We start from the raw sequence: 56005 nt of genomic DNA, 5'->3' as shown, positions 1-56005 counted from the left end.
AATCATTTTGCTAACAAAGAAATTGACCTTTAAAAACATTGATCTCATGGCAAATTCCCAGCATCTTTCAGCAATAGGAAAGGTTAAGGCATCAGGACTGGCACAAGATTATTCAGTTACCTTCGTGTATAAATTGATTTGTTTTTTTTCTTTTTGCAATCACTTGTCTAGACTGATGGATTGGGATGTGGACATGAATACACATTAAAGCTGAGGATCAGAAATTTGTTTCAGAGGGATCACAGGGGTATAGGGGTAGCTAACGAATAGTGCCTCATAGTGATCAGTGCCCAATGACCTTGGAGTTTAAACAGTTCAGAGCAAAAGCCTGCGGAGATCAGCCAGTGCCAAGTGAATTGATACATTACAAATGCCCCAAAGCAACAACCATCTATTTAGATGTTTCTTTTTTTGGACTTCGGGCTATGTCCCAGGATGCTCCTTGGACATAACCTTGAAATGATCGAAAACTGATTTTATTCCTGAAGCTCAACCCATCTGTCACCTAAATTGTTTCTTAAGGGTATTCACTTCCTCATTTTCAAATTAACTGTATCTGATATAGGTTACAAGATAAGGATGATTTTCTTATTTTTCTGTTTAAGAGCAATAATGTTTCCTTACTTCCCATTAAAATAGCCAGTGTTAATCCTATGAACAAAGAAATCTGGAAATGATCACTAAAACTGTAAATACAGACATAGTCCTCATAGAAATTCAAAGCAGACAGCAGGCTGACAAACATGCACACACCACACACTCCTGAAATGCCACTGTTTTTAGTGCAATCCTTTAGGAATTGAAATTCAAGCTCAAACATGAACCTCCCTGAGCACATTTTTTAATTAGAAAAGTATTATCCCTGGCTTTGCAAAGAGGGAAAATGTGATATAATTAGCAAGTAGGGAAGTCAACACAAAATCTCTCACTGGCTTCAGCAGTTACTGCATTGAACACTCACTGACATGCCAGAGGTCTGCCACAGCAACTCAGCTGGCAGTAAAACTCAATGAGTTCTTGACTCTGGTTCAGAAAAATCAAACTTCTTTGACAGGTAAATTCTTTTGAGAGGACTTTTCCTATAAGTCCCTATGGAACGTTACTCCAGAAAAGTGAGAGAAGGTGTCACATTCAGGTCTCTATATTGTAGAAAGGATTTTTTTCAGGGCTCAGGAATTTATTAATTCTTTGGAAAGCACTGTGTAAATCTATCCAGATTACTGAATGGTTTACCACCTATCAGCCCCTTTCACTCCAGTGTCACAGGATAAGTTTACAGGTCTTTATGGTTAAAGTCAGATATTCCAGCCTGTCTGAGCAGTTTGTTGTTTAGAAGCAGTTGAGTTTCTAAATAAATTCAAACAGAAGGGAATGGAGCAGAGTATAAGGAGCTTATCTATGTAAAACAAGCATAAGTGTGTGAGACTTCATGGAAGAGAGAGAAAAGTACCATAGTGCAGTTGGAAAAATCCTTGACATAAACAAGAGTATTAGCAGGACATGTTTGTTCTTGACCTGAACACTGTAATGTTTCCGAGCAGGGAACATGCTTTCATTAAAACTAGGCATTAATTCTAATTCTTCAGAGATGAACTTCAACTGATTTGGAATTCAGATAAGCCTTAAAGCATTCACATATTTGAGGATTATTGAAATTTTTCCATAACTGGGGGTATCGTACTTCTTGGTTTTCATAAGGCTGAGCTTACTGTGCACACCAGGGACTCTTTGCCATTCTCTTCTCTGGCCCCCTAATTGCCCTGTATGCTGGGTGAAGAACTTAGTGTGTGTCTTCTGGGTGTTGTGTGTCCCCTAGCCCCCAAATAGCCTGATGCTATCTCTGTATTATCTATGTAACCTTACTATTTCTTCCACACCAGGATTTCTAAATATCTCTTTCTGAGGAGTTTTCAGTGACTCTGTTTACTCTTTTCTTGCAGCAGGGCTTTTATGCTATTGCTCCATGCTAAAGCTCTGTGTTACACTTTGTGGCTTGTATCCTGCTAGCAGTCTCTGGGAGCTGCCCTGTTTCTTGCTCTTCATGGCAGCTTCCCTACTCCTTCAGAAAGCCTCGAGTTTCCCAGCTTCACCTACTCTTCAGTGTTCAGACCCTTGTTATTTCACATTCCCAGATTTTTTATATGGGATAAGTTATTCAGTATATAAGCTTCAGATTCCCACTGCACAGAAAAGATTTAACAGCAATAGACAACCACCACTTGTTGGATGCTCAGCAGTTACCCATCCCCTTTCTCCTTTTCCCTCCCACAACCAAGGGAGAACCATTCTTCTCAGCCAGCTGTTCCAAGTTCCTGAGCCGTCCCATACATTTTATGGAAAGTATTAGCATATATTAGCAAATATATTAGCATAAGTTGAGTCTGAGCATTGGTTTCACTAGGATGTAATAATTTAAAATTAGGTTCACATGGGATTTTAATAGAGTTCTGTAGAAATTCTAGATGCTCCATGCATCCTTCCAGATCAGAGAAATAACAAAGATTTTTATTTTACCTTGTCACTGACTCCACCTATACCTTAGAATGTACAGAAATAATCTAGTTATCTGCAAAATATGTGAATGGAGATTCACCATCACACAAAGTCTAATTTCCCTTCAGAACAGTGCCCCTGCTCATAATCAAAGGATCCCTAGCTAGGCTATATATGGGATGATGAGAGCTGAAAAAAACAGCAAATGAAGGACCAGAAAAAAAATTGATATTTGGGGTTAGAAATTTTCCATGCTCCTTATTCACTTTAAAAAACAGCTGCTGAAAGATCAATGTTATAGAAGAGGAAAGTAAAATAGGTAATATGGACAGCTTCAATATACTATCCCTGTAGACCTGAGCTCTCAGAAACTGCTACCTTGCAGGAAAAGCTAGGAAAAAATACTTCTTTTTTGAAGTCATTCTCCCTTAGGAGAGCAATTTCACATGTAGGCAGGTGCCAATATCATTAGCTCCTTTCTTTCCTTGCAGAACAGCTGATAGCAAATGACAGGACAGCCTGCTTGCACTAGAACACAGATAATTTCTCTTCCTCACATACAAAGCATTACTGCTTCAGAGAAATATTTACAAACAATGAGAGCAAAATAATGACGTAAAATGTCAATGCACAGATCTAAGAGCAGTATTTACCTTTCCAAGATCTGAATGCAACCCACGAGCACTAGATTGCAGCATGATTTGTTACTGCTGGGCACCTTGAATCGACTTTCATGTGCATGCAAAGCAAGTGTAGAACGCTACCTACGTATCAGCCTGCTTTGCTGTAAGTACAAAGGGCACTTTGATCTCAGTTCAGGAGATTACTGTAATATAGATTTTTTAAAAAACCAACTCTGCCTGAATAGAACAACTGCACAAAGCAGCCTGAAGGCATAAAACCCACTGGAGAATACTGTCTGTAACTTCTCTCTAGGACCTTCATCATAACTCTATTCAAGTTAAGAGGTAAAATTGCTTTTTGTTAGAATACTGTGAAGTCAGTAAAAACTAAGTGTGCCAGCTCCTGAGAACACAAGTGTAGGCTCAGGGTGGTTTAGGACATGGGGAGAAGGAAATGACAAACAGACCTATTTCTTTGTCTCTCAACTAGCACAGGGTACAGCATGAACAATTTTTATGTCATGCAGCTGGAGAAATCCAGCTACACCATGCCTGCACCCCCAGTTGACATCTTCTCTCAACTTATGTTGGGGCTGAGTTCATCCCTGAGAAACATCTTACCTAAAGTTACATTTCAGAGCATAATAATAACATTTCCAGCATAAAAAGAGTTTGGTAACTAGAACATTAGCTATACGTTACCATAATCTACCAGTCTATGCTATTTGCCTTGGCTCCTTCTGCATTGCATGGCACAAGACAGGACTCATTTCACTTTTCTGAGACCTTTGCCCAGGGACTAAGAGGAAACCTCAACGTTTACCTGAAGATTAGGCAAGATGAATCCTTAGGAATCCTTAGGATGAAAGGCAGATGTTTTCAGATCCTATCTAAAATCTGTTTCAAAAAGAAACATTGCTCCTTTTCAACAAGCAGGGGAACTACTTCAGAATCTGTCTCCCAGCATGGACCATTAGCACTACTTCAGCCAGACAATGAACAAACTCCATCACCTATATACTGAGTCTGCATCTATCTATATGTGGGAACTGGTCTTCAGAAAGCACCGAATACATTGAGAGAAACATGGAGGAGACACAGAGGAAGCATTAGGGCATGATCATGCACAACCTGAGGGCAAGGTAAAGAAGATCTCCTAGAACTGGTTGGATTTCTGGGCAAACAAAGATCATTTGCGTTATTTTCTGGAGGGCTTTCTACGAGGCTAATCTCCCCAGGCAAGGGTCATGTTTGTGTCCGTTACTTATTCTCTTTGCTCTAGTGATCCTGCAGTCCTTCCATTGACTGTAATGGCAGTGCTATTCATGGACTGACTCTAGGATTGGACTGTTTACTAAGCAAATAATCAGAATCAGCAAATTTGGAGTCATATGGGCACCCAATAAGCAGCCTGTTTTGTTGTCGGATTTGCTATAAAATCCCAAATCCCCACAGCTCCTGGCTGCTGGCACCAGGGCTCACTAACAGCAAACAGGATGGCCTTTCACTCTGTGCTCTTTGTTTTCTTAGCTGGACTGGTATTTCTCTCCGAAGCCGCACCACTGGTGAGTCTCTTTTTATTCAAACTCAATCATTAATGATAATCGAGATTTTCTAGATGGCTAGCATCCTCCTCATCCATGAAATTCCATAATCATTAGGCATTGCTGGAGTGTTATTTTACTCCAATTTTTTGAAGTTGCTTCTTCAGGATTCTTAAAACTTCTTTTTTGCCATTTATCATCTTTTCCATGATATTATGAAAGGGTCACCGATGTAAAAGTTGTGACCTTTTATTTCTGTCTGTTTCTGTCAGTTCATGACTCACATCCCGTATCTCCAATACAGAAGTAGCTTTACCTCTTTACCAAACAAGTGATTCTCTAAAGCACTAAAAAAATACTTTTTACATATGACTAATTCCTTATAGTATAATGAAGCTCAAGAAACAAATTCTTTCAGCCGTAGGGATGTCAGAGATATTTCTTTGTTGGTTTCCTAGGCTAACATACTCTGCCAGCACGTAGAACAATTTACTATTTTCTTACTTGTGACCTCATTAAAAACATCTACTTTATAACATTTTCCCAGGGCCATATGCAACTCTAAATATTTATCAAGCAATCTGTTTGTGTGTGTCTGTGTGTATAATAAGTCATCACTATAAGCTCTAAGATAGTCTGCTTTAAGAAATAGATGTTTGTGAACTACCTTTGAATACCATTTCTCAAAAAACCTGCTTTTAATTCAACGTTAATTGTGCAATAAAAATCCATCTTTTCTTTGAAAGAAGGTTTTCGCAGAGCTGGTGAACAGCTCCTACTCAACCTCTCCTGCTTTCCCAAGGTGTCCCATGGCTCTGTTGACTCCAAATGCCCTCTCATGGTGAAAGTGCTGGATGCAGTCAGAGGAAGTCCTGCAGCTAACGTAGCTGTTAAAGTCTTTAAAAAGGCTGCAGATGGAAGCTGGCAAGACTTTGCTACTGGGTGAGTTTTGTGGTCTTATGGAGCCATTTTCAAGGTGCCTCAGGCAAACAATTGAGAAATAAAGGGAATGGAGCTCTGATCAAAAAAGCTGTATGTTTTCTAGCACCTGTCACATTGTCACTGTTAACAACACATGAATTCTGGTCTAAAATCCATCAGATTCAAGTAGAATTTGTCCATGACTGAAATATATGCCAATTGCAAAAATATATAGAGATGCTCCTCTTACCTGTGTAAGGGAATAGGTTTAATAATTAATTTTTCTTCTAGCTTCAGTACTATCTTTCATTTCTATAAAAAGAAAAAAAAACCTTAAAAGCCTATTTACCAGAATTTTGTAGGTAATCCAGATAACCTACCGTTTTATGTGCAACGGATATAGAGTTTTATTTTGCAGCAGTAGTCACATACAAAATCCTCTCTGTAAGATTTGACTGTACGCATGCAAATAGTAAGTACATTAGTCATCTTCTCCTGTTTAACAAACATACTGCTTGGAAGAAACTCCTTGACCAGAAAGTTTTAAGGAGTCCCATGGTGACACAACACAGAAACATTTGTTTGTGGTTATTTCTATATATCTGCATGACTTTTGCTGGAATGACAGCTTACTACCTATAAAGCATCACTAAGGGGAAGGCAATAATACTATTCTCTTCAATCTGTGGGAGAAGTATGGTAACAGAGGAATACAGTTTACTAGAATTCAAATAGGTGAGATGATATTCAGGCATTTAGGTTTCATTGTAACAACTCATATAACCAGATTTTTAAATCAATCAAGAGAAATCTTTAGTAACAGCAGGATATTCAAGCACAGAATGATAAGCACAAGCATGGACAGGAGCCACCAGAGCATCTAACTGTCTTTTCCTAGGATTTTTATAGCATGATTTACATAAAAGCTGCAGAAAAAAAAAAAACCCAGAGAAGACTGCAAGGAGATAGATACCTTTCTCTCCATCTGAAGGGTTTCTTTCTCTAAAACTCAAAACAAAATTACTTTTCCCCATTGAAAAGGAACAAGGTCAGGAGACCGAAGGAGAAACAAACACCTCCACTCCCAAATACTGCATGTTAAACACGCAGGAACAAATTAGTCTCAGAATGGATTTACATACTATAGTGAACAGAGAAACACCATTTAAAAATGGTACATTGTTTTCAGTGAAAGCAGAGACAAGGATAATGTCTTGTCCTTAATGAGTATTTCCGCCATTATTAGGAAACCCAGATTATTTCAAATGCTTTGCAAGTGCTCTTGAATATATAATACAAAATACAATTTACAGAGGAGTAAGACAAACGTAACATTGGTGTTACATGCCCTCAGTTTTGTAACATAACAGTGTTTTCTTGTCCAATTTGCAATGCTGGTCTCAACATGCCCAAGGAGACAAATCCTGCAGTTCTGCTCAGCCAACCTCTGTCAACACTTTAGGTCAGCACACTCCTGAGAAAATCAAATCCCTTCGCCTGAAATGTAAATTGAGATTAACCCTAGGCAAGGGAGAACCACTTTGCTGGGGAAAGGCAGTGGAGGAACATTAAATCACAATTTTTATTGCAGATGAAGATTTTGATCTTTCCCTTGACTTGCGTCTTAACAAAGGTTTCTCACAGTGATACCTTTGACTAGCTGATGACACTTGTTTGAACTGAGTTTTCACATTATATTTCTTTTTTCTCTTTTTTTTTTTTTTTTTAATTTGGGGAACCCAGAGTTTCTTTGTGTTAAAGCAGACAAGAATCTGAATGCAATCAAAGAATACAGTCTATAACTACTCCTGTCAGGTTAATAACATTTGTAAGTTACAGTACCTAGCAGATGCATATGGTAAAATACATTTTGTACAAATATCTATTAATTTTTATTTTATTTTTTTACCTTTTTGTTTTTTTGTTTTTACTTTATGAACACATTTTAGGGAATTAAGCAAATGCATCTAGCAACTGGTGAATTTGGTGCAATGGTGTTTAAGAGACAGGGAGGAAGTTCGCATAGCAACAGCTAACTTTATTAAGAGGTCTATTTCAAAATTAGTCTAACCAAAAATATTCAAGGAGAGATAACTTGAGCTGAGACGCACTCTGAGGAAGGCCTGAGGGCACAGAGACTGGGAAGCATGTGATTTGGGTTCTATATGAGCTCCTCCCTAGCTTTGACCCTCTCACTCCTCACATGTTCTTGGAAATCTAGGTCGTATCGTATAGATCAAGAGTTGCATTCACCAAACATAGTTCTCATGTGACGTAGGTTGTAAATCATAAAATATGACTGCAGCATATTTGAGTGGCTCTCCCACCATCCTTCTTTTTTTAAAAAAACTCCAAAATAATAATTCATCTTCCCGAGGTATTTCCTCAGCAGTCTGCATCTTAGCACAGATTTTATCTCAGTGCAGTATGTAGCCCAAGAGTGCATAAAGGCAATGCATAGGCTGTGTAGATTTAGCCCGGTCACAATATATAACTAAGGTCCAGACAGTGAAAAAGCACATTGGGACTGCAGCCTAAGCTGGAACCGTAGTAGCTTAACCAGTGGTTTGCAATTTTTCTGCTGGAAAAGTACAGCTTTTTTAACTCGACTGTCCATCTTACAGCAGATGCTGGCAGTCTGCATCCTAGTAAGTATAAACAACCATACTATATTTACTCCTCAACTCAGAAAGAAGTACAAGTGTTGTTCAAAAGGAATCGCTTGCAGCATTTTGTTACCCGTGCTGAATGCAGGGTATCCTCTGCCTTGTGCTAATCCCATCCAGGCTCTAAATTGCACACTGTCCTGTTGGCTGTCAATGCAGCAGTAACGCTGAAGGCTTTGCTTGTGAGACCACTTGCATTGAATGACTATCACTTAATAACTAAAATGAAGTGCCATTAACTCCTGGTGGCGGGCCAGAGTCTTCAAGTGAACTCTTGTTTCCAGTTTCCCAACTGTTCTGTATAATTAACATCTGCAACTCTGGGTCAGCACTCATTAGGGAAAGCACCCTTCAAGATGCATCCACACTTTTCTCCAACTAAAACTTATTTGTTTGCATGAACAAAGATTTTGAGGTAGACACTATTTTTCCTTTTAATTGGTTTGTAAATGAACTGCTCACTTGTACTCTGAACACTTCTGCAGGATCTTAGCAAATGTGTTTCATGGTTTCAAGGACACTTCTCAATGAATTCTTCCTCCTTTTACCTAACTGCCTTTTATTAAAGCAATATAGGTTAAGCCAGGAAATACTAATTGAATTAAAACAGGTGTGTGCACTTCACAAATTGCCTGTGAGCCGTGTTTCAAATAGGGCTTCGGTTCTCTGCAGGTTCCGTCTACCCTGGATACAGTTGATTTCACTTGTATTGGACTAGTGAGACTTTTGTAAGTCTTCAAAGTGCTAAACTTGAAATATAAGAAAACCTGAAAATTAGCATGGCAATTCCAATCCTGCTACTTCTTAATTTAAGCAAAAGCTCTGTCATTCAGACTTTTTTCATCCACCACTATTAACCAAAGATAACAAATAAGATGGAGGAGGCAACAGCTGGAGAAGAAAAGCTGCAATAGCACAACTGATTGTGTCTCTGATAAGCAGTGTGTCATTGCTTTCTCCCCTGCCTCTCTTTCTCCTCACGCTTTTCTGTTTTCTGCCTGGACAGCTACTCTTGCCATAAGACAGGAAAGTTCCACTAGTTCTTCAAGTCAAGGCTCTCTTCATTTTCCTTCAAATACATCACGTGGTTACGAAGTGCTATAAATATCAAATAAATATTTTCAGGGGAAAAAAAAGGTTAAAAAAAAATCAGAAGTAATAGGAGGAAAAAGAGATAAATGGGGTTTAGCAGCTAAGTATTTAGATATTTAAACAGCTGTCAGCCAAAACTTGCTCCTTTTCAAACAAATAGGGTGCAATGCCAGCTATATTTCTTTCTTGCTTCTGGACTTCATTCATCTACATATTTTTGTTAACAGCTGAGTACATAATCTCTCTCAGCTGGGAATTCCTATTGTTCATTTACATGGCACCCAGTGAAGAGATCTGTGCTCTTTGACCAAGGCACTGTAATTCAAATTAATAAAATCTTGATGCTAAATTGCTTTTCCAAGACACTACCACTCAGGGTCACATAAAACTGCATCGAGGTAAAACCTATAGCTTCAGTGCTAATAACTAGAGAACAAAATAATTTTCCACTAAAATCTCTCTTCTCTCTTTCTTTAATTGTAATTTGAGATTTGTCATCTTGCCTTTCATCATACCAATCCTTTTCCTAAGCCGCTAACTTTTGATTCCAGAGGGCACTTGGTACAAGTTAAACCTGGTTCTTAACTTAAAGAGGATTCTTTAACTATTAAAAGAGGGTTCTTAACTATAATCTCTGCTATAGCAACAGAAATGACCAAAAAAGCCAGCCAGCTTTGATTTGTGATGTATATGAATAAGTCTGTAGCAAGGACGGGCTCTGCAATATGGAAACATACACTACATAAGAGGAGGGAATTATTTCAGATGATTAGAAACCATTCAGTGTAGAATTTGGCTGTGCAGCACCTCTGCTATTTAATATTCCACATTGACTGTTCCTGTTTAACATCTAAATGGAAGTATAAAATATTTATGTAGATATTTTACCATTACAGGAAAACCACAGAGTATGGGGAGATCCATGAGCTCACAACAGAAGAACAGTTTGTAGAAGGAATATACAGGGTTGAGTTTGACACCAGCTCTTATTGGAAGGGACTTGGTCTTTCTCCATTCCATGAATATGCTGATGTAAGTATATGCGAATATACCTAATAACCTATATATTGTGTGGTGGCATCAGTTGGAAAGAACAACTGCAGTCTTTTAACACTGGAAGAGTGGCATAATTCAGTGGAATGGTTCACTGCCCCATAACAGATCAAGGGCAGATAAAGGCAGTATATAGCTGGCTAAGCCAAAGCAAGTAGCTAATTTCTCTGCAAATACTGACACAGCTCTTCCAAATGGAGCTGTGCCCACTCACCCATTCAGAGTTGCAGGGACCTTTGTTCAAAAAGAGATACATTATTCAAAAGCACACAGTGTTTAAAAAATAAGGGGAAAAAAAAAAGAAATGAAAGTCTACTTTTATTGTTGCTGAAGGAATATAGGGATTTGGAAACCCTAATTTTATAGGAAATAAGTTATTCTTTAATCAGAGGTATTTCACCCATATCAGTCCCTGAAAACCACTGAATTCTAGTATGACCTGTAATTACAGGAAAAGACAATTCTTTCTGATTTGCCTTTAAAAAAAAAAAAAAAAAAAAAAAAAAAAGATGCTCAGTACAGAGATATGCAGTAGGAAAAAAAAAATAGGCATAAAAATATAATGAAATAACCATAGTGGGAGCGGAAAAGTTGGCTGTTATATCAACACTCAAATTTCATAAGCTGGCCAGCAATATAATCGTGCCTTGTGCCTCCCTTTGTTTTCAGCCCTACACTGATTTATTGTGTGCTCTATTCTATGCCATTTAGAACTTCCAAAAATTTTGTTTAAATTCTTCAGGCTTAATCTACCATTAAATTTAAACTTCCTCAAATTAAGTAGTCTGGAATGGCTACAGTTTGTATTGTAGATGCATTTTAAACTCTAAGTTTATGAAGCTTTGTGGAGACTAAAACAAATGACCAAGACCCAGGTCCATAAAAGTCTGAGGTACAGCTTGGATCATTTAGGTAAATAAACAATCCTCAAAAACATTCCCTAACCATTTGGATGCCTGAAAGTTGCTGGGGCCTACAGAAGGGCTTCAGCTCAGAAAATGCTTAAAATCACCTCTTTGAGACTGTTCCAGCTAGGCTGTTGATGAAGATTTCCTTTGACGTAATAGCCTACAGGTCAACAAATTAATCTAGGAAGTGGGCAGAATTCAATGACTGTCTGTGTCTGTGTACAAGGTATCTGAAGCCTACAGTCCTCGTGTCCCAGCTGCTTAGACTTTGGCAGGGCTGGGATGTAGGAGGGATCTCTCTAGTCCTCTTGTAGAAAGCATGTCATGGTTCAGAAAATGGATCAAATATTAGACTAAAGAGAGACAAAGAAAGTGGGAGCTTAAGCCTGGTGATAATACGTTCCTGGGAACTAGGTGTCCCAAGTTCAAGGGACAGATCTGGAGAGCAGCAAACCTGAATTATCTTAGGACAAGGATCTCTCCTTGTTCTGGCAAGTCTAGCTACTCAGTTCTTACTGTAAGAACTGACCCATCACCAGCTGTGTTGAAAACAGGAGTGAGGCACTGATGTACAGAAAGCAGATTTGGGCTCCAACTGCTCACCTTGCTTGGACACCTAACGCAGAGGTTGCATTTAAGGTCACTGGATGGGATTTCATCTCTCCGTCTTTCTTATTGGTTCTTTGAGATACCTCCCCCTCATCTTCCCATTCCACATCATCAACTATTTTGGCTGACTCTGCTGTAGGTCTCTCCACCCAACTTCACCGCAGCCAAAGCTGTTTGTGGACCTCACTCCAAATCTCACACAGTGCTCAGTCTTCAGCAAGTATCACAAAGTAATGGGGAGCATTACCATTCAGAAGGGTAAAATCACTGACTGGACAGAACAGACAAAGTATTTTGCAGATGAAACAGAGTGTGCTTCCTTATTCTTAATAAGGTAGTTTTGAACATACATTGCTCATCGTGATCACAAGTTTTCTCTTTTCCAGGTGGTGTTCACTGCTAATGATTCCGGTCACCGCCACTATACCATTGCCGCTCTCCTCAGTCCTTTCTCTTATTCAACCACTGCTGTTGTCACTGATCCCAAGGAATAAACATGTACTGTCGTTACACGAACGCCCTCCTCCTCTAGAACTATCGTAGGCTTTTAGAAGGAAGGTTTTTCCTACTGCTAATGCATGACTTTTTGCTACATTAGGGTTTTTTTCCATTTTGTAACCTGGCAAACTTCAGACAAGTCAATAAAATGTTACTTCTTTAAAACAATTTTGATTCTATTTGTTAAGTTTTATTGTGTTCTAAGGTGTCATGATTTGCGTTCAAGTGCAAAAGACATCTGGAAAACATGCATGGCATGGCACTTGATTTGGTTCTGTTATCTTCTTCCACTACCTTAAAAAATCTCACCAAATGCATTGGCTCAAATTAAGAAAGTTATTAAGTTGCATTACCTTGAAAAACTTTGACCAAACACACATACTCAAAATAAGAAAGTCATCCATGCTACTCATAGTTTACACACAGAAGAGACAGTCAGGCTATCAACTGGGTCATGGAGTAAATAGGAGAAATTCTGAATACCTAGCAGCAGGATAAACAATGCTGAAAGACTCTTGAAATATATATATGCAGAGAGCTGATGGAGTTAAAATCTGTGTACTTTTACTTAAAACTTCAGGTAAGCCTCAATACCGTGTTGTTTCAAGAGGAAAATTTGCTGCTTAATCAATGTAGGAAGTTCTGAAGCAATTTCAATTAGCACCATTTTTAACAACTTTGATCTTTCTTTAACCCAGCTGGCTCTTATTCAGGTGCATTTCAATTAAATCTCTAATAAGTCAAATTTCCAGCTATCATTTAGAAAAAGTCCTAAAATAGGAGCAGCATCTTAAATTTCTCTTCATATTTTTAGAAACAGGAAAAGGTAAGCTGTAGAGTGACTGTGATTCAAATAATGTTGATAAACTGACTGAAGACTTCAAGGGCTTTCACAGTGATTTCTGTAGACTTATGGCTTATTGTATTTAAAATATCATAAAGCAGAGGAATTGTTTTTGAACAGGATTACAGAAACTACAGAGATACTTACTGAAATCATGCCATTCAGAAACTATCAGCCTTCACCTGCCACTGACAGTGGAGTTTATCTCTACACATAGAGCCTTCTGGAATGACTGCATACCAAGTGAATTCACAAAAAAGCTTGCCTTTAACATTTCACTAATTGGTTACTTTGTTCCGTGATTTCTGGACACTACCATAGTTACACAACTCTGGACACTACACATACTTACAACAAAGTGCAAATAGTTTCAAAACAGCACCCATTTTAAAGCATGCAGATTTCACGGGGTCTTGCTATTCCTGGGGTTTAAAAACCAGTAGGTGTTTTTTGCAGTGGCTTATGCCCAGCCCTCAAAATAGGACAAAAGTATGCTCATACAGGTGTAGTCATTAAAAAAAACAAAACGAAACCAAAAAACTACTCTGCATGTATTCATTCATCTGGTGACAGGATAAACCTAGTAAAAGAGTGAACACATGTGTCTAACCAAAGATCAGAAAGATCTTTAATTTCAAGAAGCAACATTTCCTTTAAATGAAGCAGATGCATCTGGTGGAAGCTGGCTTGAGTTGTGCTTGAACTTGTACTGAATCCAAGAGAGAAGTGAAGCGACAAGACTGTTTAGCTATGCTTCAGAAAAGAGTATGTAGGTATCTGGTTATCATGCTAGAAATGAAAAGTATCATTTTTTCTTGAAGGGAATGCATAAGATAACCACATGTTATCCACTTACCTTTTATGAGAGGTGGGGGGAAAGCCACCACAGAGGGAAATCTCTTAATAGACAAACATGGATGAGTCAAGCCAAGCCACAGCGAAATTCTCACTGAAACTGAAATTGACAAGTTGACAAGAAATTTATATTGCTCTCCATTATATGAGGTCTATAAAGCACTAATTCCTCAACAGAGACAAATAAAACAGAATAAACATTGTTTCCAAGAAAACAGATATACTGCAATTGAGCTAGGCAATAGTCATAATATTTCCATAGGCAATGATATCAGACACTTATTTTTGCAGACAAGGTTCATGTTTGTATGGGTTACTTATTTTCCCATTGTTTACTAAGTAAATAGAATGAATCAGTATGTTGAAAGTCATATGGGTTTTCTGATAAGTAGCCTCAGTTTAGAGGCCTTGATATAAAAATCAGAGATCCCACCAGTTTCCACTTGCTGACACTGAGACTTCCTAGTTGTAGACAAAATGGCTTTTCATTCTGTATTTCTCGTTTTCTTAGCTGGCCTGGCATTTTTCTCCGAAGCTGCACCACCGGTAAGTGTCTCAGGATTGAGGTCCTTCATACTATGTAGTCCCAGCTTTTCTTTTTTTATATACTTTAATTAGTATAAGTGAAAAATAGATTATTCCATTTTATTGCAATTCCTTTGATTTCACCGTATGTATCAACTGTGGTTCTCTCCTACTGCTCTTTTTCTGGTCCTTCTTTTTTGTTTTCTAGTGACTAGTGAGAAGGTTACAGAAGCAGCACTTGTCATGAGACTCAACAACTATGTCAAAAATAATGTAAGACTTGAAAGGAAAAAAATACCATATTCACTACACAAAAGCCTTAGGCCTGGTGAAAAGAAACTAACAGCCCTTATAACACAATGAACAAAATCCTATAGTGAGGGATTGAATTTCTTCTAGTAAGACCCATGCTGGGGAAATGCCTTCTCTAGTCCTCTCCTTTTCTGCTCTACCCACTACAGTTCTATCCCAAGCGAGCAAGAAGAGGTATCAACACTCACCAGTGCAAGCAAAGAGCAGAACCAAAGCCAGGATCCCAGTTCCAGAGGGCTCATGTATTCCAGCAAGGCAAGCCAGACACAGATGCTTCAGCCTGAAATTCTCCTAAAATTGACTTGCCTCTGTCTCTCCTCCTACTCGTTCTTCCTCTCCTGCTCTGATCTTTGGGAAAATGAACACCTGACCAACCTTTGTGAGGAAGTAGACTTTCATTGACCTCCCAGGGTGTAAAAGACAGGAAAAAAAGTGCTGGCACTGAAGCCTCCCCCCTTGCCAGTGCCTTAGAACACCGGGGAAGAGCCTCTGCATTCCAGAAAGGTAATATGAGGAGTCAGGGCATACAAGCAGTATAGATACATGCAGATACGTTGGTCTGATATAGGGCAGGAGTCCTGGCCGATGGGACGCTCAATACATCACAGACTGTAAGAGGGGATGTAAGAGAGGGCTCTTAGTTTTTACCATCTACATCACAATTCAGTTTGCAATGATTAAATGGAGATCAGTGATTGCTATTTTGAGATCATCCCTGATTAGCACCTTTCACAAAGCTCTATTTTCTCACTTTTCATCTACAGACTTTGGTAAGGGAAGGTCAAAGTCCTGATTCAACTCTACTTTTGAGTAGGTAAAACAAAGGCATAACCATTGTTTGCAATGAACATGCTGGGAGTGCAACTACAGCCATCCCTTCTTGGAGGGAAGATTTTCCTCTCCTATCCCTGCACAGCTGCCAGGAACTGACAAATCTGATCCAACATAAGTAGAGGCTCCTTATGTGGTGCTTTTCAAGTTTACAGGAATATGAAGATAACTCCATGGCAACAAGACATCACAGGTTCTCAAATCCAGAAATCTGTGCTTGAATTACCACTCCAAAATAAAGAGTTGACAGATTTTTAAACATTCCTACTACCTTTGGTGAGTTAATTATTTTGTGTTGAGGTCACAATTTAGTTACAACTTCACGGTGGAGATGAGGTTTACCTAAGCCATGCAAATAGAAAACAGAAATGTGTACTCACACACAGCTGCAGTGCCTCTCCAGCGCACATAGCTATACTCCGATGGCTCCTGACATCCTCCTTCCTAGTTCTACCCAGTATCCAGCCCCCAGAAAGCTTTAGGCTACATTTCTGCAGTACACAGTGATCTTGTCGAGAAAAATATGGTATACTCTGTAGATCTAAAGAATAACAGTGCTTACTGCTTTATTATGCACCATTGAGAACCCTTCTTACAATATAAAAATTCTCTCTTCCTATCTGAAGGATTCTGCTGACTCCAAGCATCCTCTTTTTATAAAAATTCTGGATTCAGTCCGAGGAAGTCCAGCTCCAAATGTTCCAGTTAAGTTATATAAAGAAGCTGCAGATGGATCTTGGGAACTGTTAAACTCAAAGTAAGTAATACCAAAATAGTGAGTGAAAGAAGGGAAAGGCAATGGGAAGAGGGCAAATAGTTGAAAAACCAGTTTCACATTCTCTAACATGAGATGTCTTTTTTTCTTCAGAGGAAAGTAACATACTACTGAATTAATTTGCTGCTGAGTGTCTTTTAACTGTACTACAGTTTCAACTACCAAAATGGTTTTATAATGCTTTTATAATTACTATGAGCCCAAGAAAGTATTTTAAAGTGCCCTTTAATTCAATCATATCTTATCTTCAATTTCATTACAAAGGATTATATTACTTTTTAGTACCCAGCAATGAACTGCTGCATTGTTACCAGAAGAATCAGTCAGATTCTTAGGTTTTTTTAAACTAAGACTCCGGTTGAGAATCGTACCTTTGCTGGCTATTTTCCTTCTTTCTAAATGGATTTGCATTTAATTCAGCACCACAGTTTCAGAAAGAAAACATAAAACTGTTTTGAACATATACAACCCCATATTTGATAGTCGTCTTTACTTCAAGAACAAGGAATCAGCCAAAGGAGAAAATTTGAGGATAAAGCTTCCTCACCTCCTCCCCACAGAAAAGAAACTATATTTTAAACAAGAAAAAGAGTCTCCCAGATATTTAAATGTTGCCATGTCTTTAAAAAAAAAAAAAAATTGTAGAATTTCATACGTAGATTACTTTTTTAAAAAAAATTGACCTCAATTTTAGTATATACTAACACTTTAAAAACTCAAACGCAATTTTTACTCAAAGTACAATTGGAAATTAAATTTAAAAAAAATCATAGAGGGTACATGGAATGAACGTTCTTTATTCAACAAACAACATCCCACTTCCACACTTATCTCTTCAAGATAGTCGCAAAATCTCACCAGAGACCTTTTCAGGCCTGTTAACAGTCTGTTTACCTGAAAAAGAGAGATAGGGCTCATAAGGGCTAAAGCTGACATAGTGCAGGAATTTCAATAGTGGGATCCCAGATGCATTTCTAGACAGTCCATGAGAAACTGTATGCAAGTAGCTCTTTGGTATCATAAAGCAGTGGGCTGGCAGAAACAACAGTGCTCTCATACGTGTCCCTAAAAAACATAGCTACAATGAAGGCCACACATATTTGTACAAGGTAGGGAAGAACAATCTATTCATGTTGTACTAGTTAAATAGCCATCCACCCCTCAAAGTGAGAAGATAGCTTCACACATATTCTGTCACTGGAAATGCATGAAATTTTCCATTAAGAGGGCATTTAGTGTACTTCTCTTCAAATCTGAACTTAGAGGCTTTATATACAGATATTGGGCGGATCAGCTGGATGTTGACTAAAGCCATGAAAACATCCTTAACATTTGAAACAAAGAACAAAGTAACCTTAAGATAAGGTGTGCAAACACTGTGATAATGCTAAATCAACCTCTCCAGCCTTGTTAATTTGTAAATAATTGAATGTTAACACGAGATTCTGAAATAACTGTTCTCAGTTAAAGATATATTTGGATTTAGCTGAGAAAGCTTATTAACAAAGTAAACATTTATCTAACAATGATCAATCTACACAAAGAAAAAAATAGAGACATTCGAATGGATAAAAGTCTGATAACTGACTACAGAGCATCTTAGAAGTTACAAGTGTTATTCTATGACTCATAGTTATAAGCTACATTAAAGCACAAATCCTAAGTAATGCACTGGACAATGATATCAAAAGCATTAAATTCTTCATTTTTCTCTGCATGAAATTTGAATATGTTCAGAAAAGATTTGGCAGCTAGAACACAAAACAGTGGTTTGTGACTACTAAAATCAGGCACCAGCAGTGAACAACCTACCCAATCAAAAACCTAGTATTACATAACTTATTTCACAGAAATAGGTTTCAGACAAGAGACATGTTTGAGAGACAGAATTCAATATTGATTCTGGAGCTCTAAATTGGCTGGTGTTCAAAGGTGTATCATTTCAAGGCAGTACTATGGCCTTGGATAGCACTGATAGCATCTTCAAATAAAACAAAACCATCTGTTTGTTAAGGATGGAAAGCCAACTGATCAATACAGACAACAGGGAATTCCATAAGGCTATGTTGGCTGACCTACAGTAATTTCAAATAGTAGACTTCCAATTTCAAATAGCCAACTGTAAAAAAATATTTATACTCAATACATCTAAATAAGAACAGAAAAATCAAGAGTTGACCCTACTTGAACAGTAAGTACACCATAGAGCTTCTGCATTTCTTACAACAGTGTTGAAGTTTTCTCTCTGAGTGGGTAAATTTAATTAACCCCGAGACTCTGCCAAGAGTCTATGAACAATAATGCCAGCTTTTGGCTCACCCTCAAACCATGCAGAGTAGTGACATGGCAGGCAGCCATCTGCTGTGGCAATGGTGGAAATAACAAATGCCAAGCTAAGCTCTGAAGCATCCATAATACAGATGGACATAAGCCATTCCAGATCAATAGAAGTATTCATCATATTACTTAAGCTTCACAACATCACTCAAATTCAATTGCTAAGAACTGCATTCTTCTTGGGGTTTCAACCAAAATATAAAAGTGCATTCTTCTGCCATCACAGACAAACTGATGACAACGGCGGGCTCCATGAACTCACTACTAAGGAACAATTTGTAGCAGGGCTGTACAAGATTGAGCTTGGCACAGCCTCTTATTGGAAGAGTCTGGGCTTAAATCCCTTCCACCACCATGCTGATGTGAGTATTCATTTTCTCCTATACTTTAGTTGCAAAGAATAAAGACACTTCATATGTTTAGGCTTCAATTACTAATTGTGTTGAACTTTTTTTTCACTTTAAAGTGTTTCTGCATTAACATTTTAAATCTATAGCCTCAAAGCTTTTTAACATACTCATGAGAGAATATAATTACTAACTTCCTTCTAAGTCTCAATAAGCTCTTAGATTCATTACTTACAAAGAGGTTTTCCATCCTTCTACCTCTACTTAAGCCTGTGATTCTTTTCACAACTATTCTAGACACCTAAGGGAGAAAAACAGGTGGAGTATCCTGTTAAGTCTCCTGGAAAAAGAATTTTTCTGCTTTTTGGATTCAGAATTTTCACAGCTGTAGACAAAGTTTATAATTTAGATTTTTAATGATAATGGAAGCATGAACTGCATTCTGGATGCTTGGATCCTCAGTTTTCAACAGAAAAAAAGTATAACAGGCCTTTTTAGTTTGTATGGGACAGATACATTGGTTAGAGGAAGGTGGTCTAAACCAGGTACCAACTGAGGCAAACTACGGGGTTAGGGACACCATGGGGGCTCCCCCCTTTCTCTCCACAGCACCAGCCCTTTCATATGAGCTTTCAGTAGCAGCTGCAGTCCTGTATTATTGTTTGCTGGACTGTGACAGACCAGTTAACACCACCAGCCATACAGTTTGCAACTGCTGCCCAAACAGCCATTCCTCATCTCCTTGAAGAAAATATAGCAAACACGTGGGTTAAATTTTGTTTCTGCACCCCTGAAATGGATGAGAAATGACATTCTTATTCTAGACAACAATGAAGGTTAACACTGGATAGTCTTGCCTTCTATGATAACTGAAATAAAAGAGGCAAGATGAAAGATTTACAGCATGCAATAAATTTATTAGACATCAAGATAATGTTTAAGTCTATATTCCAGACTAGAAATAAATTTAATCCAGAGTGCAAGAGCTCCTTTCTTAAAAAAAAGCCTCAGTGGGGAACATCATGTTTTACTCAGTTCACTGGTTGTTTCATATGCATCTTTTTTATTAATGTTGAAAGGAGCAGAAGCTATCCACCACAGAATTATTAGACTGTATATATTTTAAAATTTGACACCCATCATCTCACAACACAAAATAATCTACTATGTAAAAGAAGAAATCAAAGGACAGGACATGAGCTGGGACAGATGTTAAAAGGACTGTTATAAATCATTCAGATATAGGGTTATTACAATGTTGTGGCCAAAGGACTAACGCAATCCTTCTCTATCTCCTAGGTATGTAAAGAAGAAACTCATTGCTTCATATTTTAGCCTGATGGTAGTGACTGTAACACTATGTTTAATTCTGTTCCTCAAAGCTCAGGACTTCATAGGAGCAAAAAAAAAAAAAAAAAAAAAAAATAAATCAAATACTTGAAAGAATGCCTTTTTTATTTTTCCATTTTTAATAAAGACAGTCAATAGGGTTCAATAAGGAACCACTTATGAGTACCAACAAGGAAACCCCTATTTGGATAATAGATATATTTGATGAAATTTTAAATAATATAAGTGACAGGGATGCTTTTAGAAAAGGATATTTAACATGTGGAATAACTGTGCGTAACAGGCAATCACAGATCACGGTGATCAAATCACCACAAGAGAAGGTATTTCCAAAGTTTTGTGGGAGGTTAGGTAAAATTATTACAATGGTTCCATCTAGGCTCATATCTAGAGATCACTTCTCATTTATCTTGTATTTGGTTTTTTTCTTTTTCCAGATGGTGTTCACGGCTAATGATGGTAGTTATCGACATTACTCCATTGTTGTTCTCCTCAGTCCCTTTTCTTACTCAACTACAGCAGTAGTCAGTGAACCAGTGGAATAAAAGCTAATATTAAGGATGACAATTTAGATGTGTAAATTAAAGCTTCCATCAATGGTAAGAACTTAGTTTCTGACTGTATCAACAGCTTTAGATTACATAGTAAATCACTAATAGTAACTTGTTTATTCACTTTGTTAATTTTAGGAAAAATATGTATTAACTTTGTTTTCAAATACTCTTCTGAATAAAAGTATTCTTTATTTCTGTATTCTGTAAGTATTGTTCTTCTGAATAAAAACTTAGGGTTTGAAAAAACACATTAAGCTTAAAAAAAAAAAAAAAAAAAAAAAAAAGCCTTGAAACTCCATTACTGGAATTCTGAGAATAAATCAAAGTCTTCCATGAAGTTAATAAACTATACTCCTTCTTGCAAAGGAAGAGAACAAAACACATCTGAAAGGTGTCTCATGAAAAGTAAGCCCACAGGAAATGGAATCCACCATCTATCATCATCTACACTTTATTACTGAAGCCCACAACAGATGAAGTTGTGTGGGACTGCTACCAAGGATGCCACATAATCACCAGATTCTGATTTTTAAGATACAGAAGCAAAAGCAGCTTAAAAGAGACAGCAAGGTAGAATAGCATTTAAGGATGCTACACATACTTAAAATGCCTTCTTCCCTGCTTTCCAATATATTGTAGCTGGCGACTCTTTCAAGAAGAGTCCATATCCAGTCCTGCAGAAAAGTATACACATCAAACATACTTAACAAGTTTATTCATGTATTTTCATAAAATTGTGCAAATACCTTTGTCCCCAGATGAAGCACTCCCAAAAATACCTTGCATACCTCTAACCATCAGACACTTTTGTAATAGCAATAAGATACAAAGAAAAATAAGGACAACTGATGATTCCTGAGAAAACCAGCTCCCTATTTAATGCTAGGAGAAATAGGGATAAATCCTTCTATTTCCCATTTTTGTAATCCATATAAAAGGAAGATTGTTCCTGAACTGAAATACTTAGAGAGCCATTAGGAGGTTCAACAGACTCACCACCCTGTCTTGGAAAAGCATGCTAAGACATGGAGTCATTTGTCCTAATAAAACCAGAAGCTGAAAGCATAAATACCAATAAAGGGAAAACAATTTGTTAGCCTATGGTTTGATCCCATCACTGCCTAACCTGATGTATCTGCTGGCCAAGTGACCCTTTTGTTGTTACTTCAAGGAACTGAGCACTAGAAGAATGAGTTCTTTGACTATAAACAAAACTCAAAGAAGATACATTCTCCACAGAACCTCAGAATAAACGAGCCAACGCAATCTTTAGAACATTATATTTCATAAAAGACAATGATAAAAAAGTACAAACATTTGCATGAACAACAAAAAACCAAAACGATGATAGTACACAGGAAATTCCCAGCATTAGTTTCAGTGCATTTTTCATTAAGCCTATCTTACATACCTCTAAAAATAAAATAATCTTAAGTACACTTCCTCTTGCTGATATGCAATGGATCCTTTCAATATTTTTAAATAACTGGCTCATTAGTTACCCACTACAACATAGTCATTAGTAAACATAATGATAGAAAAATAGACTGGCAAGATCCAAGAAAAAGGACATTTTGCACTTGCTTTTCAATATACTGTCTATTGAAAAATGGATTTTATATTATATATTCTCCTTTAATTTGAAACACAGCAAATGGGCTGAAGAGTACCGTAGCATATCAACCAGATTCCACTGTTAATATTTCTGTAACATTTTTACTTGTTAATTTGCAAGACCTTCAGGATCTTGTAAAATACTCTCTTCTCCCTCCATGCTCACTCCTTGAAGGGAAGACATCCTTAATTTGCCTTGAAAGCAATGCAAAAGCCAATGTGATTGGCTTCTCTCTACATTTTACAAGAATCATGAAAATATCAAAAGGAATGTGCACAACTCATAGTTCTGCATCACATTTATTTTGTTTGAAGGCACTGTCTATATTAAAATTTACTGCAGAATAGTACTGAGTTCAAGCAGGTAGTATACAAACACAATTTTGATGTAATTTAAGATGGCAACTTTTAAAAGTTCCCAGCAAAGTGATAAAAGGTATTTAGAGAAGAACGCTGGTTAACAATTCATAATTTAACATCTATCACTTTGGGGCATCAAACTAGAAATGTTTTACGAACTCAGTTATATGTCATAATCCATTCACATACTGGTTTAAATCACATTTTTTCAAAACCATACATGATTAATCACTTGGAGCTGTAAAGTTATATTAGCTCAGCCACAGCATATGTGTAATATAGTATGCATATATGTGTGTATATATACATATATATGCATTAGAATTTTTAAAGATCGCACAGTAATTTCACAGAATGACTAACAAATGGGCACAAAAGCATGCTTCAGAAAACAGTACAGACCTACAGTACGAAAGGATGTTTCTTAATCATACGTGTTAAATTGTAGGTGAACTTGTACTGAAAACCAGAAATCACTTCAAAATTACATTAGGGATTTAAAAATTTATTCAACAGTTCTTAAAGAATTATAGTAAGTCTGTTATGGAGTAAGACTAGTTTTATTTTGAACATATAATTGTTCATACAGTGTATTATCTCCCCTTTATCTATATGCTTCAGAATATTCTATACACTCAGTTATAGAAAAATGTATGAAGAGGTGATCAAACCACTTAAGCATGCTTTTTAAGGATGTTTTGTCCACTTTATGCTCTTTGTTATTTTTATTGCATTACATCATTCCTAAAGCATATTAGATTAACTGGTAGATTTCAAGGTAATTCCAATATGGTTTAAATTATTCTCAACTACTTAAATCATTATATTTCTACTAAATATTTGGGATGCCTACAACTAAGCTCATAACTTTACTGAGGAATTGCTAAGGGCAAAATTTTCTGCTGGGATGTCAAAGAAATAAAAGGTGTTTATGGCAAACAAACTCAAATATACAAAGCACCACACCATCTGTGGTAGCAATTCAGAAAACCAACACAGAGTAAGGAGTTAAAGTTAGCATTCTTTGTCAACACTCTTACAGAACACTCTATGGATAAACAATTCTTATTATATACTGCTTTCCATTCTTCATGGGAGCAGAAGTCAGTCTTTGGTTCCTAAAGAGTTGAGTAACTATGACAAACAGAACAGCTTAGTAGAACTTGGTCAATATCTTTGCGTTAACATAGAAAATAAATGATCTGGTCCTTTTCCTTAGTATTAACAAGGGATGTAAAAAAATATTGGAAAAAGATAATAATGCTTAGCAGTGGGATATTTTTAGGTAGCATAACATTACAAGTGAACAGAAAATAAGAAGATATGTTTTTCATTATAAGCCAAGGAAAGGGGCTAGTTATGCATACACCACCACAAAAATAGAGAAACAGAAAGGACCAATCCTTAGTTGGACTGTGCAACCTCAATCTCATTGAAAGTCATTGACTTGAGGATACTCAGTGCATCATAGGAGCACTCAGCACTCTACCAGAACAGGCCCTTAAATAGCTATATTGATTAATACATTATGAGTGGAATTTTAAAAAGCACTTTGAATTGGCCAGCTTTCGGTTCCGCTTATGTCATCATCATCATCAGCGGAGCAGTTTGACCAACACCGTGGTTCTGAAAATCCCACAATACAAGCATTAGAACTATTAGAACTATGTTTTATTATTTTCTTAAAAATCTAACTTTAATATTCTTCCAATGAAGACACATTTTTGGCTCTTCTGATTTTGGAGGAATAAAAGTGCTGTTTACTAAGTTTTTTTAAAAAAAGAACAATACCAAAATACTATACGCACCCAGACACACTGTTTTAGGCATTAAAATCCCTGACATTGACACTAGTGGCACACTTGGAAACAGTTCCTGTAGATCATAATACGCAACAACTGCAAGATTTTATGTAATACACATGCAATATGCATATAAATAGGATTTAGATGGCAGGCAGGGTATCATACAATTTTGCTGGCAATAAATAAAATTAAAAGCTTTCTTTCTAGCAAGTTCATATATGAAATTGATTTTTCTATACAGATATGCAGGAGGCCTAGAGCTCAAAACTAGTATAACAGTTTACAGTCATAGCTGGCCAACAATTAATATTTCCTTCATTTCACATAAGGTATAACCTTTTTTTAAGCATACTTACATTTTACACTTGTTCTTTCATGCTAATAAAAACATTCCTATAGAATTCAAACAAGAACACACTCAAATACATACTGAAACATAAAATATTGAGCAATTTAAGACCAATGTACACACATTAATTTACATCACATATTTACAAAACACATTTTAAAAAGAAACAAAAGCATTCATTTAAATATGGGGGAGGGAGGAGGCAGTTTAGTATAAAAAAAATTCCTGGAAGAGGCCTCTGTCCCTGCTTCCAGAGGAGCTACAAGTCTGTTTTCTGCAGTTTATTTAGTTGAGTGGTTATGATAGAGAATATGAAGAATGAAGGCTTGAACAGTAGTCTCATGCTGTAAACATCTGAGTGGTAGCTGCTGAGTTTTCTTTCAGAATAAAATGCGTGGTACATACAATCACTTTACTTCTCATTGCTAATATGCATCATCAAATGGTCAAAAATCTCTAATTCTAAGATGCTGCTTGTTGGTTTTGTTTTGTTTTACAGTGTCTGTTAGTAGCTTCCAGTGTTAGAAGTTTATTCTGGTAGGGTAGCTTGTCATTCCACTTTCATCAATAGTCTCTAACAGGAGCAAGTTCTGGTATGAGATTAACAGTTATATTTTTATACAATCTACTGACAAGTATTTTAGGAGTATATATTAAATTGTTCAACCCATCAATATACTGACGTTCTCTGGAATACCTCAGAAGTTTATATCTGCAGGGGGAGTTGGAAGAAGAAAATATGAGAAAGATTTGCAAGACAGTTCAATTGATGTTAGACATGATACTGTAACATTCATTTCATTTTGCAATATGCTTTAAATTATGAAACTACCTCTCAGCCCTTGAAATTACAAAATTGCCTAAGTTTTAAAAGAAGTCACTTTGGTTTTTTAATATAGTGAGATTTTATGTTCACATATACAAGTTAACATTAAGACTAAATAACAAAGGAATTCAATATGTATACTTTTTTTAGTCCCAAACTAAATGGATTTTTAAAGCACATTCAATTTCTTCATGTTCTTTTGTTATAAAACTCAACTATAGTGCCCAGAGAATATCTAGGAACTGTTACTGTTCAACACTATAAGCTTAAAAGTTGGAATTGTTCTTGATTTCATTCTTGAGACTCCTGCATTTGCAAACACCTAAATTCGAGGTGATTAAAAAAAAACAGAGTTCCCCTTCCCCAGATTACATACATATAATTTTAGTTCTGTATCACATATTTACTCATGTCTACTGTACCTGCCTTTATTTTAAATTATGAATAAAGCAGAAAATAAAGATGTTTCCAGAAGGAGACACCCATTGTTAACCGAACTGAGCAGTACTTCCAATTATCTGAAAAAACACACTGTAAACCCTTTATTTTGCTTTCACATGCTAATTTTTAGGTGTAGCTCATCTGCTGCATTCTAGATGCTATTCCAAGGTAGGGCAGCCAGAATCTACTGGCCAGTTAAAGTGGTTTTTGTATCTTTGTAGAAAAAGAAAGGAACCCCCAAAAGAAAAAGTTCATGTCAATATAAGCAGGAAATGGAAAGAAAGTCTCTCAGAAAAGAATGAAATATGATGGAAGAAACCAATCCTTCAGGAGTTTTAAAGCCTGTTTTCACACAAGAGTGATTTTCCCTAGACGCACTGCTTCCTTTTGCAGAATATCCAAATTAACCAGCTGATGGAGCCCTGCCAGCACTAATGCCCAAGCTATTAAGGAACAATAACATTCTGCATCAAAGATTATGATGATATCTCCTGACACACAAATTCAGTCTCTCTCATGGTTAAATAAGAAATATCTGAACAGCAAACAATATGTCTAAGAAAACACAAAGTTTAGCATTAAAGATGGAACACCACTGATAAGCACTGTTTATTTGTACTTGTGGAAGATTTCTATATGTGTAAGAAAAAATTTTACATCTTTAGCTCTAGCATTTGAACAGTTTTCTGTTTTTCTTACCGTCCTAAAAACTGGACTTCACCTCTGTGATGATGAGGAATGGATTTGTATTTCCCTAAATCTCCTTCTGGTCTTGTTACATTGTATCCAGCATAGTGAACCCTGGGGTACAATACATAAACATTTTTCTGAAGAGTAGCAAAAAGATGTTTTTAAAAGTTATAGCAAATGTGAAAAACGCACAGCAAATCTTTTAAAGCTAAGTCTTTGCATTCACTGACATTCTCTACCTAAAATACCCAAAACATTCCTAACCCAACAACCAAAAAAGCTGTCAAAAACCAATGAAGTGTGAAATAATAATAATATTATTATTTCATATTTATTATTTCCTGCTTTGTTCTTAAAGCACAACAGCATAAAAATATTAAAAAAGTCAGGAAAAAAGAATAAAAAAAATTCAAACCCTTCCTTTAAAATCTCTCTTTATATATAAACTCACGAAGTCACTTGATTTCAACAGCTCAACTGGAACATTTTACACTTGTTTGCTGTAAGAAGTTAGTAATACAGTGAGCATTGTTGTTCATTGTCCAATTTGTGTCTATTAATAGTCACAAATTAACCCCTCTTTCCAATACTGCTCCTAAGATACTTGAACTCATGCTTACTCTACATGTCTGTGGGATGGTATTCCATAATACCAGGAGCAAGAGAGATGTAAATTAAAATCAAAGCAGTGCACAGAAGACTAGAAGGAATGATATTAAATATCTGATATCTGTTGTTTATTCCATTATTTGTTACAAGATCTGTCTCATAAAAGCCCATTAACTATCCCCAGGCCAAGAAAAAAGAACATCTTACTTATCTCTTCAAATGGTATGTTCCGATATTTTTAAAGTGAATTCTTTAAAAGTGTTAGAATTTGTTCATCTAAAACAAATTGTAAAAAGGTAACATCTGACAGAAACAAAGCCACAACACCTAATAGCTCTCAAAGAGTGGATTGCACAGAATAATGAGAAAGATGTAAGCACTGAGCATTCACCTGTTCCAAAGATCGTCATCTTCTCCACCCCATCCCCAAAAGGCATTTGGAAACCCATTGATCTTCTTGAATTGTTCCACTGTCAGGCCACTTACACCACCGAAGAACTCATTGTATGGAAGACTGAAAACAAAAGACAAATTCTGTATTATTAGCTGAACTTAGTTAGGTAGCCCTCTCTTTAAACATTACCTTTCAAAAAAACAAGAATCCCAAGCTAAGGACATGAACAGGCGCTGAATGTATTTACTAAGCAAAACTGATTCACAGATCACTGACATTAAGATACACGGAAGTTGAACAAAATGTTTGCAGTACTGTCTGATTTGCATACAAGCTACTCTTAAACTAGCTCAAATCAGTATCACCACATGAAACAGAATTTATCATATTTCAGATGGCTGATTTAGACCCATAGCTGAACTGTGAAGTGAAGCTCTCAAAATATTGTATTTTAACACTATTCAACTGAAAAAAACCCAATGTCTCTGATCAACTGAAAAAATTACAATCAATAATGCATCAATTCAGTAATTTTAATTCATAACTATATCCTACAGGACTGTTAAAACTCAAGGGGAACATTTTAACAGTACATGTTTAACCACAGTGAAATGCATACTTATTTGAGAAACAATTTTCCAGGTTTTAGAACTTTTGAACCAAAAGGATGTATAGGCATGTTGGTTTAGCTTTGGGTTTGTTTTTTTTGTTTTTTTTGGTGGGTTTTTTGTCAGTAAGCGTACAGTATTTCCTAACACATATTATTAAGCCTACAAGAAATCTGGAGAGGGACTTTTTACGAGGGCATGGAGTAATAGGACAAGATGTAATGGCTTTAAGCTGACAGAGGGGATATTTAGATTAGACATTAGGAAAACATTATTCACTGTGAGGGTGGTGAGACACTGAAACAGGTTCCCCATAAAAGCTGTGGCTGCCCCATCTCTGGCAGTGTTCAAGGTCAGGTTGGACAGGGCTTTGAGCATCCTGGTCTAGTGGAAGGTGCCCCTGCCCATGACAGGGGAGTTGGAACTAGATGATCTTTAAGGTCCCTTCCAACCCAAACCACTCTATGATTCTATGATTAAATAATAAGCAGTTGGCCAACATGAATAGACACTATAGCTACATAACATAACATACTAAGGCACAGGAAATGTGACTTCCAGTCCTCAAAACACATTCTCAATCTAAAAAAAAAAAAAATAAAAAAATAATATAAGTATCTATATTTACTTCTATTAATATTGACTTGCATCCTTAACCTAGAAGCTGCCACAGTAAAATGTGTTCCTCCTTTCAGAAACAGCACACAATTTCATCAAATAGAAGTAATCAAACATCTTTCTCAGGAGATGCTTCCAAACCTGGAACCTTCAAGAAGTTAGGACTATCTACAAAAAGATTTACCATTGCTCAGGACACAATTGCCATACTGAAGGACAAATAACTCCAGAATGCAAGGGGAAAGAAAAAGAAATACACAGTCACGTAATTTCTGACCTCCATGGAAACACAGGGTTCAACCAAATCTTAGTAGTTTTCAGGGAAGGTTGTTACTATATATCCCTATTCAACTGAAATAACAGGTGTTCTAAAAACCCAGATACATCCCACACCCTGAAACCAAAACATATACCCCCCTCCCAAAAATGTCCCAACCAACAAAAACACCAACAACCCAAAACCAACCCATCAACCAAAAATAAAAACTACCAGAGTATGACAGTTAGTGGAACTGTTTGAGGTTTCTATTCGCATATATGCATGTACGTGTGTGTGGTGCACGAGCACTTTTTGTATATATACATAAATATGTATTTATTTTTATACTTTATAAATACGTATTATTGCCTACATTTATTTTCATAAACATCTTTTGTAAATCTTTATCTATTTAGACATTTTATAAATTTTTCTAATATATATGTCAATACAGAAAGTATTAAGTAAATACAGATTTTTATGTTTAATTTAGATATTTTTCAATACATATAAAATCTTTACAGGTTTGACTGCCAATTGACTGACAAACTGGAGTCCAAAAGGTGTCATGTTTTCAGTGCTTTGCTTTTGATCTGTCAGGTTGACCAAGTTGTCAAGTTGATCAATTTCACAAATAAATTTTCAGGATGGCAAATACGCACATCTAACAAGCAATAAGCTACAGCTTTATGTGAAGTGACTGGAAGAGTGTCATGAGATAGCAGAATGTTAAAAAGCAAATGAAACATCCTTAATGTAAAATGGCAGAAGTATAGAAAATAACAAAACATTAGGACTCACGATATTCATCAAATTTCAATAGAGACTGAATACAAAATACGAAATGTCCTAGCAGTAAGAAAATAACCTGTTTAAAAAAGTATAAAGCAGAAATAATTTGTATATTCATAAGAAAATGAAGACACTTTTCCTGTAGTATTTTGCTGAAGATTATCTCCCTATTTTTGTTAACAACCACTGCAAAAGCTCATGTTACCAGAGAAGATTCCTAATAAGCAAGTTTTTCCCCCCTGACATACATAGACTTACATACAGTCAACCTCACTGCAAGTTCAACACTGATAATTATAAATATCTTCAAATTAGCAACATATCAAATGTAGACACTAAACTTAAATCTTCCTTTAATAACTACATATTCATATATGTAGTAGGAGGCTGTTTTATTGGTTTCACCTACTGTGTATCCTGTCACAAAATTCATACACACTTTAAGAATGTTTCTGGGTCTTTAAGAAACAAGAATAAAGCTAATTACTTACATGTACATGTATTTGTCCAGCTTTGCTGCAAAATGGCGTGGCATTTCTCCACATCCATAATAATTTCGGTCATTTTCAGGTAAGTGATCCACATCGTGAAATATTATGCAATCCCAGACAGCATCCTTCATAGCCTCTTTGAAGCCAACATTAAAGAGCATTGCACGATTAAAAGGTTGCGTACCTGTCTTCAAACAGAAAACGGAGACATGGCAAGAATCAAGAAGAAAGAGACAAAATTTCAACACTATGAGAAATATATTCTCTACCACACACGCAAAAAAAGAAAAACATTGGCAAAGATGGCTGTTATCCCTCTAGCTAAGCAGATCTATAGCTCTGGCTAGCATCAACTACATCAACTGTATTGTTCTCCCCTTTTACACAAAATGTAACAGCGCTAGCAACTTACAGCACTAGTAACTCTGAAGTATCAAAACATGGGTGGTTTGGATTAACATATCATGAAACTACAAGTTAAAGAAATACTGATACAAACTAAGAAAGAAACACTACACTTTGTTACTTGTTGAAACAGTCAACTAGAATAAAATAGACTATTTCAGTTGGAAAGAACCTACTCTCAGCTTTGAGGCATTCCTACATGTCTTGTCACTGGATCCCAGGGAGAAGATATCACCCCTCCCTTCTCCTCCTCAGGAAGCTGTAGACAACAATGAAGTCACCCCTCAACCTCCTTTTCTCCAAACTAGACAAGCCCAGAGTCCTTAGCCACTCCTCACAGGACATGTTTCCAGCCCTGTCACCAGCTTTGTTACTTTCCTCCTCTGGAGGCATTCAGGGACTTTCACATCCTTCATGAATTGTGGGGCCCAGAACTGCACAGAGTACTCAAAATGAGGCTGCACCAATGCTGAATACAATGGGATAATCACCTTCTTTGACTGGCTGGTTCTGTTGTGTTTCATGCACCCCAGGGAGTGGTTTGACCTCTTGGCAGCCAGGGCACGCTGCTGGCTCACATTAAGCCTGTTGTCAGTGAGCACCCCCAGATCCCTTTCTGCAGCACTGCTCTCCAGCCACTCCTCTCCCAGCTTATAGTTGTGCCCAGCTTTACTCCATCCTAGGTGCAGAATCCAGCATTTTGACGAGTTAAACCAATCATTGCCCAATGCTCCAATCTATCTAGATCCCTCTGCAAGGCATTCCACCCCTAGAGAGAGTCAACAGCACCTCCCAGTTTGGTATCATCAGCAAACTTGCTAATGTTGCATTCAACAACTTCATCCAGACTGTTGGTAAGTATACTGAACAGAACTATCCCTCTAATTGAGCACTGAAGAACACCATTGGTGACCAGTTGCCAGCCAGATATAGACCCATTTTTTTGTCCTTGAATACATACAAAGACAATAGATTCAAAGAGGATGTGTTATCACCTATAAAATGTTAGCCTATATTTGAAGAAAAGCGGTATGTATCTGGCCATTGCTTAAATTTGGGACTGGAGCTGAACCTTCCTTTTTCATTCAAAGGATTAGAACAGCAGCGTAATTTTTAAATTCTGGATTCATCCAAATCTTGTAAAAAACATCAAATCCCCTTCAGCGAGGAATCTTGAAGAGTAACTTTTCAAGAAAATGCTGTTACCTGTTCAACAACATAGAAGGCAAATTCCAGCCGCTGCTTCTGCAACATAGGTATTAGATGACGGAAAAAAATTGGAAGATGCTCATGGCGATTCCGAAAAGGAATAAGGATTGCCACCTTCAAAAAATCAGATATATATTAGGCTAATGTATTAGCATTTTTAAATTTCAATGTTTCAATACAGATCAAGTTTCCCATGGCGTACACAGGCTTTTCAACTTTTACATTTAAATTGTCTCTGTGTTTTAAACATTCATTCCCAGTAGGAAAGCATGTTGGAATTTAGCTCAAACAATTAAAAAAAAATCTGAGTAAAATATAAATAAGACTTCCCTTTTAATTAACTTGCTTTTAATTATACTTTAAGCAACATACACACAGGACAAGATTGCATCCATATGATAAAATGTTTATTAACAACAGTTAATGAACCTTTAGACGTTCTTCACAATCCATTTCAAGTTTTCTTCAAGTTTTAGTCTCTTCTTGAGCACAGATAGTATAATACATATATTATAACGTACAACATATTGTCTAAAATACATAGCAGTAGAAGACTGAGTGCTTGCAATGGTAAACTATTCTTATACACCAACAGAAAAAGAAAAAAACAACAAAAATAACCCAACAGCATCTCACCTTCCATCTTGGCTTACAGTCTTTTGGCTTCCAGTGTCCTCCTGGTTTAATGTCTAAATCTTTTGAAAACAGTTGCTGAATTTCATCAAAACTAATTTCACTCATATTGACATCTATAAGGCCTCCTTAATAGAGGAAAAAAAAAATTTAATTTGAATTAAGACATCAGATCTAACACTACAATGTATATCACAGATAAATAGCATGAGAAATTTGTAGTTACATTACTTACAGATAAAAAAAGAAACGATTTATTCTATGCTCTTAATATTCAGATTTTACAGAATAAATTTTAGTATTTCCCAATATAAACATTCTTTCAATAGACCCTACCAGCAAAATACTCCTTTCAGAGGACATAGAACATGAAAAGTAATTTGAATTTTGTATTTATTACAGAGTCACGTTTCAAGTACCACTGTTAACAATTCCACATCATCTGCACTACTGAACTAATGGTCAAATCCTTGGTGTCTTCCTACCTGCACTTCCACAAAAAATGAAAATGCACCAACACAACACTCCACAAACTTCCTCAACTTAAATTCTAAATAATTACACACATTGTATGTACAGCCTTCATGCACTAATTCACCACTGTCTGCATCAAAACAACTTAGCCCAATGGAAAAAGCATTTGCAAATGGCTACTGATGACAGTGGAATTCAATAATATATTGAATAATGACCTCAATATGGTAGCAAAAAAATCAGGTTACTACTTATTACGAGAAAAATACTTAGTTGATAGCTAAGAGTTGTTGCTCATTAGCTTATACATGTGTATAAATTTCAAAACTGGAAATGATGATTCATAGTAAACGCCCTCCAAAGCAGAAGGAATCAAGAAAATTTGGGGAAAAGAGTAGTTATACTAATTAACCAGAAGCTCAAGTTGCTCTTCAGCAACTACTATGCTAGATCATCAAATAAAAAACTTGCAATAGCTATCTGACAGACACCATAAAATATTCTACTTACTTTTGTCTAAAAATTTAAGTCTTTCAGGAATGGTTGGAATTTTAAAGTCAGCAAAAGAAATTACTCCACTTTTCTCCCCTGTGCCTGCATCCCAAAGGTCCTTCATGTGTCCAAAGATTACTTCATGTTGTAACAACGAATTGACTAGCTCTCTATATCTTTTGGAAAGGTTGACATATTTGGAGCATATTAGGAATAACTGTTGTTTTCAGAAGTCAGAAATACTGAAAAAGCTATTTTAGTTTGGGATGTGATTAAACGTAGAAATACTCATAAATGCAAAATGTAACTTTAAAAAAAAAGGAAAATGATACAAAAAAAAAAAAAAGGGATCAAGAACAGCACAATAAGGAGAATGTCTTCTAAGAACAGATTTGAACACTGGTATAAATATATACCAGAACAAGCTAATCCTACAGAGCAGATAAATAAATAAGCAAGCTGGATTAGCATTATGGTTGTACCTGAAACTCTTCAATAACCTGAAAAAGAAATGTTACAAAAAGTAGAAATAATGGCAATCAACAAAGGACAAGTATATAGAGTATAAACATGTACAAATTAAATTTCAAAAAGTAAATAGATCACTAAATCAATTTCAACTACCAAGAGACAGAGAAGCAATAAGAGCCTTTCAGTTTATAGAATCTAATTGGAAAATAAAGATGAATGAAGGTCAATTACTACACCAGAAAAGGAGGCAAATAACACATGATGCAAAGGACTCGGGTGCCTTAGTCTCCTAAGAAAAGTTCAGATGCTATCAGATGCTTACAGAGTTTAAATCAAAAAAAAAAACAAAACAAAGCAAAACAGGAGGACTGGTAAAACAGTATTTGTATAAGGCAGGTGGCTTCTAACTTTATGGGACATGATGAAATTCACTCCAGACTGTTTAAAAATTACCTGTAGTAAAGTGAAAACTTGGTACTATGAAAAGTACACAGGAGATGGGTGAACAGAACCTAGCAGTATTTCCCTGGCTTTGGTGGAGGGGAAAAGGCGGCATCTCAGTAAATATCTGGGCTTACTATTCACTACTTCTAATCAATGTCCAGCATGCTGCAGTAAAACATATTTATGCATTCCACAAAAAAATGGAAGCAGAAAGGAGTTTGAAGAACAGAAAACATAATAATTTCAACAAATCAGATACATGCTGAAATCCAGAGTGAAATTAATTTTTTAAAAAGTATGGATTGCTACTGAAAGAGAAATGAAGCATACACACAAACCAGGAAATAGCTGGTATACTGCAGTATGCAGAAACATATTTTGATGGTTTATAATGGATTGCCTATTAATATGAGACAATAAACTGTAATGCAATTGCACAAAATGGCAAATCTCATTCTGGAATACATTAACTGCTGTTATATGAAAAACAGAGAAGGTAATTACTAGCTTGTTTTATAACCAGGGTTTTAGCCAGTTATGATGTTCCAAAAGGAAATCCAATTAGAGAAAGTCTACAGTACAAAAACCAAGGATGACAAGAGCTTTAGAAACTATGTCTAGAAAGGCCAAAATTACTGGTTTATCTGCAAAGGAAGAGACTGACAAAGACATAAGTCTTTTCAAGACAGAATAATTTGGTACATAGATGGCAACCAACTTTTTCCGAAGCATCAAGAAGGGCAAGAAGAAATCTGACTTACTTGCAGGAGGAAAAAAAGAAAAAAGTAAATGCAGGTTGAGTATTGGGAAAAGCTTAACTATTCAGTGAACAGAACAGTAGAACATACTACTTCTGGAGACAGCAGAACTTCCTCCATCGATGACTTTTTTTTTTTAAAATACAAAATAAACTTTTCTAATATCTATTTTAAATGGTTTAGGTATATTCAACCTCAGCGTGCTGAAGTGAGCAAAGTAAAAGAGCTGGATGTTATATTTATTATAGCTCATTCAGAGCTAGTTGTTAGACAAACTGTGAAGTGACTGCTTAAAAATCCTTAACAGGAGGGTTTTATTTCATATAACTGAAAAACTAATCTGCTTTCCGTTTACCTCTCTAGTCAGTATTAAAATTACGCTGATTAAAGCTGGTTTGTACTGCTTCTATCTTGAAGTAGAGGTGTCTTGCTTATGAACTAGCACAGCAGTGCTCAACCAGTGGGTTACAAACTAAAAGACTGAGTCACTAACAAAAGCACTAGCACTAGTTGGTCCTATTTTAAGAGTGCATGTATTTGGGACAAAACACAGTTTTACCATACTCCTTTCATGATACAAATTTGTCAAGTTGATGTAAAGAAGAGTAGTCGACTTCTATAGTAACTTTAAGCTATTAAGCGGGTCAAAATATACATCATTTGAAAAGCTTTCTTCCCTTGCTATCTCAAAATAACCTACAACATTTCATTGCATTAAATAACCTTCAGAGAAGCTTTATTTAGATTATAATTAAACACACAGATGATGATTAAGAAGGTATACATGAAAACCAAAGGGTGAGACACACATTTCTTTGCAGAACAGCAAGAGTAACTGGTGAATTATTTTCTATTAACATTACAATTTCTCAAATTAAGCAGGAGAGAATAAGTACAAGGAGGTTATTATAAAACAAAAAAACAAAACAAAAAAAACAAAACAAAACAAAAAAACCCAAAACCAAGACAAAACAAAAAACCAAAAAAAACACAGGAGAGAGAGCAGCAATAAGGAGACCTATAGGCAAATTCTGGTAGAATTACATATAGCCAAAGTGGTTGATAGCAAGGATGGCAGAGTAGAATGCATCCCTACTCCGGCAATTCTAAATACCTTCAGTGCTGACAAATCTGCACCAATGATTTAAGACAACATGCGATAAGTAGGCTGACCTACTAAGGTACCTTAATATGCTATAAGTAGGTCTGACCTACTAATGTACCTTAGTACCTTCTAACTTGCCTCATCCCTCCTCTCCTAGACAGCAGACTAATACACAAGTAAAACAGGTAGCAGAAGCCAATACAGTTTTGAACTAACTAATCTAGCAGAATTCAACTCTTGAAAGCTTCATTAAAAGTACTGATTTATATTAATTTTTCAATCATCATAACCATTATTCTTGTTTCTCTGGTTATCCAGAGTGGACATTTTTCAAACTTTTTGTATGTTTCACAAAGTAGCTAAAATATTTACTATTGGAATAATTTAGTTTTATTTTTTTACATAAGGAATATTATAGGAAAGAACACCCACATGATTTTGAAAGTCAAACTTCGTCTACAGGAAGAAGATAAAAAAAAAAAACCCCATGCCAACAGCATTTCAGGCATATTATTAAATCAAGTTAAGGACACTGGCTCACATGAAGGAACTCTTCCAATCGCAATTTGTATAACTGTTTTAACTGTGCAATACCTGCTTATAAGACCTTTTACATACACTGAAATAATACTGCTACTTAGGACAACTCTAATATTACAGGTTTTATAAAAACCCAGGAAACCAAAACAGCAATGGTGCCAAAGTATTCAGTCTCTTATTTCTGCTTGACACTCTGCTGCAACTAAACACCTTCAAACAAAACAACTAAAAGTTTAGATTCTAGGCTTAAAGACAAATAAAATTAGGGTTACTTAAACAAGTTCCATTTAATAGCTTAGGATCTTAAACATCTGAGTTCAAAAGCTTAATTTTAAAATTTCCTGAGGAGCACATCTTTCCGCTTGTTATGCAAGTACTACTTCTTCATTATGACAGGGCTTTAGCACTTTCTTACCTCCATCACTTCTCACTTCACTGCACCATCTTGTTCAGTTATCCATATATTGAGGTAACTGATTAGCTGGTGAAGTTTTGAGAACTAGTTTCTGATTCATGAATCACTCTATAAGGACTACCATTTCCAATACAGAAATTTTTAACTATTCCTCAAAATATGCAACTCTGAATGGGTACTTTTAATAAAGTTAGACTATTCCTACATATTAATAAAGCAATTTAATAATAAATTTGTAGAAAGTAAAATGATTTGTAAATAAAATTTAAAACATACTAGGATATTAGCAAAGGGGCCAAAAGCTGTAGTAGTCAAATGGTTACATGCAAAATTCTGCTAAGGATTATTGTCCATTCTCAGATGCATTTTATTCATTCTTTTCTGCTATATATTTTAAATCCTCACTCATATTTAATATAAAAATAATTGTACTTTGTTTTAATACAATCCAATTAACTGGACAAACATTAAGGTCAGTTTAAAACTTACTCATGTAAGGCAGCTTCTCTGGACAAGGCTGGTAAGGAGAGTAAGTGAAGTTTTCTGGAAGATACATTGTTGTTTGAGCAACACAGTCACTAGAATTGTTTCCTTCAGGATAATCTTAAAAAGAGGAATAGATTTTTGTAAGAAACTATGTTATCCACTGAATTTGTAACATATCATCATGAAGGTGAGAACATTAACTTCGTAAGTAACAAATTCCTAGCGGCATGATTAAAAAAAAGAACAAAACAAAAAAATTACTACACTAAAGGTACAATAATTAAATCAAGATATCTTTTTACAGCTGTGACAAATATTTCCTACTAAAGTGAATTGATAAACAGTAACTATTTGGCCTTCACTTCTATTACAGAACAGCAAGACTTGGGTCTAGCTTTTCATAGTCAAGACATGCCACAAAGGCCTGGCCTTTTTTTCCCCCTCCATAAAGCTCCTTTAAAAATTAAATTAAACAAGAAATATTCTTACCTGTGCCATTCAGTGTAGTATTTTTGTTAGTGTACAATCTGATCATGTGTCCTATTGTTTTTACATTTTCTCTCAACATTATACCACGAGCTTGCACCATAAAGAGATACGTGTTTGCTGATAAAACAAAAAGCAATTTTGAATTTTAATTAAAACAAGGTATTTTTACATTAACATCCGTTCATAATGTGTTTAATATTTGTTACTATGTCTGAATCCATGGCTAATGAACATTAATCCTTCAAGATGAATATCCACAAAAAGTGAAACCTAACAGCACAAAACAAAAGAATAACCACAGGTCTGTATAAAACCCCCAAATTATAAAATTTTAATACACACCTTATATGACACTTTTATTTCTTTAATTTACAAAAAGCAACTGACAGTGCCAAGAAACAATTGAATTAAGAAAACTTTTTTATTGGTAATGTATATACATCCCTCATATATGCATCTACATATACATCATAGAAATATAAGACAAAAAAACGACTAGACAATATAAAATAGCCCCATAAAATAGTCCCCCTTTTTATTCATTAGTTAATACAACTTTCAGTGAAAACTGCTATTCATTCACTCCTAACAGCTGTTCCATTATACAACTGCTACAAATCACTGCCAATCTTAAAGTATGTTTGATAATTATATGTGAAATATTTATTATAGGCATCAAAGGTGAGTAAATCAACAATCTGAGTAATTAAGTGACTCACTAACAATAATAGCACAAAATATTCCTCTGTCTCAGCCTTGCACTCAAATCCCCAAATCTGATCTCAAGACAATTCTTTGTTCTAAACAGAAAAGAGTAAGTTGAAGAAGAAGCTGTGTTTATGTCCGAATAAGCAAATGTCTATCCAGGACAAAAAGAGCTCAAAAAGTAAAGGGAAGGACAAATTCCATTTACAGAACAGTTTTTACTCTGGGTAGCAAAGAGGATCAAAGGGATCATCTGTCACTTCACCTATGTTCAGCACCCACTTGTCTGGCAGATACTTCGGTCACTGTAACTAGTAACCATCCTAACCTAAGAAATGCTCTGAGGCTTTGGAGGAAAGAACTAAGCATGCCAGAAAAACAACCCAACAGATTAATGTCTTAAACTGTTCTAAAGAGATTAAAGAAAGTTAGAAAATTATCTCAGGAACTCCACTTCATTAGATGACCCAGCACTACTGGCATGACACAAATAACTCCAGATCAGGTGGTATCTTCTTACAGCACAACACAAAGAGACTAGAGCTACAGAGAAGTGTTCACAAAGGACTGGGTCATTTCCAGAGGAAAATGCAGTGACTAATTCTACCACATTAGCAAACAATACTATTGACACCCACAGAGATACAATCATCAACATAACCTTTTAAGGAATATTATTTGCAAATGCTACCATTTTTTGTTTGTTTTTAAGAGAATGAATGGAGACACTCTCCTAGCTTTCAAAGAAATCCTCAATTAAAACAAGGAATATTATCACTTAAAAGATGGGCTCCGAACATGTCAGTTGCTATGCATGGTGCGTAATTCTCAGGCTCTTGGCCAGCATGACTACCTGTTTTGGTTAACAAGAATTTACATGTGTGTAAATGTTACTCAGCTGCTAGGATCCTGAAGTTGTCCCAACACCCCACGGTCACGGAAACAGAAACAAACAGAAAACCTACAAACTTGGCCTGATGACAGAGATAGGAAATTCAACAAGAATGATTCTTACCGGGATTTAAGACAACTAGACACAAGACAGCACAAACAAAATTTGTTCAAACAAATTCTTTCAAAACTCAAGGCTTCCCTAAAAGTAAAACTAGGTGGACTTTTGCCTTTCAAATAGGAAAAAATTTTCCAATTAACAAGAATGACTTTCTTCAAACTTCAATAACCTGGTATCCTCCCTTCTCTTTTCCCCACATATTACTCTTTCTTCAGCTCTTTTCTTCAATATCGCCATATTCCAGCACTAAAATAATGTTCATTTTTAATATACATCAGTTAGTAAATACTGATTTCAAAGATAACCTCTGGAATATTATGTGCTATATCTCCTTTTCAACATGATAGCAAAACCCAAGATCACCTGAGTTTGTAACACTGTAGAACAGCAGGTTTCTAGAAACATAACCTTAGTTCACATATATCAGGTGTGATGTGTTGACCCAGCTGGCAGGTAAGCCCCAACCCAGTTGCTTGCTTACTGCCCTGCAGTGGAATGGGGGAAAGGCAATCAGAAGGGAAAAAGTGATGAAAGGCAAAAACAAACAACCCAACCAAACTCACCACCAGGAGACAGATGTCCTGCCAGTCCCTAGGCAACAGCTACTTTGGGGGAAAACAACTCACCAGTTTTATTGCTGAGCAAGACATTACATGGCATGAAATACCTTTTTGGTCACCTGAGGTCAGCTGTGCCAGCTGCGTCCCCTCCCAACCTCTTGCCCATGCACAGCCTACTCGCTGTGGGGGACAGACTGGAAAACAGAAAAGCCTTCATGCTGTGCAAGCACTGTGCAGCAACAGTTAAAACATTATGTTTATCAACACTATTTTGGTCACAAATCCAAAGCATGTGTCTCCAGAGACCCATGCCTAGACCTCTTTTTAATAGCCCATAAATCATTTCATTAATGGTCCTTGTTCCTTTTCACCAACAACACTACAAGCCCCTATCTTCAAACTGGATTCCTAAGAATGATACTGATATTACTTTTCTTAAGATCACTGCTTTTTCTTCTACCTACATGTTCATCAGCCTTGGGAATTTATTTCTGGTTGCTACTAAATCACATTGGTTGCAAACAATTCAGCAGTTAGATAGATGTCACTTACTACACACACAGATACAGAAATTACTGTGCAGCCAGGAGCACACTCTCTAGCATTGCTCCTGAAATGGTTGAGACAAAAGATTTGCTCCAGAAGGCCACTGCAAGGAATATTAGAAAATAATCTTCTCAAACACGTTACTGTTGAAGTCTTAGGAACATGATACAGTACAGAACTGAGACTATGAACTTCAATCAAAGCCACAAAGAAAGTCAGGAGTGCCATATAAGTGTTCTAAATTACTATGGAAAATCTTACTGTAGTCCAGATAATGCACACATACAACTTGATAAAACAAATTTTCTGCAAAAGCATCTGCATCTCCCCTTTGCTGAAGGACAACTTCCTTTTCCTGACATAGGAGAAAAATTAGAACACACAAGAACTTTGTGAGAGACAAAGCTAGAGAAGACATTTCTCTCAAAAGGAGGCATTGTGAAAAGACAGAATTAAAAACAAACAAACAAACAAAACCCAAACAAAACAACAAAACAAAACAAACACACACACACACCAGGCAAATTCTGCTGCCACTTTGGCCTAAGTATTCAAGAGCTGCTCTTGCTAACGAGAAGATCAAACCTTGCCATGTTTTCATCAGGCTATTCTTGTAGTCTACCCCAACGCAACCCCTCCTCTTCCTGGCTGATCTTCTCAACGCACTATCCAGCTCTACCCAAATACATAAACACAATTAAAAAAAAAAAAAAAAAAAAAAAAAATCTTCCTTTCTGTGCACTCTTTGTCCCAGCTACCTGAGTCTCCAACACAATCATAGTTACAAGGAGTACAGACCTGATCAGTTTATTCTACTGTCATACAACAGCTGCTTAGGTACTAGCAGATGCTTGAGTAGCCAATTAATTACTTCTTAAGCTAAAAGCATCAGGCAAAAATCAAAGATATTAATTTAGTCCTAAAAAGAAATCTCATCTACTGGCACAGGTCTGTCATCAAAGACCCGTGAAAAATAACATAATTCACATGTCACATCAACAAGCAGTGACAGCAACAAAGCATTCAAGGTAATCCACAGTGGCCAGAAGCATAACAAAAATACATCTTTTCTGTTAGTGTGGTGAGGGAAGAAAATTGACAGCAGAATACCAAGGGCTGGATGACTTCCACTGCAATCCTCTTTTCAGCTGTCATCACTGGCCATCTTCCTGAGCCCAGCACAAGTTTCCACACACCTTACTTATGCTGTCATAAATATGACCCTTAACATGCTGAGGTACCCCTCAAGTGCCTATATATGCACTCAGTATGGCGAATAAACATGATGACTTAGAGATCTGTACACAGTTCCAGGGCTACAAACTACTTGGGATGAGAGGCACAGTGGGATGGCTCCCATGACTGTAGCATTGCAGTAGAGGGATACAGGCAGGTTAGGGAGGACAGGAAGGGAAAACGAGGAAGGGGAGTCACCCTTTATGGAGCTCTGCCTGGGGATGGAAGAGAAGCCAAATGGGAATTTATGAGTTAGGATTAAAGGTGACATTATAACGGGTGCCTGCTATAGTCCACCTGACCAGGAAAAACAAGTGGAGCATGCCCTCTAAAGGCATCTATGGAAACACCCAAGTCCTCATGGGGCACTTCAGCCATGCCAATATCAGCTGGAGGGACAATGCAGACAGATAAAAGCAGACCAGGAGTTTCTTGGAGTGCATTGATGGTAACTTCCTGACACACGTGATAGAGGAGCCAGTGAGGGAGGTGCTCTGCTGGACCTCCTACTCACCAAGAGGGAGGAGCTCATTGGGCATGTGAAGATCAAAGGCAGTCTTGGCTGCAGTGACCTTGAGATGGTGGCGTTCAGGATCCTAAGGGCAGAAAGGAGGAGGAAAGGCAACTTCAGAACCCTGGACTTCGAGAAAGCAGACTTTGGCCTTTTCAAAGATCTGTCCAGAAAAGTCGCATGGGATAAGGCCCTCAAAGGAAGAAGAAAGTAAGAAAGCTGGATAATATTCAAGGATCACCTCCTTCCAGCTCAAGAGAGCACCATCCCAATGAATATAAGGCCAGTGACTAGCAGTATACCCCAGTGATCAATACTAGGTTCAGTCCTGTTTAACATCTCCACCAGTGATCTGGATGGTGGGGCAAAGTGTACTCTCAAAGTTCTTTTACAAGATAAAACTGGTATAAGTAGCTGCTATGCCACAGAAACTTGAACAGGCTGGAGAAATGGGCCAAAAGGAACCTCATGAAGTTCAACAAGGAGGAGTGCAAAGTCCCGCACCTGGGGAAGAACCACCCCATGCACCAGTACATGCTGGAAAGCAGCTTGTCAGAAAAGGCCTTGGGGGTCCTGGTGGACACCAAGTTGAACATGAACCAGCAATATGACACTGCTGCAAAAAAGGCAAATGGCAACCTGGGCTGCTTCAGGAACAATGTTGCCAGCAGGTCAAGGTGATCCTTCCCAGCCCTCACTCAGCACTAGTAAAGCTGCACCTGCAGTACTGTGTCCAGTTCTGGGCTCCACAGTATAACAGAGACACGCACATACTACAGAGAGTGCAACAAAGGGCCATGAAGAAGGCAAAGCAACTAGAGCATCTCTCCTATGATGAAAGACTGAGAGAGCTGGAACTGTTCAACCTAAAGAAGGCTCAAGGTTACATATATATAAAAAAATATATATCTATAATGGGTGTATATATATTAATGTATATAAAGGGTGGGTGTATATGTATATAATGTATATGAAGGGAGGGTGCAAAGACAACGGAGAGAGGCTCTTTTCAGGGGTGAGCAGTGACAGGACCAGAGACAACAGGCACAAACTGAAACACAAGAGGTTTCACCTGAACATCAGGAAACACTTCGTTATTGTGAGGGTGACAGAGCACTGGCCCAGGTTGCTCGTGGAGGTTGTAGAATCTCCATCCCTGGAGATACTCAAAAGCTGTTTGGAAACCGTCCTGGGCAACTGGCTCCAGTTGTCCCTGCTTCAGCAGGGGCTTTAGACCAGAAGACCTACAGAGGACCTAACCAATCTCAACTATTCTGTGATTTTCTTCCACTATCGTCTCTCTGCGTTTGTATCAATCACCACTCCTGTCCAAGTACAAGGCAATGCACAAACCAGGAAGGCAAAATTTCACATTTAACCAAAGAAAACATCTAACAATGTAACCACCTAGAACTAGTTTTATTCATGTTACATGGTCCGTGGTAAGAGAGAAACAGCACTATTGATTCAAGAAACATATAGAATCCGGACTGTCGCACAGGTTACAAGGTAAGCAAATGGGAAGTGCAGTGCAGGATCTAAAACAGCACACCCATATAGGACACACCTTGGAATAAATACCATACTCAATGATCCACCTGCAATGTGAGCATGACCTCATACCTAATACAGGTGAAATTTTCACTAGCAATTGATCCAGATCTGTATCAGCAATCATGGGGACACAGCCACACATCAGTCATCAAAAGTCTTGGGTTTAATGCTATTTAAAACTCATTCTGAGAAAGCGCGTTAGGGCATTAAAGGGATCATCCTGTATTTCAGGAGAGATGTTAAAAAAGTCAGATGGCTCATTTTTTTGTCTCCAGTTTTATAGCTCACTAGTTAATAATAGTTTTGTGTGTTAGAAAGAAAACAAGACCATTGGGGGGAGGGAACGCATTAATTTTTAAAATATAAAAAATATATGGTAAAATAGCTCAATGTTTTACATCATCCCTATTATTTAAATATTCACCCCAGGGCTATTTGTACCTGTTTTAAAGAAAAAGGTCTCATTCATAGACCACTGTCCGTTAGGGAATGAAGCTCCTTCCAAGCTGTACAACAAAAATTAAAGCACTTCTCACAATACTGCATTAGTTTATCATCCCTTAGCTTCACAGAAAAAACACAAAACTCAATTTTATATAGAAGCTTAGTAATTTACCATGCCGTACACATATACCAAAGCAAAGCCAAAACAATGTGCCATGCTCTTCGAAGCAATCAGCGTAGTAAAGTATACGATAGAACAATTAAAGGCAAAACCAGATCAGTGATTACAAACTATGATTTCTTAAATGCCAAAGAAGAAAAGATGAACAGATTTAGAGATCACAAATTTAATTTTAAAATACAGTTTTTATCAGGAAAAAAAAAAAAGAAAGAGAAAGGAAAAAAAAAAAAAAAAAGAAACACACACAGAGGAAAAAGGCCTATCTCAAGAACACTTTCAAAGCAATTAGCAAAAAGAGTTAGCACCCCCTATACTGAATAAGTGAGAAGATTATCATGAGAACAGCTGTAGCAACATTAAACGCTATACACTGATCTGCCAGGAAGATTGGGGGGGAGGGGGAAGGAAGGGGGAGTAAAAAAAAAATTAAATCAATTGAAAGTTCAGATAAGAAATACTTAATAGAGAGTCCAGGGACCCTGCAAAATTCAAATCCAATAAACACAGCTATACAGAATATAGGTCTTGCCAAATGATCATTGTCCCTAATGTTACTCATCTGCAAGTCAACAGCTTTTTTCACAGGACTTCTAAAAAGTGCATTCAACACATTACATAAAAATTGGTATGGATTTGAATGGATTAACAGAAAGTTCTCTGCTAGTGATTGTAAATGGGGAATCATCTCATGAGGACATTTCTAGAACAAGTCCCACACAGATCTCTTCTCATCTCAAGGTTATATGATACTATTCTTAGCAATACTAAAGTTATAAATACCCTATTGGCAGAGTTCATGCATGACAAATTAACACAAAAGCATTAAAGATTAAATTCTACAACTAACCTAAATAGACATTAAGTAGAGTTCAGCTGAAGATTGCTTCTAAAACATCACAGTCACAATTCTAGGAGCTAGGAATATTTTCCACAACTACGGGATGAGGACTTTAGTCTGTAAAACAGATTCATTAAACAATTTTGCAGTGAAGAACGATGCCCAAAGCAATGTAAGACTGCTGTAAACCGGCTCCTATTCACAAACTGAAATTTACAGTGAACATAGATAAATCCTATAGTAACTGTTCAACTTCCATAGGACTTTATTTATTTTTACAAATTTGCTGTTAATCAGAAGTTGTTTCTAAAACATATGCAACAACCAGAAAAAAAGGCAAAAAACAGTATGCCTTGAAACATTTTTTACTTCATTTGCTGTTGAATATTTAATATCAATTTTGCACTATTTGCAATTTAATAATAAATCCAAATTTCTTTCATAGGGATGGTGAGACTGCATTTGTGCCTGCATATGTATACCTCCTTGTAAGGAAAGTATATTAGAGATACAGATCACCTCAATCTCCTGAAAATACCAAAACCTACCAATGTTTCTGGAGGTTAATAGTGATCATTCATATGGTGCAGAGACTTCAATATTGGTTTTAGTGGTGGCTTGGTTTGGTTTTTTTTTTTTTTCAATACTCCAACCAATCTCTGTATACTCACTGCCACAAAGGACATGCCGAACAGATGAGTCCTCTGATTGCAAGTCTGAGGAATCGAATAAAAGTTAGTTCACTATTTATTTTATATGTATTTTAGATATATTATACATGGTAAATAAGAAAATCTCATTGATCAAGTCTACATTTATGGGTGAAGAAAAAAAACTTAAATCAAAAATTTTTTAGCAATATTTTTATGCATGATAAATGGTACAGTGTTCCAACACATTTGGTATTATTCTATCCTCCAGTCTCAGGCTATTAGCTGATTATATAGCAAGTCAGAAATAACTCAGTAGTTAATTCTGAAACAGTATCCTACAGAAATTTAAAACTCAGCATTGCTCTAACCACCAACAATACAAGTTGTTTATTTGGTTTGGTTTTTCCCTCCACTCAATGCAGATTGCATCAGGAAAGAAAATATTTTTACTTGAATTTCTACTATTTTAGCAAAATTTTGACTTTAAAATACATAACTAAATTTCATTAAGACATTTGTTCAATGAAGACTGTTCTAAGGCAGGCCAATTTTGAACATCAACTATTAAACGGTTTTATAGTGATATTTTAAGCCTAAGTCTTACTGATTCTTCCAGATTTTTGTTTTAATGAGTTCAGTTACTGGCAAAAATAGAAAACTATAGTATCTGAAAATCAAATAGTCCAAGTACCATCATAAATTCAATTTAAAAAAAAGAATAAGAGCACCAAGTGAAGGCAAAGAAGGACAACTGCAATTTTAAGAAAGTGAAATAACCACTGGGGATACCTAGGGGGGGAAAAAAGACAAACCATCTTTTGTACCTGCAGTTCCTGAAATCAATCTCTGCACTGTATTTCTAAGAATCTAGCACTGGATCCCACACAACGCACAATCATTGCATGCTGCTCTCATAAAATCACTGCATAATTTGAACACAAAAGATTACCCAAAACAGACTAAGAGCTGTAGAAAAGCAAGAAGTGATAGTCACTTTTCTTACCAATGAAAAGCCAGTAAATAAGCCAACTTTCACCACTGAAAAATGTGGAACTGGTTACAGCTTTGACCATGTCAGTAAAGCACTACAGTTCAAATAAATTTTTCCAGGGCATACAGCTTCTCCTCCTCAAGAGGTGAGAAGAACACATTCAAACAACTGGCTGGCTTAAGTGAAAACTGATTTCACATGAGGTCTCATACCTTGTCCTTAGCTGCACACCCTAAGTTCCTGGGTTTTTTTTCCTTCTTTGACTAAAAGCAACCACAAAATGAATACTCCATGAAATCGTATGCAGGCAAGTTCCCTGACTAATAACCAAGTATACCTAAGGGCTTTAGGAAAACTATCAGACAAAGATGCAAACCAACTGATTCAGAAAGAAATATGCATCTTTAGTCAAAGCTTATCTGTTAGTAAAAGTGAAAGAGTCATGAATGACTGAACTGCAATAATTTATTCAGCATCAGGTGGTAGGAATGACTGTGAAACTGCCTGAGTTCATGAGCTCAAGCCATTAGTCAGAAACTTCTGATCACTGGAAATCAGCGATCAACCAGAAGAATGCATAAGCCTCATGCTCCTCTTTGCACAAGAAAAAAAAAAGGAAAGACCCTACTCGTAGAAAGGTGACTAAAATTTTTCTGTGAAAGGGTTTGGTTGCAATTTGTAGAACTGAAGTGAAAAACTGTAATGTGAACAAGATAAAAGACCACTGCATCTAGATGAAATTACTCCTGCCTCCAAATGAACCCTTTAAGAATAGGTGAACCTTAGTACAGGAATATAGCTGAAAATAACTGCCAAACAACAACCAGGAGTCTGTAGTACAGACATTTCCCTATAGAAATTATGAAACAAAGAGACCGACAAGTTTCATTCGATCAAGAAACTTGTAAGAGGCTCATGAGAACAATTCTCTAGAAAGGAGTAAAAGGCGGCAATAGCAGCAAAAAAACCCCATGAACATCTACCACATCCTGCAAAAACCATCAGCCTTTTATCAGATGATATTTCCACACAGCATCAAAGGAGGAGAGTAACTAATGATTTCTGTTGTTTAAAACAGGCTAGCTGTACTATTTCTATTTCAGTGCAGCCCCTGCATTACACCTATTGCCTTGAAGACACAGGCTTTATCACAAAACCCTCAGACAAAGCATTACCATCTGTGTATTACTGAGGCAAACACATGTATGTGATCCTGTATTAGCAACAGCAGACTGATAGAAGCAACTATTCCCTCTACTCAGCAACTTGTGAAACCATATTTGGGGTACTGAGTCCAGTTTGGGGATCCCAGTAAAAGACAGACATTAACATACCAGAGCAAGCCCAGAGGAAAGCTTCCAAGATGGAGCGTATGATGTACAAGTCGAAATGGAAAGAAATGGGTATGTAGAGTCTTATGTAGAAATAGCTAAGGAGAGGATGAATTTTTTTTTTTTTCCCTGTCTTCAGCTATATAGTAGAAGTGTAGAGAGAAGATGAAATTGAACACTTGGAGGTACACAGAGAAAAGACACATAGCAACATACACAAGGTGCAAGATGGGAAATCACAAGTACGTATTACAATTTTCTCACAGTTGTCAAACAGTGGAACAGGTTTCCCAGAAAGACTGCAGAACCTCCATCCCTGGAGTTATTCAAAACTCAACTGGACATGGCCCTGAGCAATTTGATCTGGTAGGATCTGCTTTCAGAGGGAGGTTGGATCAGATGACTTGCAGAGGTCTCTGCCAATCTAAATCATTCTATGATCAAACAGCAAGTCTTTAGAAATACCACAACTGCCACAGATGCCAGGAACAAAGAATATTAGCACAAAGGCTGTGCCCGTATCCACGGGCTCAGCACCTGGAAACCTGGCAACCATTTATCTTGCTAATAGCACATTCAGCTCTTTCTTCCATTTCTGCACAAGTTCAAAAAAGAGTATTAGGAATTATTTCCCAATAACAGAATATGAAATAGATAGATATAAAATTGTGAGCTAAAACCAATGGAGGTGTTTCCAAGTTCCACCACCTAGCCTGCATATCTGCCCTTTGGTTAGAATTGCCAGAGAAGTACTAAAAAGTTTTAGTGAGAGAAGCAGAAGACCAGAATAGAGAAAACAGTGGTTGTTTTTTCCTTCTCAATGTTATTCTGCCATTCAGGATTTCTAGCTACTGATGTAAAAGACAAGCTGCATCTTCCCTGACGGCTGTTCTGTAACTAGTTCTTATGAAAATTTGTCCAAGCTGGCCAAGTTAAACTGCAATTGACTGCATTATTGAGAGCTCTAAGGTACCTTTCCACCCAGTCTGGTAAAAGTTCTCTACTGGAGTCATTAACCCAGAGATAAGTAAGAGATCATTTTCTGAGATCAGTTATATTGTGCAATGTGATTTCAGTTATGATGCTGATAGAAAATGGGGAAGAGCAAAGAAAAAAAAAAATTTCTGGCAATACTCATATTGGCTTGGCAGTGAAACAGATCAGTAAATGGTCTCTCCTGGTCACCCCTGCCTTTTTACTTTGTCTTATTGTCCTCATCTTTGGATCCTTTCTATGATGTAAACTTGAACCTAAATAGGTTCTGAATAGCTGTCAGCACCAGACATTGACTATTTAAGTCCCATTTGTCAGTACTGTTATCTACAACATGAAAAAGAATGTATTGGTGTCAAAGACGCCTGCTTTCAGCTAGCTTCTTTAGTCTCTAACTGCAGCACACATGGATATTTGTAACTTCCAGTGAAGGTTCAGAATCACAGGCCACCTTCACTGACTAATTCAAAACCAGCAACTTCAGTTTGTATCTTCTCATTTCAGGTACCAGAAAAGGAGCACCAGATGAAGTACTATAAGAAAAGTAGTCTTTCTGGAGAAGTAGCACCTGTTATCTGCTTCTGTCAAATACCTGAGATTATCACATTTAAGTATCATTTAAATGAGATTTTTAAATTTGAGACATTTAAAACATTTTCTACCATTTTACCTTGCCATCCTATCCTTTAGATTTTGCTTCAAAACATCCATTCAACTAAATAGGAAAAATGAAAACCAGAAAAATAGTTGTCTTCTCTAATCAGCCCTTAGAAATCAGTCTGCTTCTGTGCTTGAGCTCCTCTGACTATCAAAAGGCCACTGGGGTGCTAAAGTAGGGTCGCAGCCTTCTCTACCTCATCCCATCTTCTGTTCTTAGAGAAGAGGGGAAATGAAGCACATGAACAACCCTAACATAGTGTATGAATTATTCTCAACCATATAAACTTATTTTTTTTATATTATGTGGAATATTATATGTCTTAGTCTCAAAACACAGAAATTGTCTGAAAACCTGAAATGTAAATGTTTTTCCTCTCCTCATATTCTTAAGTACATGGGATAACAAGTTTCTATTTCCCAAAGAAGGAACATTCTGTGAGGCCTCTACAAAAAAAAAAAAAAAAAAAAAAAAGGTTGTATACAAGTAATTATTGTGCAAATAAAAACATTTCAAATAGAAATTATTAAACACCTTAAAATAAGTATTTTTCCCCTCTAAACAAACTGTCAGTATTCCAAGTTGACCCAAACTGCATTTGTCACAAAATCTGCAATTTCACTAAAAAAAAAAATGTGGTAACTTATTTTCTAATTTGCGTGAAGGACAGAGGGAATGTACGTGATAATGACCTCTTTGAGAATTCTTCCAGTGCTAAGAGATTACTTGTGCAGACATCTCCTCCCTTTGATAATCCATGACCTGCTTGCTAGGAAGGAATCCTGCTCTATTAACCCATAAGAATTCAAATTTTCACTCAGCTTTGACCTCTCAGGAAGCCATTCTGCTACATAACCCACTTATTTTTCCCCCTCCCACTGTCCAGTACACTGCTGCTTTATAAAATATTTGGGAGCCCAATGTCTCCCTCTCTTTTCAGTTCCTCTGACCACTAGGAAGAGAAACCAGCCAGGGAGTAGCTCCAGTTCCCTACAACACAATTAGAACTTTCCTCCTCTTTGCCACTGTGCCTTACACCTTGTTGAGGAAGTGTTCTGATGGACCAAAATACCTTCACGAAAACATCTGTACACACAAATTGGCAGACCCCACTCATTTATGATAACTGCAGAATATGTTTCATTAAAAGCTGCTAACAGGTAACGTGGCTGAACTTCCATAAGCAATCTTAAGCCCTCCTCTCCACACACATGCGCAATCACTTTTGACTTAGGTACATCTGTTTCATCACACTCAGTGAGCACACTGAAATAGTCTATTCTATTCCAATATGCAAACAGCATGAGCATACAGCATAGGATTGTTGGACGAATCATCTGCCTATAAATTTGGGGGTTGGGGTGTTACTGGGTTTTTTGACAGTCTTACATTCTTACAACTTACATTTTTCCAAAAATACTGCAAGGATGCCTGTTAGTTTTAAGATAATATCTGACCTTCTTTTCACCATTCTATGCAGTAACAGTAACATTTCCAGTAGCAAATTCGTGGGAAATCCGCATCACACCTGGAAGCCGGCAAGTTAAGATTAACAGAGTAAAAACTTTCCTACTGCTCCTTCCTTTACCACTTTCTGTACTCTCTCCCCCAGTAAGACCAGAACAGCACTGTAGCATTTCAAACTGGACCCAAGAAGTGCCACAGACAAAGAATAACTCCAGTACTGTAGAGTTTTGGTTTAAGATGGATAAGCTCACACCGCAACTGCATACAGAGTTAGGGCAGCACCCCACAGACCGATCACGGGAAAGAGCTGTAATCTCACAAACTCATGTAACTACTGAAGATTTTTGTATCGCTAAACCACAGCCTGAGAGGGCTGACTGCAATAAATACATTCGAAACAGCAAGAGACCCCAGTTGGAGTATGATTTTTTTTCCTTAGGGTGATCAGACCTAACTAACCTCCCACAGGAATACTTTTGGTGCATGTTGTTGATTTAATTTCACTTCTGGTACAAAGGAAACTGAACACACACGTAAACCCCAATACCTGAGCAGCAAGAAAGAAGCCTCATCAATAGAGGCTTCGATTCTAAACATGGTACTGCATAAGTCTTCTTTAGTAAGAGGATGTACTTCCAAGATACCCATTGAAGAAGAAACATTTAAATAATGAAGTAAAACTCCAGCTGCATACATTATGTAAGATGCTAATAGTTTCACCTACTTAAAAAGATGTGGAAGCTGTACTTTGCTTTCTAAATCATACACCAACTGCTTGTAATTAAAGTCCACTCTGATACTGCACTATTGTCCCATAGAAAGAAAACGTCCAAATAGACCCTAGCAGCCTCATTCTCTCACTTGCAAGACAATTACCTCCATTTCAGCAGGGAAACGCTGACCGACAAGAAACTCAAGAACTCCAACACATGATACATTCCCTAATATTCTTTTTGTATTTACTTTAACCGTAAGAATAATTGATAGGTATGTCAATATTGTATGAAGTACTGTAAGCATGGGAAAAGAAACTGCACCTTGAAAAGGTTTACAAGCTAAATAGAAGATTGTGAACAATAGGAAGCCAAATAGCAGAAAGATACTGGTCAACGGGAAACAATTCCTGCAGATAAAGTGGTCAAATCAATGTGGACGTTTTGTAGTAATGACTGCAGAGAGGATTTTTAAGCACTGGGGGCAACGAGCAAGATGGATTTACAGGTATTTAGGTAGCACCCTATAAGCAAGAGAAGTGCAGCAGAAAGTGTCAACGTTCCCTGGAAAAAAAGGAAAACATTGCCTCGCTGATACACCCCCACCACAGTGACATGTCACAGGGCACCATACAGGATACCACTTGCCTTAGCTCAGAGGTAAGGCTAACCAGTTCTGAAATGATCCTCCAGCGAGAAAAAGCCTGATGATGGTCTCTTAGAAACAACGCAAGAGCAAACCAAGAAAAAGAGCACCATTTTTTTTTTTTTTTGGCTGACCCAGACTTGCACAGTTTTTTTACGTAGATTTTTTCTTAAAGAAATGGCTTGTTTCCCCTCTGAAATGGTTCTTTCAGAAGTGGAAGTTAACAAACTGTAAAACCTGTGAAGAGAGGTCTCACTGACAGAAACAGATAACAAATATTCAAACTGGTTCTTAATTTCTGTTCACACATGCTTTATTATTAACGCTGCTACTAATGACTTAAAAGATGAATGCATTGAAGTGAGTCCAGCAGGCAGCTTCGCAGTTCATTCCTGGTTCCTAGCATTAATTTATAACACGACGAAACGGTGCGCTGCTTTCTTGCCCCACTTTTCCATCCTAGTAAGCCAAGAACATCATTCACCTACCTCGAGACAGCAGCTGAATCTTCTAGAGCATTTGAAATCCACAGAACAAAGATGCGGGGTTAACACACGCGTTACCGCCGCCGCGACGGCCCGCGCCAGCCGCCCTGACCCTCCCTCGGCAGCGGGGCTTGCGTTTCCACACCCCAGACGCCCCTCGCCTCCCCACCGCGGTGCCCGCCGTGACAGGCCGGGGTAGGCGGGCGGAAAGAGGGGTGAGCACCGCCGAGGCCGCCCCACAGCGCCTGCCGCCCCCCGGGCCTTGGCGCCCACTCCACCCTCACACCCCCCCGAGGGGGCGGCTCCGGACTCACCGATCCCGGGGGCCACATAGATGAAGTAGAGGCAGGAAGAGGAGAAGGAGAAGAAGAAGATGAAGGCAAGCATGGAGCGATTGGAGACCCGCAGCACCTTCCGGAACAGTGGCATCCTCTCTCCGCGCCGGCGGCCGGCCGCTCCGCTCAATCCCGGCGAGCCGCGGCGGCGCTTCCCAGAGGGAGGCGGCCCGCTCTTCCCATGGATCGGGCAGCGAGAAGGCGGCGAGGGGGCTCTGCTCGGCCCCTTCCTCCCTCCCTCAACTCCCGCCGCCTCCCCGGGAGCGGGCTTGCCGGTGAGGGCGGGCAGGGGCAGCGGAGGGGGGAACGCGGCGGCAGCGCTTTGTGGCCGGCCCGGCTGTCCCGCTCACGGCCGGCCGGCCGGAGGGGCCCTGCCTTCCTTTGCGCTGCGCCTCCGGGCGGGCTGAGCCCGCCGCCGCGGCTGGCAGGTGACGGCCGGAGCGGGGAGGGGGCCCTAGCGCTGCCGCGGAACTCGGGGAATGTTCCCGCCGCTGCTCATGCCGCCGGCCGCCCGCCCTCCCGCCTGCTGCCCCCTCACAAGCGGCGGCGGCGGTGGCGGCGGCAGCATCCCCGCTGCCGGCGGGCAGTCACCTCCGCGCCCAGCCCGGCCCGGCCCGGCCCAACCCCGCCGCTCCCGCCTCTCCTCCCGCACCGGCGGGGAGCGCGCACTGCAGCCGCGCGGCACGACCCCGGCCCGGCCCCGCCCCGCCGAGACCCGGCTACTGCGGCGGTTGGAGCGTGCGCGAGCCCCGGCGCAGCGGCGGCGGCACTGCAGGGCTGCGGCGGGCGCGCGCCCCGCCGGAGGAGACTTGAGAGCGAAAGGGGCGGGGAGGGGGGGATGAAGCGCCGGCGGTTTGTGCCGCCGCTATACTGCGGCGGCGGCGCGCGCGCGGCCCTGCGCCACGGGCCAATGGGAGGACGGGGAGAAGCGAGCCCTCCGTCCTGATTGGCTGGTGCAGGGGGGCGCGAGGCGGCCTGGCCCGGCGTGGCTGGGGTCTCCGCGGCCGTCATGTGAGAGTGCGGCGGGAAGAGCCGTTGGGGAGCCGTAATGGGGAGGGCGCTCCCGGCAGGCGAGGGATTCCTTTCCAGCGCCCCACCACCTCGGCGGCGATCGGCCGGGTCCCGCGGGCAGGAGCCCTCCGTGCCCCTCGGGAACTCGGCCCGCTTGCAGCGGCGGTGCTGTACCCCCGCTCGCTTCCCCTGCACGGTCGGTATTGCCTCTCCGCCAAGCG

At 37.9% G+C, this 56005-nt stretch overlaps 3 protein-coding genes across 6 annotated transcripts; 2 read left to right on the top strand and 1 right to left on the bottom strand.

The window, feature by feature from the left end:
• The first annotated feature begins 4395 nt into the window (after positions 1–4395).
• Positions 4396–12575, top strand: TTR (transthyretin). The gene is made up of 4 exons (XM_030490275.1): positions 4396–4681; positions 5463–5602; positions 10236–10371; positions 12296–12575. The coding sequence occupies exons 1-4, from the start codon at positions 4613–4615 to the stop codon at positions 12401–12403; spliced, it is 453 nt and encodes a 150-aa protein (XP_030346135.1). The 5' UTR covers positions 4396–4612; the 3' UTR covers positions 12404–12575.
• A 1945-nt stretch (positions 12576–14520) lies between these two features.
• LOC115609706 (transthyretin-like) lies at positions 14521–25939 on the top strand. The gene is made up of 4 exons (XM_030490285.1): positions 14521–14652; positions 16401–16531; positions 19113–19248; positions 21021–25939. Exons 1-4 carry the CDS (start codon positions 14584–14586, stop codon positions 21126–21128), a joined length of 444 nt encoding a protein of 147 aa, XP_030346145.1. The 5' UTR covers positions 14521–14583; the 3' UTR covers positions 21129–25939.
• On the bottom strand, positions 22401–55469 carry B4GALT6 (beta-1,4-galactosyltransferase 6). Of its 4 annotated transcripts, XM_032920019.1 has the most exons (10): positions 46279–46283; positions 44670–44673; positions 38915–39031; positions 38429–38542; positions 33244–33368; positions 32605–32721; positions 30994–31181; positions 28223–28345; positions 27232–27333; positions 22401–25977 (listed from the first exon to the last, which is right to left on the bottom strand). In XM_032920019.1, the coding sequence occupies exons 3-10, from the start codon at positions 39012–39014 to the stop codon at positions 25830–25832; spliced, it is 1017 nt and encodes a 338-aa protein (XP_032775910.1). In that variant the 5' UTR covers positions 39015–39031; positions 44670–44673; positions 46279–46283; the 3' UTR covers positions 22401–25829. The 4 variants fall into 4 exon arrangements, with proteins under 4 accessions (XP_032775910.1, XP_030346104.1, XP_030346113.1 ...); XM_030490244.1 differs by lacking the exons at positions 44670–44673; positions 46279–46283 and adding an exon at positions 54753–55449; XM_030490253.1 differs by lacking the exons at positions 27232–27333; positions 44670–44673; positions 46279–46283 and adding an exon at positions 54753–55469.
• Between the last annotated feature and the right edge of the window lie 536 nt (positions 55470–56005).

Source organism: Strigops habroptila, chromosome 1 (assembly GCF_004027225.2).
Source record: "Strigops habroptila isolate Jane chromosome 1, bStrHab1.2.pri, whole genome shotgun sequence".
Taxonomy (NCBI): Eukaryota; Metazoa; Chordata; class Aves; order Psittaciformes; family Psittacidae; genus Strigops; species Strigops habroptila.
Note: the sequence above shows the minus strand (reverse complement) of the source record. Positions and strands in the feature narration are given on the sequence as shown.

Coding starts and splice junctions, on each gene's coding strand:
- TTR (XM_030490275.1), top strand. CDS start 4,613: ATGGCCTTTCACTCTGTGCTCTTTGTTTTCTTAGCTGGACTGGTATTT. Junction 4,682..5,462: donor TCTCCGAAGCCGCACCACTG/GTGAGTCTCTTT, acceptor TGCTTTCCCAAG/GTGTCCCATGGCTCTGTTGA. Junction 5,603..10,235: donor TGGCAAGACTTTGCTACTGG/GTGAGTTTTGTG, acceptor TTACCATTACAG/GAAAACCACAGAGTATGGGG.
- LOC115609706 (XM_030490285.1), top strand. CDS start 14,584: ATGGCTTTTCATTCTGTATTTCTCGTTTTCTTAGCTGGCCTGGCATTT. Junction 16,532..19,112: donor TGGGAACTGTTAAACTCAAA/GTAAGTAATACC, acceptor CTGCCATCACAG/ACAAACTGATGACAACGGCG. Junction 19,249..21,020: donor CCTTCCACCACCATGCTGAT/GTGAGTATTCAT, acceptor TTCTTTTTCCAG/ATGGTGTTCACGGCTAATGA.
- B4GALT6 (XM_030490244.1), bottom strand. CDS start 54,867: ATGCCACTGTTCCGGAAGGTGCTGCGGGTCTCCAATCGCTCCATGCTT. Junction 32,722..33,243: donor ACTGTAAGCCAAGATGGAAG/GTGAGATGCTGT, acceptor GATTTTTTGAAG/GTGGCAATCCTTATTCCTTT. Junction 28,346..30,993: donor CTGGACAAATACATGTACAT/GTAAGTAATTAG, acceptor TTTTGTTTTCAG/TCTTCCATACAATGAGTTCT.